This window comes from Carassius gibelio, chromosome A1 (assembly GCF_023724105.1).
Source record: "Carassius gibelio isolate Cgi1373 ecotype wild population from Czech Republic chromosome A1, carGib1.2-hapl.c, whole genome shotgun sequence".
Classification (NCBI taxonomy): domain Eukaryota; kingdom Metazoa; phylum Chordata; class Actinopteri; order Cypriniformes; family Cyprinidae; genus Carassius; species Carassius gibelio.
The window spans coordinates 28,727,870-28,799,958 of NC_068371.1; the positions used below are offsets into that span (position 1 = coordinate 28,727,870).

General features: G+C 36.0%; 2 protein-coding genes across 5 annotated transcripts; one reads left to right on the forward strand and one right to left on the reverse strand.

Annotated features, from left to right (window-relative positions):
* Positions 1 to 29,556: 29,556 nt before the first annotated feature.
* Positions 29,557 to 36,968, reverse strand: LOC128017700 (neuronal vesicle trafficking-associated protein 1-like). The gene is made up of 5 exons (XM_052603157.1): positions 36,836 to 36,968; positions 34,727 to 34,857; positions 33,448 to 33,564; positions 33,215 to 33,328; positions 29,557 to 31,092 (listed from the first exon to the last, which is right to left on the reverse strand). The coding sequence occupies exons 1-5, from the start codon at positions 36,933 to 36,935 to the stop codon at positions 30,922 to 30,924; spliced, it is 633 nt and encodes a 210-aa protein (XP_052459117.1). The 5' UTR covers positions 36,936 to 36,968; the 3' UTR covers positions 29,557 to 30,921.
* Positions 36,969 to 49,934: 12,966 nt separating this feature from the next.
* On the forward strand, positions 49,935 to 57,804 carry LOC128017704 (C-X-C motif chemokine 11). Of its 4 annotated transcripts, none has more exons than XM_052603174.1 (4): positions 49,935 to 50,210; positions 50,381 to 50,504; positions 50,918 to 51,016; positions 51,271 to 51,801. In XM_052603174.1, the coding sequence occupies exons 1-4, from the start codon at positions 50,045 to 50,047 to the stop codon at positions 51,317 to 51,319; spliced, it is 438 nt and encodes a 145-aa protein (XP_052459134.1). In that variant the 5' UTR covers positions 49,935 to 50,044; the 3' UTR covers positions 51,320 to 51,801. The 4 variants fall into 4 exon arrangements, with proteins under 4 accessions (XP_052459134.1, XP_052459128.1, XP_052459125.1 ...); XM_052603168.1 differs by lacking the exon at positions 51,271 to 51,801 and adding an exon at positions 56,710 to 57,804 and having other exon boundaries at positions 49,997 to 50,210; XM_052603165.1 differs by lacking the exons at positions 50,381 to 50,504; positions 50,918 to 51,016; positions 51,271 to 51,801 and adding exons at positions 55,806 to 55,929; positions 56,357 to 56,455; positions 56,710 to 57,804 and having other exon boundaries at positions 50,047 to 50,210.
* Positions 57,805 to 72,089: the final 14,285 nt, after the last annotated feature.

Genomic DNA, 72,089 nt, shown 5'->3' on the forward strand with positions numbered 1-72,089 from the left:
CTAACCAAAGTGACTTACAATTCTCAATCTAGTGAATATCGCACACACAAGCTCAAGAGACACTGTTACACTGCAGGCCGAGGCAGAGACAGTGACTAATGCTTGAAAAGGGAGATAAGTAGTTTAACACAGGAATATCTGACGCTATTATGGAACAGATGACAGATGAGGGAGTTTTATATTTGTCCAGCACTGAATGCATTGGGCGTATTCTGCTCAGTAATGTCTCAACAAAGGTTTAAACCCACTATGTGACAGAAGCTTTTATTTTCTGCAACAAAACTCATTGTGTTCAATGAGTGATGGAAGTGACCAAGTGTAAGACGGTGGTTTTATCCATTGACAGTGAACTGGCACACTAGACAAGTTTGCTTCAGGATTTTAAGCATTGTGGTCTATGGGTGGTCTTATGCACTTATTGTAGGATCATGAGGTTCCGTTTCATTTTATATGTTGCCTATGTATTCAGCTCATTAGGTTTTGGAACAGAGCTTATATGTGTCTATGTTTGTGAACGCTACTGTGGCCGTTCTATATTTACACCAATCAACCATGAATAGTTATGTGTGTGCGCCACTGTGGCGACTCCATGGTCACTTATACGAACCAGGAATGTCTCCACACTTTCATAGGCCAAACATGCACTGTTATTTTTCACGAAGACTCCCACAGCTGCCTAAATTACGCTTTAACTGCTGGGGTCACATCTCAACCGCGAGCTATTGTATGAAATCCAGCACTTGGAAGGACATGGAGTGGGTATTTTTCTTTCGGCTCTAGACTTGAGTAAGATTGCAATATGATACCATGCTAATTTGTGGCACAGCTGAATATACAAATTGACCTAAATAATCTGAACAGTCCATGGCACTAATAGACACATCTATCAGTTATGGTTATGTGACCGCAAATCTGGACAGTAGTATCTCTGCAGGCTCGATCCGTGCATGTGTTCCCATTTGACTTCATCGTGAACTAATACAGGTGTTTTTCCAGTCAAATAACATGATTTGCATATGAATTCATTTTCAAGTCGTTACATGGGAGTATTCGTGAATGTCTCTTGTAAAGAAGGTGTGACAGAAAAGTCGATCTTTGTGATTAGAGAATAAGCTCATTGGCACAAAGCTGTGGGATATGAGAAGAGATTTAATACGTTTCATAAGTGAAACATTTTACCCATAAAAAAAAGTGTTGTTCAATGTTAATGATTTTAAAGTTTTAGTAGAGGTAGGATGGATTGCTTTGGGGCTGAAACTTATATTTTCAGAGGCTCATAAAATTATTTTTTAAATTCTTCGGTATTCTTATGACGGCATTTTATTTTCCTTTTTTATAGGTCCTCTGGCATCTCCCTCGGTTGCCATCTGGTGTCATTTGATTATGTGGGAGATCAGGCATGAACAAATATGTGTGCTTGGTTCTCCTGAGATTACAATTTGAAAGTTTTACCATGAAAAAGCCAGGCACCAGGGGGCCGGTGGGTTGAAATGACTCTTTGAATCAACACTCTTTGGTCTCTTTCAATGAGAATCGAGAGGGAGCGCTGAGCTTTTAACAGCACTCACAGGACACGAGGCAGGAGGTCGGAGCCGCTGTCTCTGGGCAGATGTCTGTTTCACAGTGTCTGTGCTGATCCTGGAGCAGTTCTACAGCCTCTCTTCAATCTACAGTTTGATCACTCAATCAGGTGAGATAGAGGTTGCTTCTAGATGAATATAAAAGATCGGCCTCCATCCAGAACCAAGCTTATTTTATTAGTTTCTGAGGCCAAAGACCTTGGGAAAAGTTGTTCTTTATTCGCACAAAAGACAAAAACAAAGTTTCTCTCTAAGTTTGCTTGAGTGATGAATCCACTCCATCTAAACATTATATTTATATTAATATATTTTAAATAACATATATTTACATTTATTTTAATTTAATAATTTAAACCGTCTGGGGGGAAAATTAGATAAATAAATAATAAAAAGTAAAAACAAATAAATTGTAAATAAATGAAAATATTTTAATAAACAAAACGCAGGGGAAGACAAAGAATACATCATAAACATGTATAAATCATAACAATTATAAACATAAACATAAAAAAAATATATTTATATTATTTAAAAAATTAGGGGGACTTAAAAATAAGACAAAAAAAGAATCAATTATAAAACTAAATAGTAGTAACTAAAAATGTATTAATATGTTCAATAAAGTATTGCATTGTATTTATTTGTGTTTAGAATTTTATTTATGAACTAAAAAACTGTTTAAAAATACTAAATACTAAATCATGTAATAATATATTTATATTATATTTATATTAGTGTACTTTAAATAACTGGTTAGAATTGAATTATTTAAAAAATGAGGAATTGGAAATTTAAAAAATACTTTTTTAATTTTTAATTTTATTTTATACAGTGTATGCACTTGTGTACTTAAGTATATGCACTTGTGTTTGAAAAGTTGAAAAGGTCTCTCTTGGATGGAAGGTGTGCGGGAAAAACAGAAAAGTTGAGCAGAGAGAGAGAACTTCAGGCTTTGTTGTTCTATTGCTTAATGAGGTAGAAAACACAATTGCACTTTCTGAGTGTGATAATTATCTGCAGGGCAATGTAAATGAGATGCGTGGGGAATGCCTTACAGGGGTGTGTGTCTTGCTGTGTGAGGAGAATGAGGAAGAGAGGGAGGGGAGGGTCGAGAGGAAGATCACAGGGCCAGTAAGCTTACATTAATCCACCTTACAGGTAATTGACTTGTTGCATTTCAAAGGCTCTTCTGAGGTCTGTTATCAAGAGTTGGGTAATTAGCAGTAGCTATGAGGAACTGATGAAGAGATTAGACCATTGATGACTGCTTTCACATCAACATTGATGAAGTGTCATAGTGGCTGAAGCTGTGCTACTGTGTGGGTAAACAAAAACAGGGGGACATTTTCTAATCAGACAAGTTACAGGCTGTGTTCCAAAACCTGCTGAGCTGTAGTCAGTATTGGGAGGCACCGTGAACATAATAATGACACAAAAGTATGTGTAAAGTATACTTTTTTGGGGCTTATAATTACTTTTTAGGCAGTACTGTATACACACACACACACACACACACACACAAACAAACACATTGCTGTACTTTAAAAAATAATGTTATCATTCTTCAATGTTTTACTGGCTGTTTTTTTTTTTTAATTATTATTTGTAAAATGTATTACCAATTTATGAATCTAAATTGTTCCTACACCAAATATATGTGTTCAAGATTTTTTAAATAAATCTCTTTTGCTCACGAAAGCTGTAATTATTTAATAAAAATACAGTAAAACTGTAATATTGTGAAATATTGCTATATATATTTTTAAATAAAATATAAGTTATAAAATATAACTTATTCATGTGATGGCAAAGCTGATTTTTAAGCAGCCATACTCCTGTCAATTCTAATTATTATCAATGTTGAAAATTGTTTTGCTGCTTAATATTTTTTATTTGATAATATTTTTATATTTATAATATTTTAATAGAAAGAATAGTAATTATTTGAAATAGATTTATTTTGTAATTTTTTTTTAAATCAATTTAATGCACCTTGCTGAATAAAAGTAAAAAAGAGAGAAATGTTAAACACTATAGTAAACAGCATTTTTGAACCTGATCAAATAAGTACATTCATTAAACTGAAAAAGGACACACTACGACTTGTTTTGTCATGTTCTCACTAGTTTTTCTCTGTTTTTATTAGGTAATTATTATTCATTACAAACCTACCAAGCACCTTCAGACTCCAAACAAACGTAATTAGCTCTTTATGCTGAAGTGGCTTGTAAGACTGTTCTCACACTACAAATTTCCTTTGTCCACGAACATTTCTAAAGTTTTTCCACTCAGCATCTGCCATGTATGACCCTTTATGCTGATATCTGCATTCTAATAGATTTCCCCTGCTGAGGCATTCACTTCTGTGTCCTGTCTGTCCACACGTCCGTCCACACAGCTATATTTTAGCCGCCGCGCTTGTTTTGTCCCAGTTGACGTTTGCTATCAGCCCCATATATAACGGTGTAAGAAAGAGAGCTCTAATATTCAGCTGCACAGGGATTTGTCTTTCCCATTCCGCAAGCTTTTCCACAAGGCTGCTGTTACTAAGTGGCAGTGAACTGAAAGGCCTCGCATCCTCTTTTCATCCTCTCCGTAGGGCGCTTTGGCTAACAGCTCTGGCAGCTGCTGGGATCTCTATTTGCCCACTGAGCTCTATAGTCCTCTCTCCGCAGGTGAGGTAAGACTCAAAGGACTCTCTAATAATCTCTCTCTCTCTCGAACTCGACGGCGACTGACTTTGTGGCTAGCGTTTCCCTGCAAAGCGGCCTACTGAATGCGAATGCTGCTCTTAATAGTTGATTATTCCATCGGCCGGGAAATTACAGACGGTTGCTGGGCTCACTTGGTGCAATGTTTTGGATGAGGTGTGGGATCTTCCTCAAAGCACTTCTCTGTTTTTCCTCTCTCAATGCTCCCCAGCAAGAGATTCTATTCATACGGTTACTTAAGTGTAATTGCCTCCCTTTGAAGCCTCTGAGAAGCAAATGATTTGCTTTGCCCCGGGGCGGCCATGGTCGAATACCCATCCCATCTCTGTCCCGTCCACACTCCTCCCTCCCCGAAGGGTTGAGAGTGCCGGCCTGCCCAGTGAGAGGGCTGCTCCCTCACAGAGAAGAAATAATACAGCCTGGGCTGCTCAATTTCTCCTCCTTTTCATCCTTGTCTTTTAAAGTTTTATTAACAACAGCTTTTTCTCGTACACTGTAAAATGTAACTGATGATCTTACTAATAAAATTAAGTGAATCTAACTTATTTTGAATAAGTTTGTTGACCTTACTAAGTTTAATAAAGTAAGGTCAACTTTTTAGCACGGAAAGTTAATAAACTCAAAATATTCAATTACCCTCTACTTAAAATAATAAGTATTTTGAAAATGTTCGAGTTGTCATGCGCGGTGCTACCAGTAGGTGGAGCCGAAGCCGATTTGAAACGGAAACGGAATACCATTATTTCTGGTGAAGAGCACATGGAAAGGTGAGTCAGTGCTTGATTGACTTATTTTTAATGTCTGAATTGCTTTGTATACATAATTAATCGTGTAATAATCATATTAAATTAACTAGTGTTACAAATCAGGGTATCTTCCGTCCATTCCAAATCCGTTTCAAATTAAAAAACAGAAAACGAAAAACTCAAGAGGATTCAAGTGAGAGAACATGAATTAAATAACCAGAAATGGAAAAATGGCTCGTTTATTCGTTATTCCATCTAGGTTAACAAAAGGAAAATGAGTTTTTGACTTGATTTCTCATTTTGTCGTTTTGGGTTTAAAAAACGGCTTATGGCTTCAATATTTCATTCGAACTTGTGGGCGTAGCTGAAACGCTCCTTTCATCTGATTGGTCGGATCGCTCCGCCTTCAACTCGATCTTACATTCTTTCAGAATAAGAGTCTTATAAGAGTAGTGTCTGAAACCACCGCTCACTGTTAATTAACATAATATTTGAGTCAGATGTTGCTGCGCACATAATTCGTGCTGCTGTGACTTGCAAGTCACGCCTTTAAATTATTTCTAGGTTATAGTATTGTATGAATATTGTCCCACTGTAAATACAGTGCAAATAGTTTTGTCTCCTTGGATAAAAGTGAAGAGGAAATAAAAGACTGAACAGTTCCATGATAATATGTCTGTAACATTTACCACTCTCATCTTTTAAGTCTAATGGCACTAGGTAGGTGTGTGTGACATTAATAATTAATTGGGAAAATTACTATAGTTAAATTTATGAAATAAATTAGTAATATTCGTTTTATTACATACTAAATTTAATGTTTTTTCTTTTAGTCTTCTTTGTTGGCCTTGAGAAAGCCAACATATATTTGAACATTATTATCATTTATTATGAGAGTAATTGACAAGGACTAAAATTTTAATGTTTCACCAAATTTCCTTCTCAAAAAATCCTAGTGACTTTCATTATCTGAGCAATGAAGGTCTTACACTTAATGTCCACTAGAGGGGGAGACAGGATTCCTATTTACGTAAAATGGCAAATAAATACATTAATTTCATGTGTACTACCATGAATATGCCATATCCGTGTACACGAATAAACTTCACACTTCAAGCTGTACTTAAAACTTCCCATTCTGGCTTTTTCAACCTACCTCCAAATGTATCTTAATATATTTTTTATTCACACTGGTTTATGCATTTAATGTTTGTCCATCTAGAACTTTTATTTTTCATGAGCTGTACATTTTAAGATCTACTCAGTGTTGATAAATCACATGCACTGAATGTAAATGCTAATGTCAGGACTCTCAGTCCTCCTCTTGGATGGCCAGTGTCCTGCAAAGTTTAGCTACCCCAAATAAACACACCTAAGCTAAGCAAGGTCTTCAGGATCAGTAGCAATGTCCAAGCAAGTGTGTTGGAACTGAACTCTGCAGAACATGGTTCTCCCAGTTCAGGACTGGGTTTTAAATCTATAAATGAATTTGTACAGTTGGGTGTCTGCATGCAGAGGTGTACTTCAGTAAGTACAATGTAAACTGTAATCTATAAAGACAAATCTTCAGATAAGCATTAAGGCCACTGCCTTGAGGTCTCCATCCATTGGTCAAAACAGACCTCGCACCCCACCACACTCCTGCTAGCTGTCAACATTAATTGCGGCTGGTGCCAAATAAAAATTATTATGTATCCCTTGTGCATTGTTCAAATTCACTACCCTTTCGTTATGTTCGGGATGAAAACATTCACTCAATTAAACTGCTATAAGCATTAGATAAAAAATTTTTCCCCTAATTTATTGTTGGTGGATGTTTTTTTTTTTCACTGACTTCCATTATAATTACATTTTTGATTGCAAAGCCATGAAACATAATCATGCATTCTTGATTGTTTGTGGTTTTCCCTGTTGGGAAGAGGTAAAATTTGTTATTTTTTTTTACAGTTGATCACTAGGTGGGACCATCAACCCTTTAGATAGGCCTGTGCAAAAAAAAGCTTAGTTTCTGACTTGTATATAGAGTTATGTGGAGTATAACAGCAAATTATATTGTGTGTATGTGTGTAGGAGAGAGAGAGAGAGAGAGAGAGAGAGAGAGAGAGAGAGAGAGAGAGAGAGAGACTTTTGCGCACTTACCTTGATGTATTTGAGAAAATCTAAATGTACACCTCAGCTCTCAGAACTACATGGAGTAAACAAAAGTGTATTTATGCACCTGCTGCCTTTTAATGGTGGTGATAAGTATAGACTAAACAAAAACAGTACATGGATTTAAACACTTGCATGCCATCCTTCTGGTCATTTGATGGTGAGAAGAGCAGCAAGCAATACGAGAAAGGGCTTGACTTGAACCAGAGTTTTAGAAATGATTATGCAGCTTGACCCCTCCAGCGAGTTGCTGCTTATTTGAAGTTGGTATTGCATTTTGGTCCATAATCAATTATGTTCAAAGTAGTTTTTTTTATAAGATTTAAAGGTTTTAAACTGGCTTCACCATCAAGAAAAGACAAGTATTTCACACATAGGCCCTCCGTTCTTTTCACCATCAAAAGTCAGCAGGTGCATAAACACACTTCTTTTTTTTTATTGTTTAGTCCATGTAGTTCTGAGAGCATGAGGTGCATATTTGGATTTTTTCAGATACATCAAGGTAAGTAAACAAAGGTCTCTCCCACACTCTCTCTCTCTCTCTCTCAAACACACACACACACACACACACTATAATTTGCTGTTAAACTCCATATAACTCTATATACAGGCCAGAAACTAAGCCTTTTTTTGTACAGGCCTAAAGGGTTAATGGTCCCACCTAGTGATCAACTGTAAAAATAACAAATGTTACCTCTTCCCAACAGGGCAAACCACCAACAATCAAGAGTGCATGATTATATGGTGTCATGGCTTTGCAATCAAAAAATGTCGTTATAATGGAAGTCAATGGGACAAAAACAGCCACCAACAATAAATGAGGGAGAAAAAATTAAAATCTAATGCTGCACAAAACTAACAATACATCAAAGCTAATCTACAGTTATCTTTATCTGAGACATTTTTACAGCATTTTAATTTAGTGGGTGTTTTCATCCCAAACATAACAAAAGGGTAGTGAATTTACCTACAGTATACTGTTGAGTTTTTGAAATATTTCAAGCATTTTCCCAAAATAAGTGTCAAAATAAGATTTGTCACCAATCATTCCATTAGCTGCAACACAGAGAAAGTTGTGGCCAAAATAAGACTCAACTTTACCCCCTAGTGGACGAAAACGTCCCCAACAACGCATATGGGGTATTATGTAACAGCAAGTCATTTGTGCAAGTACATTTGACTTTTTTTTCCAAAACTTAATCATTTTTATTTGGTACCAGCTGCAGTAGTTAATGTTGTTTTATATTATACAGCTATCATTGAGCTAAGGTATACCCCCCTACCCTACCACCCCATCTATCATTGAAGAACCTGTGTTACACAGATATGGCATATTCATGGTAGTACACATGAAATTAATGTATTTATCTGTCATTTAAACTTACATAAACAGAAATCCTGTCTCCCCCTCTAGTGGACCTTAAGTGTAAGACCTTCATCGCTCAGATAATGAAAGTCACTAGGATTTTTTGAGAAGGAAAAAGTCTGACCAGTTACAGCAACGAGTCAAACGAGTCTGAAGATCTGAGCTGAATTTGGTGAAACAATAAAATTTTAGTCGTTGTCAAGGCCAACAAAGAAGACTAAAAGAGAAACATCATTCAATTTTGTCTGTAATAAAACTAATAATTCTAATTTATTTAATAAATTTAACTATATTAATTTCCACAATTAATTATTAATGTCACACACACCTACCTAGTGCCATTAGACTTAAAAGATGAGAGTGGTAAATGTTACAGACATATTATCATGGAAATGTTCAGTCTATTATTGATTTTTATTTCCACTTCACTTTTATCCCAGGAGACAGAACTATTTGCACTGTATTTACAGTGGGACAATATTCATACAATACTATAACCTAGAAATAATTTAAAGGGGTGACTTGCAAGTCGCAACAACGCGAATTATGTGTCTACATCTGGTTTCAGATATTACTCTTGTAAGACTCTTATTCTGAAAGACTGAGGAGACCGAGTTGAAGGCGGAGCGATCCGACCAATCAGATGAAAGGAGCGTTTCAGCTCCGCCCACAAGTGCGAACGAAATATTGAAGCCATAAGCCGTTTTTTAAACCCAAGATGACAAAAAGAGAAATCAAGTTAAAAACTCATTTTCCGTTTGTTAACCTAGATGGAATAACGAATAAACGAGCCATTTTTCCATTTCTCGTTATTTAATTCATGTTCTCTCACTTGAATCCTCTTGAGTTTTTCGTTTTCTGTTTTTTAATTTGAAACGGATATGGAATGGACGGAAGATACCCTGATTGTTACACATGAACATTGGATGCGTTTTTATTTTAATCAAATTATTGGATTGTGTTGGATTGTGTTAATCGAAATGAGGAGTCTAGCATTGCAAGTCTCTAATTGTTAGGTCCATGCTTTCAATCAAGGAACATTTAAAAAAAAAATTTTTTTTGTTTGTGAGTAGGTTCTCAGTGAAGAACTTATAATAGAGTAACTTTAATAAGAATAAAGTTATAATGCATACACTCAAGCCTATGTAGTTTTTTATTGAATTAGCATATTATGTAATGTGTATCTTTGTTCCTATTTATTTATTAACAATGATAAAATAATGGTTACGTTTTTTTTTTTTTTTTTAATCTTCATCCATTTTGGTCTAAAATGTCTGCTATTCTATTATAATTGCTTATATAGTATAGATGATATTTCTATTTTATATGCTGTTACTTTGTTAGTATTTTTCATTTACTTTTTTAAATGGGGAAATTTGTTTGGCTATAATGCATAATAATAAAACCAACATGAAGTAGAATTGTGATTTCATATTTTGCCATATCGCCCTACCATATTTCATATGTTTGAACACTACATATTGATTCGTAAATGTAAATGCAAAACTTTACATTTAGAAGTGTGTATGTTAATATTATTTTCTTCATTTGCAGAGCTTGTTTTGTGAGATGACTTGAGACATGCAATGGAAATGTAAGTACTGTTTTTTTTCCTGTGAAAAGAGAGCTCTCCTATTGAAGCATTATCGCATTAAACATGGAAGCTATGCCAGAACTACACCATTTCCATGCCTTCATGCAGACTGTTTGTGTTCTTTCAAGTCATTTAATGCATTGAAGGTGCACTTAACAAGAAGTCATTCCCAACACGATGGAGAACAAACAAGTGTATCAAAAGAATCTCAATTAATATTTCACTGTCCACTCTGCGAATTTAAGGAACCTTGTACAGAATCTGAGTTTTTCACCCACTTGCGTCAGCATTTAAAAAGGAATGAAAAGGTTCAGTGCCCATTCAATGACTGCAATTTTGAGAGCAGGATTTATTCTACATTTAATGCTCACAAATGTAAGGAACACCAATTAAGCAGTCAGAGGAAGTTAAAACCCAGCATTGCAGTTGAAATTCAAAATTTAGCTGCAGAATTACCACAAGATGTTGCTCAAAATACGTCTTACCATGAGTCAATGGATTCTACTGAATTTGGCGAAAATGAAAAAGACGACCAGACTCAAAATCTGGATCATTTGCAGAATCAACTAGAACGTAATTTAGGCTTGCTCTTTCTTAAGATGCAAACCATTCTGCATATCTCCGATTCAGCAGTACAGGAAGTAATTCAACAAATCAACCAGATCTTTCTTCTGTCAAAGCCCCTTTTGTGTAATGCCGTACAGCAGATTCTAGATCAACATGGAGTCAGTGATAATGCTTCTGTTTTGAGAGACATTGTGAAAGCTGTCACAGAAAATAATTTGATCTTGAAAATGACTGATTCTGGTGAGCCTCTCTCTACAGTCGGTAAAAGAGCATCATATTTTCAGAAAGAGTTTCCAATTGTTGTACCAACAGAATATAAACTTGGGAAAGACTCACAATCATTTGCTTATGTGCCAATTCTAAATATGCTACAGGTGCTTTTAAACAGAACTGATGTTTTTGAGAAAGTTCTTGCTCCTTTTGAAAATGCAAATGGGATCAACTCTTACAAAGACAGCACTAACTATCGTGAGAATGATTTTTTGGTGGCAGGGACATTTAGGATTTTGCTTACCATGTACACTGATGAATTTGAGATTGCTAATCCTCTTGGCACTTCAAAAAAGAAACACAAGATGTTCGGCGTCTATTGGGTTCTTGCTAATCTTCCATCTAAACACCGGTCATCTCTTCAGGCAATTCAGCTGGCACTTTTATGCAAGGCTAGTGAAGTAAAACAATATGGATATGAGAAAGTCCTTCACCCTCTTGTACAAGACCTCAAAACTCTGGAGACACATGGTGTCTTTTTGGAGCAATTAGGGGAATGTGTTAAGGGAACTGTTCTCAATGTATCTGCTGACAATCTTGGTGCTCATTCCTTGGCAGGATTTCAAGAGAGCTTCATCGTGGAACACCCTTGCCGCTTTTGCATGGTGAAAAAGAGTGAAATTCAACAGAAAGACGTACTGTCAGGAAGATTTGAACCCAGGACAAAGGTGAATCATGACAGGCAAGTTGAGGAAGTTTTAAAAGACCAAAATTTGGTAAAACAGTATGGTGTAAAAGGCAGGTGTGTTTTAAATGAGCTTGATCATTTTCACTCTGTCAGTGGCTTTCCACCTGACATCATGCATGATCTCTTGGAGGGTGTAATACCCATTGAAATGGCACTGTGCCTCAATGATTTAATCAACAAAAAGTACATCACCCTTGAGTATGTGAACAGAACAATCAAACAATTTCCATACAAATTCATAGACAAGACCGATCAACCTCAGGTCATTCCAACTACATTTGCCTCAAGAGGCACGATTGGGGGCAACGGCCATGAAAATTGGGCACTTTTAAGACTTCTCCCACTAATGATTGGCTTCGATATCCCAGAAAATGATGCAACATGGGAGATTTTAATGCTTTTGAAAGACATTCTAGAACTGGCGACATCCTTCAGATTTACTGATGATACTATTGATTTTCTTGGGGCTAAAATTTCAGAGCACAGAGGTTTGCTTTTAAAAGTATTTCCTCATTTTGTGTTGCGTCCCAAACACCACTACATCGAACATTATCCACAACTAATAAGGACATATGGGCCACTTAGAGATGTCTGGACCATGCGTTTTGAAGGCAAGCATAAGTTATTCAAACAAATTATTTGTGAGACAAAAAATTTCAAAAATGTCACACAAACTCTGGCACTCAGACATCAGAGAATGATAGCATACCACATGGACTCGTCATCCTTTTTTAAACCTTCTGTCCAGATGGACAAAGTCACATGTACACTGACTTCATCTTTTCCTGAGAGTGTACAGAATGTGCTTCAGCAGAATTTTGTTACCCAAAGCACTGTCCTTGTCACATCTAAAGTGTGCATTGATGGGATCAACTACAGTCCTGATATGGTTCTGTCTGCTGGTGCAACTTCATGTCTGCCTGATTTTAGGCAAATTGTAAAAATTGTCATCATCAACACTGAAATTTTGTTTCTATGCAAACAACAGACAGCGTGGTACATTGAGCATCTACGTTCCTATGAACTGTGCAGCCATGTATCAGAAATTACAGTCACAAAGCTGTTTGAATTGAATGACCCTTTTCCACTATCACCCTACAAAATTCAGGGCAGAACATTTGTTACAGCAAAACATTATATATTTTGCTAAATTGAACATTTAAAGGGACAGTCCACCTAAAAAAGTAAATTTTTGTTATTTACTCACCCTCATATTATTTCAAACCTACATGACTTTCTTTTGGTGTATAAAATATATTTTAAATAGTGTTTATTAACAAACAGTTTCAGTTCCCCAATGTCTTCCATGGCAACCTGAACGTGTTTGGTTTCCAAATTCTTTAAGTGTACAGCAAAAGAAAGTCATACAGGGTTAAAACAACATGAGGGTGAGTAAATAAAATAATTTCCAGTTTTATCCCTTTATTATTGTGAACTCGAGTGTAAATTTAATTGATTTTTCTCATTGTTAGGTTCACAGAACGCAATGGAGACAAGAACTATACTTAGAGTGATAGTGAATGAAAATGACATACGGAAAATCACACTGCATAGTAAACCACAAACTTTGGAGACATTGATGGAGCATCTTGAAGAGAAGTTGGGTCTTCCATACAAGTTTTCTCTTCAGTACGAAGATGCTGATTTTAACAATGCACTAATTAACCTCACAGACATTGCAGATTTACCTGAGAGGCCCACCTTAAAGGTGATCTCTCTTGTACCATCTCCTACAGCAAGTACAGCTGACACAGACATTGTATCTTTGTCTTCTGAAGAAGGGTCATCTCATGTACGCCAGGCTCAGTGGCCAGAGACATTTGAAGTCCCCAATTTTCCTGTAGATATTGAGTTCCGATTGCGCCAAGGAAACCTTCTGTATATGAGAGACCAGACATATATGCAAGTTCCCAGGGACATGAAGCACGAAATTCTTGAAAAACTTGCTGAGTGTATGTACAGCTTCAAAGCATATCCCTCTGACGACGATTTCAATGATGTTGCATCTTCACTAGTCAAAAAACATCCATGCCTCACTGAACCAGGTTCCTCCACTGGATGGAATGGCTGGAAGAACAGCCTCAAGTTTAAAATGGGAAATTACAGAACGAAGCTACGACGAGCTGGATGCACAGATGTTCTTATAAATGTAGGGAAAAGGGGAGGCCAAGATCCTTTGAGAAGTGTTAAAAGGCCTAAACATTTTGAAATTAATTTTCTTCCCAATTATCCTGCTGGTGAGGATGAGTGCAGCATGGAATCTAAACGCTTACAACTTGTGGAGGAAATGAAAAAATGTCATCCAAGTTCCACCCTGATATCACAGAACATGGATTCCACTTTTTCCTTGAGGAGAAAGGAGATTGTTGAGATTGAGTCTCCAGTAAAAGAGACTCTTCAAAGATGGCCATCACTCTTCACAGAACGACAAGTAAGTAACAAATAAATCACACAACCTATAACAACATTTACTTACCCTCATGCCATTCCAGATTTATATGAATTTCTTCAGATACAAATTCTTAAAGTCGTCCATCTCTGAGTGTGAAGAATGTGAAAGCTCTTAAAAGCATATATACATTGATCGTGACATCATTCCATATGACCTTATATTAACTCTCTTTTTCTAAATATACACATTTGCGTTTATCTGAAGAATATCTGTTACATTTGGGACACCATGAGAGTAATTGTGGCAATTTTCAAATATCCCTTTAACACAGTAACCAAAAGCCTAATAGATAAAGCATTGTTCTTTTTCCTTTTACAGATCAATGCAGAGTTTGTTCGCATCACAAGCAAAAACCTCAAGCAAGATTTTTTCACAGCACTTGATCAACATACAGCTCGATTTCTGAAAATTTTTGAAACCAAAAAAGGGGCAGTTGGAAAAAAGCTTTCAGAGTTTCTTGATCAAATTAAGTTGAAGGTAAGCTTGTCATTGCTTCTTTCTTAAACTAAATTCTGTAAAACTTCATTCTATATAAGTTTTTTTTTTCAGGGCAATGTCATCACTTAATTTTAAAATGGGTTTCTTTCTGACTAATTTTAACTTCTTTTTCCAGGGCACTGACATCACTGCTAATCGCACAGCAGTTCTTCGTGGACTTCCTCTACTTCTTGGAGAAGAAACCTCTGACTTTTTCAAAGCAACATTGGCAAGTACCATTCTTTGTATATTTCATTCTAAACTCTAATCCCCCACACATACATCACAAATAGGCATTCAGTCCCAGAAACAGACCAGACACAAAACTTTTTAAATGTAATTGTACATTTTCTTGTGTATGTTCTGCCGTCATTGTACTGTTCATTGTGTTTTACAATGTCTAATTTTCACACAACATTTTAAGCATTGTTTATCTCTGTTAGTTGTATGTTGAACAGAAAGTGATGGTCCTGATTCTTTAAGATACATGTACATTTGTGAGATTTAATTTTTCTAATGTAACCAGAATTTTAATAGTGCTGTTTTTTTTATTTTTTATTAGGACTGTGATTGTGACATACCCCAGATTTCCATCGGGATTCTGACTGTGATAACAGAAGGCAGCCAGGATTCTTCACAAGCACTGCATTTAGAGAATTCACACACCGCAATTATCCTTGAAGGAGCCATTGTGATGGACAATATTGAAAACCTCCCGGATGCCATGTGGCTACTTTTTGGGCTGATATATGCGCTCAATTTGGAGTACCCTCCACAGCTCAAGAACACCTTTGATTTTATTCAAAGAGTGTTTCTTTCTCTGGGACACAAATCCCTGAAACCAAAACTACAGTCCCTTAAAAACATGCTGCTCATGTAAGTGAAGGCTTTTTCAGATTGTTTTAAAGTGATAGTCCGCCCAAAACTGAACGTTCTGTCATTATTTACACTCCCTCATCTCTTTCCAAAACTGTAAGTGAAAGGGTCTAGTCTTAAAACAAGTCACAAAGACATCTTGATAATCTTTTTGGATCTTTTTTTAGTTTTGGTTACCTGGACTTTTAATAGAGGGACATAAACCGCTCAGGGTTAATTTAAAATATTTGAGTTTCAAAGACTATCCAAACTTACAGGTTTGGTATGAGATGTGGGAGAGTAAATTATGACAGAATTGTCAGTTTTGGGCTATCCCTTTACTGTATCTTTAAGCTTGTTGCACAGATTTTCTAAAATACACAAAAAGGTTTTGAATCGTATAATGGTTTTATTGTTGAATATTTTTTTTTAACATATTTTTACACTGCAAAGTTTAAAAAATTGCATTAAGCTAACGTTGATGCTTTTAAAAGGTCAACTGTTCCTCAGTTCATTTCAGGTCAAAGATTGTCAAATTCGAAATTCATTCATCAGTCATATATATATATATTTTTTTTTTTTTGGTTGCACTTGCGCTGCTCATTTGTTAACAGGAGATGTGCTTTTTGTGATTAAAGTAAAAATCGTTTTATATTTAGGAGTGTCTAAAGATTGCTTGGTACACTGTATTTTACAATTGATAATAAAATAATGTTTTACCTTAGGTCAGGTGTTGCTTTTTGTCATTACTTAATTTTTTTAGTTCAGCTTACTTCAATTTTTTAAGGCAATCAGTTTCCACATTTTTTCCTAGTAATGTGAACTCTAATAAGAAGTTAACACAACTAATGATTTTGAGTCAGCTTTACTCAAGTATACTTGATTAAAAAGTTTGGTATACAAATGTTATTAAGTTGTGCCAACTAAAAAATTATAAAATACTTTACTTGGAAATTTTAAGGCAATCGGTTTCCTCAATTTTTCTAAGTAAAGTCAACTAATTACATTTTACAGTGTACAGTGGTGGGGTGCGGGGGCGCAGAGACGGCGGACGGCTCCTGGCGGACCCTCAGGTGCTCGCTCAATGACTCCTTATGTGTGCTGACAGGTCAGAGATGCTCTTTAGCAAAAACCAAAACTTCAGGAATGTGTTCGATTTGACCACAACACCTCCTGCCATCAACAGCTTCTGTAGTTGCCAATAAATTATTGAAAAGTCAATTTGATTTATACTGAATGTTAATTGTTTTTATTTTTTTGTTCTATGTTAAAATATAATAGCTTTAAAAAAAATACATTTGCAGATACATTTCTGTGGAAACCACCTCTTTTCAGGATTCTCTGATGAAATCGAATCTGTAATATTATACATTTCTGTGACATTTAATTTAATACATCCTTACTGAATGGAAGTATTAATTTCTTTCAAAAATAAATATATTAAATATTTATCCAACATTTTTTTTAAATGGTAGTGTGCAAAGCTTATTAAGTTTTGAAAGCGTCACAGAGTACGTCCATTAAACTAGATAAGAAAAAACTTTTTTTTTCTGTCACGTTCAAGACGAAAATGTTCTTGTTATATTTTATATCCTTATCACATATATATGTTTTGTTTCCTTTTAGCAATAGTTTTCTTTAAAAATGAAATACAATTATAAGCCATGTTTTTCTCAAGTAATCACTATCATGAATGGTGCTCATTTCAGTCCATTCCAGGAGAGCATCTTTATCTGTTTTGCTGACTGATTCATTCATTTACGGATTTGTTTATTAACCCCATTCTTTGGGTCTGTGGGTGTCTCTGGTTGGCTTACTTTTAGTTATCTTGACGATTTCAAGAGGATTTACTGTAAAGTCATTACAGGATCACTCATAAATGGATATGAGCTGACAGCAGAGCAGTCTTTGCTTATTTTAATTAAAATGAGTAGCAACATGTAATGCAGGAAAGAGTCCTGGCTCCACAAAGATCCCTCCAACCCAAATGCCAAAAAGCGGCATTATCTCAGCCTCGCTATTCCTGAGAGCCCCATGAGTGCTTGTGTGTGTGTGTGTGTATAAGCACGCAGCAGCGCTAAACCAGGTTATGAACATGGCATTTTCCTTGTATCATTTGCTTTGAGGTTTTTAAGAGAGAAGCATTCCCCAATGTCGGTCCAGATGGTAACGATTCTGGAGCGAATTACGAGGCCAAACAACATACCTGTGGGCGATGTTTTTTTTCACAGCTCCATAAAGAGCTCAGTAATGTAATTTTGATCTCATTTATCTCATATCACTCCCACACAGGGTACTTTACTCAAAACTAGGCTTCTTGCTGGGCACATATCTTCTTGATCTCCTGTGTTGAAATTTTTTTTTTTTTTTTTTCTATGTCATCGAACCCCCCCCAAGGGAACCCTTTTATATGGCCACTTCATATCCTTTATAATTTGATGTGGTGGCTGCATTGTTGACTCAAGCAACCATAATCTGTCCAGTTGAATGTCTTTGAACACAAACAGGCCTTTCTCAGCCATCGGTTCAGGCTGCTTCATGTTCTCAGTCTTTTACTTTCGACGATTTATCTGCTTTATGTGTCATCCTTCCTATTAGTAACATAGGTACAACACGGAAAAACAATAAACCCACAACAAGGCTGAATAACGACTAACGAGGGAACTTGTGCACAACTGGCAACCCGCTGTGTGAAATCACTCACTCTAATGGCACAACACACATGTTTGTTACAGGAAATCGTACAGCCGCTCTATAAGTATTCCGTCGGTGATAAAACCAAATTGCATCATGATGTTGGGTCAAATAAATGAGAAAACGCCCCCTCCCCCTGCGTAATTAGCTCCATGAGAAGTCGCTCTTCCACGCTGATTTGGAACCGGCTTCTCCCGCTCGACTCCCAGTCGCAAACATTAGCAAGAGCAACCGCACAACTTGGAAACAAATACTTCTGATATGAGCCAAATGATTGTACTGCAAAGTAATTGCACAATTAAAATCGAACTGGATAAACTTGTTGAAGAAGTTGCTCTTTAAAGCTCACCACTGTTGCTGTTTGACTTTTGATGATTAGGACTTGGATTTGGGAACTTATTCCTCGTTCAGTAAAACAGCACAGACTCCCCTCCAGCAGTTGATTCGTTGCTATTATCCGAAACTCAGAATACCCTCAGCGGCCCAATTATTGTAAATTAACGAACCTAGTGAACCTAATGAAACTGTTGCAGTTCTGAAGACTGTTTTTATGTGGAAGGTGTGCTGCTAAACAAGCCATTTGATAGGACTAATTCATGCATGCAATGTAAATGTGCATCAGGCTAAGACTGGTCAGGACTAGAACTATCACTAAAAATAATAAATATAAATAAATAATATCATTCTAAAATTGTATGACTTTTTTTCTCTGGAGCAAAAAAGTGAATTCTTCAAGAGTACCCGGTCCACTCTTTTTAATATAATGTAAGATGTCAAACATGCCATAAATTGGTTGAATGCATGATTGAGAATCATAATTGATAATCTAGCTGAGTACCAATATCTGAATCATGAACTGATTACTTTTACTCACAAATCTGGTTTTCAAGTGATTCGCTGACCCAATGGTTCATGTGAAACAATTAAAAGGAAAGTTCTAAAGTGAATAATCACTTAAATTTAATGAAATATTTATTATAGTATATGATTATCCTCTTTTCTAAGTTTGTATAAATGTACATTTCTGTCTCTTGCTTTGTTTTTGTTTTTCTGAAGCAAGGTTTGGAATATATAGTGTCATATGATTGATTTTGCTTTTTGTATCTTTTTGAAGCTTGAAAACAGTACATTACTCAATACAGAAAAACCTTTACAAGAGTTCACGTGTGTGTTTGTCCTCATTTAGGTTTGTGTGCAATTGATGCATGTTGATCTGGCTTTCAATTCACAGATTCAAGCACTACAGTAAACAAACACTGTTGATTACAGTCCAGTTCTCAAACCACCACAGGATGTTGTAGTAAAAGTAATTTAGATGTGTATCCATCGTGCATCTTCATCATGTGGTTTCTTCTTACAGAATCCATCCGAGTTTCTCAGATGACAAACAAACTACAACATGACGGTAACAGGAAACTAGAGAGTATTTCAGTGCAGTTTTCTCTGGTTCTGTTTTCCTTATGAAGCCAATCTTTCTTTTTCTTTTTTTCCAGACTGTGTGCATTAGACTAAGATAGCCAAACAGTCCTCATCCCTCGAAATCCTGGCTACAGTAGGGCAAAATCCAGAAACAAACCTCCTCCTTTGACCCTGTCAGTGTTTTTTTTTATTTTTTTTGTGGCGGTGAAATGTCTTTGTAATTCACTGGAAAGGCTTTTTAGCCCATAGGATTTACCCTGAAGAAAACTGAGAGAATCCCTGGGAGAAGAACAATGAAGGGGCCATGATGATTTTTTTTTTTAGGAAAGCCTGACAATGAATTATGACTGAAATAAGACCCCAAAAGCTTTGCAATAAGAGGGAAGTAAATTCTATTATTGATGTCAGAAGACATCAAAGGTCTTCTGTGTTTTAAATGAAGTTTACCCCAAAAATGAAAATGCTGTCATCATGTATTCATCCCCATGTCGGTTCAAACATGTGTGACTTTCTTTTTTTCATGGAGCACAAAATGTTAAGCTGAATATCTACGCAAAGCTTTTCTTGAAGTCTACAGTAACCAGATGATTAGAAGAAATTAATTTAAGTCTGCAATGGAAATGTCATATGCATTTATTCAGATTTCAATCTCCTGAGATAAAGTATTTACAAAATTAAAAACTTTCTAAATGCCAAACAAAATAATAAATATAAATAAAATAGATTTTTTGCCTATAACTATTGCCTATAACTTAAAATGTTATTTTTTGATATGACAAATATCTCTCTGTCTGTCAATGGATTTTCACATTTCTTCTCTCCAGTGGGGATTTCCTAAGACTTTTAAAAATAGTTTCCCTTATTTCCTATTTTAAGAACACAGTTTTTCTTTAGTAAAAGTAAATCCTTCTCTTTGGGCCTGAAAACAATATAAACACACAGAACAATAGGAGCTGGGGTGTTTGGTCTGCTTTATTGTCTGTGTGTACTTCAGGCCCATAATTATGTTGTTTGAGGTTATATGGAGTTCATCCTTCTTCTATTCTCTCAAACTGTGTGTCCTGCACAGGGATATGGTTCAATAATACTGCAATGCAATCAGTTCTTCTGCTTTCTTTGTTAGGTTTGACATATCAGTTATTTTTAATAGTATCAAATCTAAAATTTTTCTTATGACAAATATCCTTGATCACAATAGGAAATCACATTTATAGTGCTGCGGGCGAGCAAAAAAACATCAGTTATTTCCATATAAACATGCTGAAATGGGATTTCTCTGTAGACTGCCACACCAGTTAAGCATGATAATTTATGCCAAAAGTAATTTAGTTGCAAAAAAACACCATGGCCACAAATGTCTTCATTTACTATACTTCTGTGGCAATAAAACATCGATACAACAACAAAAAAACAATATGAGCTAATGCTACTTCAGTCAACTAATACAGTTGAATTAACTGATTTTTGACTCTGCAGTAGTCAGAGCATGAAATTATAATACAACAGAGCAGAGAAGAATAATAGCACACACACACACACACACACACACACAAACAGCAATTAGACCATTTATCTAATATCTGAAATCTGACGTTCAGACAAGTAGGGCTAAATATTATTTTCCTTTCATCATAGTTTTTAACATCCTCCATAACTGTCATAAAGACAGTAATGACATGTAAACAGATGTGTGAAAGTAAAATTAACTGCCAGATGTGAGTGCAATGAGTACTTATGAGGCTGTGAAGATAAACAAAACAAAACAATGCACAAGCAGATAAACACAAAGTAAGCTCTCCAGAGAACTTTCGAGAGCTTGAATGTCAAAGAGGGAGAAAAACGTTTAAATATGTTTACATGTAATGGGAGTCATTTCTGTCCCAGAGGGGAAAATAGCAGTTTATAATATATTCAATTTAAGTATCAAAGTTGCGATGTACTGTAGGTTACCGTATATAATGAAATATAATGAATTTTATGAAAAATTACAATTTTAAACTTCATGTTATTTTACCTTTTTAATTTAATTTAAAGTATAAAGTTTTATTTTATTTCATTTTAACCGCCCAGTGGGATTTCCTCGTAATTACGAATTAAATATATCTCACTTATGTAACATTATTTATATCGCAATTGGGATTCAGTTTAACATATTTGATTTTATATCTCACAAATTAACTTCTAAACTTTAAATCTCAAAATGTTTAAACTTTATATATCAATAATATTGTGATATAATAATATAAGCTTTCTTTCTTGTCTTTCTTTTTTCTTTTTTCTTTTTTTACAAAAACAGAGGCAGAAACAGACTTCCACAGCAAACAGAAAGAATGGTTTACCCAAAGATAAAAATTCAGGCATCATTTACTCACGAGAGAGCTTTTCATGTGACTAAATGGACTTTTTACCCTACAATTATTGAGTTTTATAACATAGTACATGTGACAACTAATCCCAGTCTCCCTTCTATAATGTAGATTTATTTCAGCAATGTGGTCCGAAACTCTTATGTCATACACCAAGGCCATGCCAAACTCCCTCTCACTAATAACAGCAGCAGAAGTCACGAAAGTTAATGTGCTCTTATCAGTAACGCCAACTCAAAGAGCAGCTCTGGAACCAGCTCTGAGGTCCGAGTGGAAAGCCAAGCATCTGTAGAACAGGATCCTCTGTGTCTGACTAATTGACCTCTGGTTCCCTTGGGGTAAATCAACACAACCTAAAGCCACTGGGCCACTAACAAGCGGCTCTCGTAAAGCAATCCATAACCAACGGGCAATTTGAAACACATGCTATTGGATATATTTACGACTCAGTCAAAAAAGCGATTCTGATGACCCCCAACTTTTTTTTTTGTTTAAGACAAATGGCTCATTCTATTTCCTTCCCGAAATGTCACACATAAAGTAAATGCTTTGTAATTGACATGATTTGTGTCTAAACAACATTAAAATTAATTTTTCTTATTAGCTTGATTCAGCACAACATGATTGCATTAGATGGTTGAGGACGGGAGGATTAGGCTTTATATTAAAAGCAGCTGGGCTGTTATTCTTTGATTATCCTCGTCAAAACGATCCAAAAGAACACCAGTCACACATAATCAACAATCACGCTTAATCACCCAGACATGCGAACGCAAAGAGACCCAGTTATGGCAAGTTACATGCATTGCAGTCATTTCATTTGCTACAAAACTGTGATTTTTTTATATATTCTCCCTGACTTCTTGATTTCCATGGTGTGTTCTGGAATTTCAGACTACTCAAAAGTGACTTGATGGGCTTTCTACTTTTTTTTGTAGACCCTGGCATGCCTGGTTCTGGAAAAGGCCAACTGTTATCCCCAGTGGGGTAATCTGACAAAGCACTTCATGAACTGTGCAGCCACTGGCCTCAGACCAGCTGATACCGCTTAGCCCCAGTCGTAAAGCAAAAGGTCTCTTCAAGAGATCCATTAGTGCTCTTATCCCCAAGAGTGGAGGCCGCGGTCTGCTCAAGCAGCGCAGGAAAGCTTGAAGGAAAACAGCATGGCAGACAAGTCAGAAGATCAAAGACCCCCTCAGACGGCAGACCCCGTCTCCAGACAGCCAATCTCTATGGTTCTAATTAGCAGATGGTGGAGAAATGGCTCATATTATGGCTTTATCAATTAGAGAGAGAAGTTCATATCTCTCTCTCTCTCTCTTTCTTTCTTGCTGTCGGCCTGTGAGTGTGGCATAGATAGATGAACTGAGAGAAGGAAAAGCATTTTTCAGGATAGTTCACCCAAAAAAGGAAATTCTGTTAATATTTACTCACTCTCATTTAATTCCAATCCATGCATTTTTATTTTATTTTATTTTGCTGTAGAACTCGAAAAGACAAATTCCAATCAGCTGTTTTTCTTACAACAACGTTAGTTTATAATGACCATTTGTAAGCTACAGTGGCTTTGTGTGAGTTAAAGACTTCACTTAAGTAGAGTTTATTTCATTCATTCATTCAGTGGCAGCTCTACTTTAAGGCGTCTACCACTTCTAAATGCATTTAATTTGACATAAATCTTGCTATTTTATATACATTTATTTATTTAGATTATTACAAATTCAGGCAAAAAAAAAAAAAACAACGAAAAAAAAAAAAATTCTCTAAACCTTCCCAATTGCACAGAAAAAATAATAAAGTAAGTGATGTATACATTATGTTACAAAATGACATTTATATTACATTTGTCTGGTTATGTAAGCTAGTGGGACTGAAAAAGGATGGTTGTTTCCCTATGTGTAATAACGTAACAAACAACATAGCATGACATAAGTTATATCTACCCTAGCGAGATGAGTTTTCATTATTATTTATTGAGGTGATGTAAAATACTGTGAATAAAGGGAAAATAAATGAATTAGCCAAAAAGACAGTATTTTGTTCAATGCGCACGCTTGTTTGGACTGAATTATCTCATCATAAATAACATGCAAATAAACATTAATGTAAGTAAGAGATTCATTTTATAGTGTAGACAGCTTCACTGATGATAACGGGATGTTTTTAAGAGTATATATATCACAGTAACTGATTATTGTCAGCCCTGTTTCGGGGGTTTAATAGCCTGCGTTCTTACGTTCACACACAGTTCGGTTTTAAACAGGAGTGACAACCTATAACCATACTCACACCAGTGCATTTTCTAGGTGCAGAATCGCATTTTGCATGAATGTACTGGACAACTAGTTGTTCAGTTGGACTCTTGTATCATCAACTATGAGAGACTCTGAAGTATGACATTGACGTTTCTGAATCATAGACGTAACTTTTTTTTTTTTGTAACTAAAACACAATAATATTGCTACACCGATTATAGTTAATTGTAATGACAGTACAGATGAAAACAAGCTTTGTAACATGATGAAAACATGAGGTCATGCTAAGAAAAATAAACAAAGTCTTACATCCAAGAAATGACCTGAATGCCCTTGACTGAATCAAAACACATAATAAGCATTATTAGAGCACTTTGGGGCCCCGAAGTGAACAAAACGAACACAAATGTTAAAAGATGAGTGAATTTAAAATAAAAGCTGTTCTTGCGTCTGATGTCTGAAAGTGACAACTTTAAATTATTGATAATATTTCTAGAAATTGACTAAATTTATAGTCTGCTGTCCATAGGACTTGTATTGCCATACATGCATGATGCTTTTAAATTAATGTTGGAAATGAGTTCTATTTTTTTGGAGACACCAGTGCACTTTTACAAGGCACACATTCAAAATAAAACTTGACACTGGTTTGTTTAACATAAACAAATCTGACACTTTCAAAGTGACAACCAGATGTTACAATCAAAAGATTGAAGAAAAATAAATAAATAAAACATAAAAAATTATTCAAGCAGTCTTAATCATGTCAGAATGACGTGTTCATTTGAACACCACCACATTTATGTAATTACCAATTCTAGACTTTCTAGTTTTACTCATGTCAGTGAAAGAACAATGGAAGAGGCAACTGATATAAATCATAATTAGATCAACCATGTAAATAATAATTTAAGATTTTTAAATAACAGTTGTATAGGAACTTCTCAGGCTGCATAACTTAAATGATGCTGAGATGATTCATGTCACTCTCTTCTGACCTCCTGAGCTCTTCTGAGTCCATTAAAACATCTTGTTTTGGGTCACTTAGAGAGCTCTGTGTATGCCAGACCCTTGGAGAGCAGCTGGCTAAATGCTGTCTACGCCGGGCCTCATTGGCCTGACTCACCTTCATAATTACCCATCATCCCCTGCACAGCCAGGCTCTCAAAAAATTATGCCCCATTGAGGACGAGTGATAGAGCTGTCAGTGAGTACTCAGTGTTTCTTAGCGGGAGAGGGCCATCACACATACACACAAACCTGCAGAGTAGGCAAGAGCTGGTGCCAACATCAGAAACACTCCCCAAGCTTTCTTCAACTTTAACACAGAGGAACAATGACTGTGGCGACACTGACATAATAGAGAGAGTGAGAGAGAAGAGCGGTGTGTGTGTGAGTGTGAGGAGGAGAAAGAGAGAGTCTGGGATACGATGGAGGCCAAGAAGAGAGCTCTACCTAGACTTTGTGACCTGTGATTATGTTACAATACAAAAAAACAAAAAACAGTAATATTGTATAATATTATTACACTTTTAAATAACTTTTTATTTTAATATGTTTGGATAATTAATGTATTCCTTTAATTGTAAAGCGGAATACATTTTTTACTGTATTTTTCATCAAAAATGCAGCCTTAGAGCATAAGAGACATTCAAAAACAAAAGAAACCTGAATAATTCCTGTGTTTTGGGAGTGTAAGCTAAACAAACAGTATCTTTCTGACCAATAACGGTGAAAACAGCCCATTTTTTTTTTATTCTTTTATTTTTCAGACAAAAATAAACACTGGATTAAAAAAGTGTGACAACTATCCCAGTTGTCTTTTATATTTGAGCAGTGATTATTCACAGCCAAATGAGTATGCTATATCTTTCTCATTACCATCATTTTATAATGTCTAAACTGAAGTGTGCTGCTTTCAGTCTGACTGGCTTTGTTTTTAAAAAAGGCAAAATCAATTTTGTGAAATGAAAAAGGTCACTGGTGCCACAAAAGTCACTTACACATTATTGTTCATATAATTATTCTTTCCAACAGACATGTTCCATGTTCATGCAATTAAGACTTTAATACAATAACAACAACTTCCTCTGTCTGTGAGACTTTAAATTGGTATCTATTACTCACAATGTAAAAAAAGAGTGAATGCGGTAACTACACATGATTCCCGGACTTCAGACTGCTTCTAATTTACTCGTCTAAGAATTTGCCCCACATGTGTAATTGCTATAAATTTGGATTAGAGATTGGGGACAAGTTTTAAGTGGATGTGAAGTCCTGATACATACCCATTTGTAAGTCATTAACGTTTTTACCCTCTAATTTTACCCTTGTATTCTGACGTCATGGCACCAGTGATTCAGGGCGACACTATAATTCTGATGTTAACTGATTATGAACAGAATGAGAATTCAATTAAAAGAAATCACCAGAAATTAAATCAACAAAAATAACCTTTTTCTACTTTCATATGCTAAACAAAACCCATCACAAATTGATTATGTTACATTTAGGCATCGCAAATTAAAGCTCAAACGAAAACCATTGACCGCAGGTCAGACGGCCGACACAATTACTGCATACCTACTCTTTATTCCTGGCCTCAGGTCTGATATTTAATAAAAGCATCCTAAATTGTTGCCGGTGTAGCCAGGCTTTGTTTAAACGTTCGTATGATCTGTAAAAATATAGCCATTTCATTACGGAGCACACTCAAATATTTGTTTCTGCGGGTTTGTCTCTAACTGAAGCATAAATTGCTGCAAACGCCAGAGTTTGGAAAATGATTCCACGCCAAGCCATTCCTAAATGAATAAATCAAGGACTAAGTGCTGCCCCTAAGCAACTAAAGTCATTTATTCATACAGTCATTCAAAACAGATCCTACATTCAGTAAAAACACAGAGCACACACACTGTACACTGGCTCTTGCCCAGCGTCACGGCAGGTCTGCCAGCTGTTATTATGCTTTGACAGTTGTTAAGTCACTTGATTTCTCATTCATCCCTTTATGACTGCAATATGGCCTTCACTTGAAGGGCAAACGATCAAACGCTGAGAAAAAGAGAGGAGTAGGAAAGTAAATGACGTATGAAAGAGTTTTTTCTTGACCTGTAAAGGTCAGGAGGTTTGTGTTACAGCCATAAACTCCCCGTCATATAGTGCTAAAACAAGAACACCGTTTTTTTTACGCAGTTTGAACATTTATAGAAGCAGAAAGTCAACAAAAAACAGAGGCTGTCAACACTTCTCAATTTAAGGTTGGTTTTACAGCCTCACTAAATCATAGATGCTACACACAGTATGGGCACATTTATACACTTAGTAGTTGTGTGGTAAAATAAAACGAATGTAACTGGTTCATTTGAACTACTCTTTCAAAGTCACGTTTATCACATACGACAACTGTTTTCGGAGAAAAGTAGAAAAGTAGAAAGACTTTTTCTAGACATATAGATGTACAGAGAGTATATCCTGAATTAAATTTATTTTTATCAGCCCATGCATTTTATTTCTTGTATTAAGATATGAAAAAGCGGACTGTTCTTAAAGGTGCTGTAGGGAACTTTTGTAAAAAAATATTTTTACATATTTATTAAACCTGTCATTATGTCCTGACAGTAGAATATGAGACAGATAATCTGTGAAAAAAATCAAGCTCCTCTGGCTCCTCCCAGTGCTCCTATTGCCATTTGCAGAAATCCATCGCTCCCGGTAAGAAACAACCAATCAGAGCTGCGGTCCGTAACTTTGTTTGTGTTCAAAATGTAGAAAAATGAACATAATAGGCGAGTACACCATAAATCCATTTTCCAAACCGTGTTTTAAGCTTGTCCTGAATCACTAGGGTACACCTAAAATAAGTGTTTATATTCAGATTATTTTAGATTGCTTCGGGGGTACCGCGGCGGAGTAACCCAGTACCTTTGTGATTCTTCATAGACATAAACAGAGAGAAGTAGCTCCGGCTACGATGTTCTTCCGCAAGACGCAAGCAGTTCTGTTTATTAACCGCTAGAGCGTCAAAAGTTCCCTACTGCAGCTTTAAAACAAAAATGAAAGAAGCAAACTGTCATGGTTAAAACAACAATAGAAAAACATCGGATGAAGTAACTGATGATAGTAACATCAGGGTAATTGAAGAAACTGTCCTGGTCAAAACAAAAACAAAACCACAACACAAACTTGTCTGCTAATACAGTGGCTGAAGGCCTTAGTAAAGTGACCTGAGGGTGGCACTGTATACTCTCTTATGAAAAAAGAAGAAGATGCAAGTTTTACAGTGAGAGATCTTCCTGAGGTGTGTAACATGTATGTGCACAGTAATGTTACATTAATGTAACAGAGCTTACACAGTCAAATCAAGTATTAGGAAATCTTGGAACAAGGAAATCAATTGCAACCAGCTGTAAACTCCAACATATAAATGCAATGCAATGCAATTCTGTTATTTCATAGTTTTCATCACTATTACTATTATTGTAAAAGTAGCAATAATAAAGATTAATAGAAAGTAGTGATAATAAAGGATGAGTGGGTTTGTCCTTGTTTGCATTGTGAGGTATTTGTGCAGGATTCAGCAGAGCATTTGTTTTGACAGTTCACCGGTTCGGCTGTCAATCTGAGCATTCAAGAGTCAAGAGTTGAGCATTTTGACACATTTAATCTCTGTGTGTATGTGTGTGTGTGTGTGTGTGTGTGTGTGTGTGAGAGAGAGAGAGAGTAAGGTGTCTGTAACGAAAGGCATTCTCTGCTGGCGCCTGTATTCAGGAGATCCTGAGACACACACACACACACACACACACACTACTCAAACAGGGTTTGACCCACAACCGCTTTTCACCCTCACTCAATTGATCGCCCTTTCCCCTGACAACACCTGCTGTGAGCTGACTATTGCCGTGAGCTATCCTCTAATTATTACTTTTGAACACTTTATTGGGTTCAGCGCCTGCACGACATACAGTAGAGTGCAAGGAATGAAAATGTTCATTACACCGTTGACTAGAAGGAACATGTGAAATCCTGTGTGTTCACAGGGTTTATGATATTGCATATATCAGTTTTACACACACACACACACACACACACACAAAGTGATCCATCCTATTTAATGAACTTGTGATCTATAATAATAATAATAATAATAATAATAATAATAATAATAATAATAATAATATGATCCAATTTAAGATTTAGTCATCATTGCTATTATTATTACTGCTCTTAATATTATTCATAATTCATCAAGAATTTACTGATACAGAATCAAAGCTCAGGATTTTTATAAGCAGCGTATTTAGCATTAGAAGTACATGTAACTGCAGTTATAAAAACCTATGTGCAATGAGAGAACACCACACTGTTGAATATTGAAACCTTTATTCTGTTATTATCCATTGAGGACGCATGAATGTTTGTCACACACACACACACACACACACACACACACAAATGACTAATACTGAAGGGTTTATGATTTGACCTTCTGCAGCTTACAAGAACTTCCAATTCATCCTTCCAGCACCAGTCAAATAAATAAGAGAAATACATAAATAATAAATACACATTAGATATCCACATTTATAGCAACTGGGGAAAAAAAAATGCAGATCACAATAGATAAATATAAAACACAGTAGATGAACAAACGGGTAACAGAAGGGGAAACAGGTTTGAATCTGCTTTTGTAAGTTTATACATTCAGCTGGGATTCATTTGCTTTAGAAGTGATAAATGTACACAAAAACAATTCAAAGGTCACTCACCTTCATGAGGCGGTATCACATTCTTCAACTTTTTTAATAATTTACTACATTAATAAACATTTAAATGGCTGCTGGTGCTTAGTGTGTAAATGTTTCAGCACACAAACAAACACAAAAAAGATTTTTCTAACACCTAAAAAACAGTTTACCATTACTCCAGTCTACATTCAAATCTTACACTTTAATTTAAATTCTAGCATACTGTGGAGTTTTGTGAACAAATAATGCATGCAAATGTGTATAAAATGTACTTTTTGCACCAATCATTTCATACTTATGAGCTTTCCTCATTTCGATTTTCTCATTTTGTAAAATGTACAAAAAAGGAAACAAAAACTCCAGTTTAATACTCACTTTTCTCATTTAAATCAAAGACACGTTGCTTTAAGACAACCATTCAGTAGTTAGTTGATTTAAGGGAAAAAAGATCAGAGTTTTTGGAATGCTTTTTCTTGCCAATGCACTTGTTTCTCAGTTGCATTGCAGTTCATTAGAACACAATTCACAGCCAATGCACAGTTCATTACACTAAGATAAATGACTCCAAATGAAGCGAGAACTAACGTTTAACAAACTTCGCAGAATTACAAGCAGCACGACTAAACCTACAATGCCACAGTGAGACGTGCCATCAAAAAAGTGGCATAGTGACATTTAAAACGTATACGGATGAGCTTCAGTGTCTGGATTTTTTCTAAACGGATATAGAGTATCGTGAGCAGATTTCAGAGAGGGTGAAAGCATTTGTATTGCAGAGGGTGACAAAGTAGAAACCTTGAAACCTTCACTTCATAGACATTTATGTGTGTCACAGTTCATCTAAATAGTAATTCGACACCAAATCCCCATTTTAAACAAAATACACACATAAAACGCCTTCAGATTGACTTGATCATCAATATTATGTGGATTCCATCTTCACAAACCCTCTAAAGTGAAAACACGTCGACCCTGTCGCCCCCTTATTTCTCGGAGTGGTTCACCTCGTCCTTCATGACTGGCAGCCAGGGAGGGGACAGCTCTGGGATGTTCTTCTTGGCCTGGTTGAGGTGGGTCATGGCGGTGTACAAGCTGCCCCTGGAGTTCTGCTCAGGGTAGTACATCTCCAGAGTGGACGGGGTGCAGTGTCTGTGCTAGATTAGAAAGTAGGCGTTTGTAAATAAAGGTTATATGGGAATACATTAACTAGAATGGAGAAGGTCAGGCAGGTTCCGTAATAAATCAAACATGTTACATACATTTACTACATTAGTGTGTCATGCTAATTACAGCAGCGGTAGCTGCATCAAAGAAGGTGAGGGGGAAGACCCTGCAGGCCTTAAAGGGTTACTCCACCCCAAAATGAAAATTTTGTCATTAATCACTTACCCCCATGTCATTTCAAAACTGTAAAAGCTCTGTTTGTCTTGGGAATCACAGAGCTGCAAATGTTCTTCTGTGTCATCCGCGCCACAAGGATGCACAAGGTTTCTGTGTGTATTTAACTTTGATTTGAAAGAAAACAGCGCATCCTTGTGGTGCGGAGGACACAAGAGCATACACAGTGATATTGAGTGACACAGGGGAGACCGTTGACAAAGGAATTATTGAATAAAGTTGTTATTTTAGTTTTCTTCGCTTACAAAAAGTTTTCCCGTCGCTTCATATAACCTAGATTGCACGTCTGGGATTAATGAAAACATTTTCATTTTTGGGTGGAGAATCCCTTTAATCACAGTTTAGCCATGGATAAGACTAATTAAAGACATTCTCACACTCCACCAAAGCTAATGCACCACTTCAGATGATACAATGTAATATGAACACATATCACACAAACAAAAGATGCAGTTATTACTTAATTCCTATGCTCCAAAACCCAGCATCTCTGTGCATCAAACTAATTAATTTCCTCATGTGAAGCATATGGAAAACTCAACTCAACTGTATTGTATTGAATTATGTATATATGCTTATTAAATTCATAGTCCATCTTACATTGATTGTATTGAGATCATTTATTATATATTTTTGGAACCTGTGATACTTTTTTCAAGATTTTTTTGATAAATAATTTTTGATGAAAAACAATAGAATTTAGATTTTTTTTTTTTGTAACAATATACTCTACCATCCAAATTTTTCTTTTATTCAGCAAGGAGGTGTTAAATTAGTAAAAAGTGACAGTAAAGACTTGTATTATTAGAAAAGATTTCTATTTTGCATAAATGCTGTTCTTTTTAACTATTTATTAATCAAATAATTCTACAAAAATATCAAAATTTCCCAAAAAATATGAAACTAATTCTCCAGAAGGAAACAAGATGCATTAAGAGTTGGGGGTGTCAAAACTTTAGAACACGATGATGTCCAAACTCTTCTTATTTTTTTAAATATAAATTTTTTCCATTTAGTTCTGCCCTTCATAAGCAACAGAAGATACTTGTATGTTTCCCGGAACACAAATTAAGTACAATTTACCTTGATCTATAAATTCCAAAAGTTTTCACCCCCCAGCTATTAATGCGTCTTGTTTCCTTCTGGAGCATCAGTGAACGTTTGAACCTTTTTTAATAGTGGTGTTAGAGTCCCTCAATTGTCCTCAAAATCATACAGTCACTGCTAGAAAGGGTTCAAATATGCAAAGATGCTGGAAAACTGAAGAATCTGCAGGACCTTAAAGATTTTTCTGAAGAACGCTGCTCAGTTTAACTGTTCAGAACAAACAAGGGACTCATGCACAACCATCACTAAACAGAAAGACAGTCGTGGATCATCAGGTAACACAGTATTAAGAGCCAAGGGTTCCCAAACTTCTGAATGGGGTTATTTGAATAATCACAGCAATTTTATGTCTTGTGGACTATATGCAAACACACACACACACACAAATATGAATTCTGACTAGCTTCTTGTCTCACATATACAGGGAGTTATTTGTTTTCCTAAATGTATCATCAATTTTGAACAAACAGGTTGAATGAATGATTCAATGACTCATGCATGAAGCCAGTCACTTGTCGCCACTTACTGGCATAGAAGTATTCGTCTGGTAGCTATATACCAGCATTAACTGATTATTCTTCCACAGTGAAAGAAAGTAGGATACGTTTCGAGGTGAAAATCATGTTGAGATGTATCAAATGGCTGGCAACCACAGGCAAGTTTTCACTAAAGCTAAAGAAGTCTGATCTGTCATCTATATTTCAGAACAAAAATGGTTTATAAAGTAGACCACTAAAGTTCTTTATGTGGTGTGTTTGATATACTGGGTACCTGGAGAACGAAGCCCTCAGGGCAGCCGAGCTGATCATACCACAGCGCTTTGTACATGACCAACAGCAGCAGACACGCCAGGAACGCCAAGGTGATAATAATCAACCCAGTCAGCTGGAAAACACAGACATTCACACATTTATTTATGCCTTTCATTTTCATATTGCCCTAACTCACAGAGAAACAAATGCAAGTTCTAAGTAGGCTGGGCAATCTGTCCTTGTCTTTTTTACCTTGAGCTTCTCTGACATCTCATCATAAAGGTTTATGTTTAGCTTCTTGATGCTCGGCACATACAGCCTCCTCTTCTTCTCCTTCAGCTGATACTCTGCGGTGGTTTTCACAATCACCTATAGAGTCACACAGAATTATGAATTAAGAATTATGTGAAGAGCCAAAGTAGAGTCAATCTTAAATTACATTACAAGTGCTCTGATAGAAGCCAAATTTACTTTTTTGAGTTGTTGAGTTAAATTTGTTGTGGTTTCATTCTACATGAATTCCCTAAATATCAGAGTGGTAGACTGTAAAAGACTATATGTATTAGAATACCAAACCCAGGTGTACATGTGGTGACATTCCAGCAAAATTATATTACAACTGTTTCTTGCATGACACTTCCAAAGTGAAATGTCCAGTCAGTGGAGCTAAACATACATACAGTTTTATCTGAAATAAATAAGATTTTTTTTTAATGTTGGTCATATTGCAGCAGTACAGAAATGAAATATCCATTTAGTGGTGCTACAATAATGCTCTTATAAATCATACTTCACAGCTTTGCGCTGCAAGTGTACCAGGTGAGCTACCAAGCAAGTTTACCATGCCAGAAAAGCCATACATATAGACCTGGTTATGTGCTGTAAATGGCTAAATGTATTATCCCAGTTTACAAATCATGCTGTTTTGAGGTCATATTGGATACCGCATTGAATTGTATGTATAGGTAAGTTTTGCTAAAATGTAGGTAGAGGCAGGATTTTTAAAGAGATTAGTTTGTAGGATACACAGGATGTTACTTCAGCACATTAAAAATACAGAGAGCAAGCACCAACTACTATATCATGTCATCCTTTAGATGAGTCACTGCAAAGTTAAATTCAAACTCTGTATGCATTTCCACCCTTTGCACTTGCCTCCTACAGAGCTAAGAATAGATACAAGCCATCTGTGAGAGTCCTGACATGATTCTGTATCCGCTTGCGAGATCAGATGGCTTGCGAAGTCTTTCAGTGACAAACTGTATCATACTCAGTGACAACGAATCTTGATGGTTTCACATGAATTCTTTCTTTCGTGCCAGGCTATCCAGTAGGATCTAAGAGGGTGGTTTCCACCATGTCTTTGATGGTATCAGTGGTACTGGATGTCTGCTGCTCCACCTCTCATCTCCTATGAAATTCTTCCCCTTAATGAAGTTCTATGCAGAGTAATGAATAACAGAGGTGCGCTGCTATTTTTAATATGGCACTATGTGTGGGTTCTGCTCTCTAATGCATGAATGATAATTACCTTATCAGGGAAAGGCTGCTGTAACTGGCCGACCTCTAGTGGAGTGATGAGGGGGATGTTGTCGAAACCGTCCTCCACCGATGGCTGTCTCTCCATCTTGTCTACCAGGTTACTGCCTAGTTTCACCATATCTGACGCAAACATATATGATTTGATCTTATATTCAAAAAAATACAAACAAAAAATGCCAATGAAAACAGAGATTTACAGAAATATCCAACCGAATGCACAAGTATGTCTCCAAGTATCTAAGTTTTCAGCAATTATGTGTTACAACAGGAAGCTTTTGTGGTTTATTGTGATGTTGGCATCTATAAGCACATAAAATCAGTTTTTGTTTAATAAAACATCTACTTGCTTGGAGAGGTTTTTCTACCAGCTTTGCTTTTGGGCATTTTAATTTTATGTATTTTCTCAGTAAGGTGTGTCAAATGTGTTTACATTTTTTTTTAAGTAATATATAATATTTCCATAAAATGTATTTTTTTATTTACATTTTTCATAAAACATATTATTTCATTTTTATAAAAATGTATATGTAATATTTGTTTATTAATAAGTTTGAAGTTCATCTCAGACACACACACACATATATAGAGCTGCTTGAAAGTTTATGAACCCTTTTTTTGATGCAGTAACTATTAAACGTTACTGTATTTTCTCTTCCTTCCATATCATTCTTCACCAGAGAGGTTTTTGCATCTCTGATAATACTGCATCTGTTGTTGGTTCATATTTTCCATTTAGCACTAGTTAGTCAGTAAATATCTCTCCATTAGGTCTGTCTCTGAGGAGTCTGATGTTGGAGGACTGTGATGTTGTTACTCAGTTACTGTGAATCTCTCTCCATGTCATTATGACTCAGTGTGCGTGTTCACACACTCGCATCTGTGCGTACTAATTCACCAACACACACACTGTCTCATGTCTCACTCATTAGCCGACTGAGGAAAACATCTGATAGTTCACCCGCTCTCTCTCATTATCTTTCTCCAACCTAACAGGTTATTAAAGAGCTCTCTACAGAATACAAAACACATAAACACAACAATCACTAGTGATAGATGGACATGGCAGCCCACGTTAAGTCATTGTCGACTTAGGGGCCAATAAAAGCTTGACTGATAAGACATTTCCATAATTCCACTGATCCATTTTTAATTATTTTGAGTGGATTTTGAGCAATTATTGTTTGAGGCTGGCTCAGATTAACCATTTTTTATTTAAATTTGATGCATATCGAGATTTTAATTAAGCCAAAATATTGCCAGTCATGCAACAAATATTTTTTATGTGCTGAAATTGAAATCGTTTTTTTTTTTCATTGTAGCCTACATTAAGCTTTAGTGGCAATTTATTTTAATTTATAATTTAATAGATTTATTAATTTGAATAATTATAGATATAGTTATCAGCATATAGCTTGCTGGAAAAAAACTGTTTATTTTCATAATTGTTAAAGAAGCACACATTTTTTGACAAAGTATTACATTTGAAACTGTATTAAATAAATGCACGTTCCTATTTCGCACAATCGCTTAACGTGAAAGACACTGCAGGCCGCGGAGTAGGCGTGTTTTATTGGCTCTTCCACCACACGAGCCCCTCAATGGCTCTATCAAGGTTATCCGAGATGCCCAATGTACAGCAGCACATCAGGACGTGTGAGGCAGCACCGATGATTTCTGCGCTGTCTCTCAAATAAGCTTCGACCACAGACCAATACAGCACCACTGAACACTTATCAAATCATAAACAACGTCATAATTCACTATATGACATACAGACAGGACAAACATAAGCATTTAAGCGTTACTTGTCATTCATCATACGGCATTGCGCGCTCATCAATAATGGGCTGTTGTTATTATTACGCAACAGCTGCGCGTTTACTGAGGCATTATACGTCCACATAATAATGGATGCATTTTTTCCTTTTCTAATGGTGCACTAAAAGGACTAATATTATTTTTCGATTGGGAAAATGTAATCAATTATACGCTTCCTCACACATTGCTGCGCTGCCCAGAGGTTAGGAAACGACAGGCATCGAGGAATACAGCCTACGATTAGGTTTTCGTCGGAAATGAATGAAAAAGAGATACTCACTGCTTTGCTTCTGCCGTTGTCCTGCCGATGCTGATGGAGAGCTACTGTTGTTATGGCGATGTGTGTGTGTGTGTGTGTGTGTGTGTGTGTGGAAGCGCATCCGCTCCGTCGCTGCTGTATGATGTCAGCTGTATCGCAGCAGATAACTGGCTGATCAGTGGGTCAAAGCCCCTTTTATACATCCATATTTACTTCGAGAATATGCGTTGAGTGATAAAAGGGTTGAATTTTTTTCTCAGGTCAGGAGAATGATTCCTTTCTTTCTTTCTTTCTTTCTTTCTTTCTTTCTTTCTTTCTTTCTTTATAACAATATAGCCAAAATAATGGTTTATGTGATCCTCTGAAAGTGAAAATCTAAATTGTTATAAAGAATATGAAGAATATGACATGAAGAATTTAAATGTGAAAAAAGAGAGAATAGGTTTTGCTTTCAATCCTTGTTATTCTTTTAGAATCTTGATATATTTTTGCTCATAGACAGTTTGGCAGTGGTTATTTGATGAAATACATCCTTATTTATGATTATTTTATCATCTGTGGATTTGCCAGAAGCAATTAATTTATCATGCCAACTTCCATGTAGTCCTACATTTCTTTTTCATTCCTTTAGTTCAGAAGAAGTGTCAGTGTGAGCCCTTGGCCAGATCTACATATAGTTTGATGGAAGTTTTAGCTCATAATTTCAACACATTTTGAGACAATTATATTTCAACATGTATACTTTATTCAGTTGTTCCCAATGATGACTGTAATTAATATAAACATTCCTTCTGGTCTTCTGCATCAAAAATCGTAAAGTCAGGCCAAAAGCTTTGGCAGACTAAAGTAATAAGCAACATTGCCACCTAGTGTCAGTTAGTTTTACTTAAAAAGGCCTTAAACAAATGTTCCTTTTAGAATTTTTCCACAATATATATATATATATATATATATATATATATATATATATATATTTGTTCTGATGTTATTTTACTTATTTGCCCTAACGTTGTTAATGTTCATATTATTATTACTATATTAAAATGTTCTAACTTAATAACACAAAACATAATGCATCAGCTGCAACATCTCAAAATGTAAACTGAAATAAAAATGTAAAAACTATTGTTTTTATAGTATTAGATGTTTTTATTATAATATCACAAAATAAACAGTGGTTAATTAATTTACCTATATCAATCAATCAATCAGTCAATCAATGTATTTATTTTTTTGTTATCTAAATTCTAAAAGGTCAGCGGACTATATCTGTCTTGATTGTAAGATAGTTCAATAAGTTGATTAATTTTCACTTGCGCTATCAAGTCTTTACAGAAGAGCAATTCATATATTCAGGTTTTCACGGTGTCCAAGTTGACACTAGATGGCAGTGTGGTTTTTAAAATAATGATTTGGTTTTTTAAACGTGACTCGTCTCCAACTTCCTTTTTACCAGAGATGTATAAAGTACTAGAGAACCATACTCGAGTAAAAGTACAAGTGCTCTATCAAAAAAGTGACTTGAGTAGAAGTAGAAGTGCTCTTTAAGCACCACACTTAAGTAGAAGTACTAAAGTATTCAACATTTTTTGTACTTAAGTATTGCAAGTAGTCTATTTTAAAATTTACTACTCACGTACTGAAAGTAAAAGTAGAAGTATTGTGTTATGTAGCTATTAAAGAAAGTAGTCAAAAGTTTGAACATATTGTTTTTACTATTTCAAATGATTAACCTAAAGGACAATCACAATTCCTTTGACTGTAACTTCTTGTAAACAAAAAAACGGTTACTATGGTTAGTTAGCCCAATTTGCAAAATGATGTCATTAATAACTTACCCTCATGTTGTTTCAAACCCTTAAGACATCAGAGGGTCATTTAGAATTTTTTGAAGCATCGAAAATACATTTTGGTCCAAAAATAGCAAAAACTACGACTTTATTCAGCATTGTCTTCTTTTCCGTGTCTGTTGTAAGACAGTTAAAAACAAAGCAGTTTGTGATATCTGGTTCGCGAACGAATCATTCGATGTAACCGGATCTTTTTGAAACAGTCCACCAAATCGAACTGAATCGTTTTAAACAGTTCGCGTCTCCAATACGCATTAATTCACAGATGAATTAAGCTGTTAACTTGTTTAATGTGTCTGACACTCCCTCTGAGTTAAAACAAACCAATATCCCGGAGTAATTCATTGACTCAAACAGTACACTGACTGAACTGATGTGAAGAGAGAACTGAAGATGAACAACGAGCCGAGCCAGATAATGACTCGTTTGTGAGTCAAGAACCGTTTCTGTCAGACGCGTCCGATTCGTGAACCGAGGAGCTGATGATACTGCGCATGTGTGATTTAGCGTGAAGCAAACCGATACACAGAGCGTCTGGAACCGAACTGATTCTTTTGGTGATTGATTCTGAACTGATTCTGTTATGAGCCCATGTGCAGTCAACGCCAATGACGCCATTGCATCGAGCGCAAAAGAATCGGTGAACTGTTTTCTTCAACTGGTTTATTGAATCGAACTGTCAGAAAGAACTAACGTTACTGGTCATCCGAAAACCGATGCAACCGGTTCTTGACTCGTGAACGAGTCATTATCTGGCTCGGCTCGGTGTTCATCTCTCTCTTCACAGCAGTTCAGTCAGCACGCGCAGTCTCGCTTGATTCGCTCAATGATGTGCCAGCTTCATCAAACCTGCCATCTACAGTTCTGGCAGTAGTTTGTAATGGAATGATTCGTAACATTATTATAATTGTAACGAGTAACGATGCAGCACATAAAAAAAATATCGGAGTAAAAGTATTAAACTCAGCGAAAATATGTGCCGAAGTAAAAGTGGAAGTAGGAGAAAAAAATAATACTCTAGTAAAGTACAGATACCGCCTTTTAGTACTTAAGTACAGTAGTGAAGTAGCTCTACTTCGTTACTATACATCTCTGCTTTTTACCCAATATCCGATTGATTGCACACAAAATTAAATGTCACATGGCAAACTATTGAACTGCTCTTAAATGATAATTCCAGATCAGCCCTGGATAACTTTCCACCACTTACAGTATTTAAAGTAACCGGGACTCTTAAATTAGCCATGACCCTAATCTTCCTGTTTAAATGCCACAAGTAATCTAAGGAAAGCCTATGTTGGGAAATACCAGACACAGGATATTTTATAAGCTACACTAAATGTTACACATCTTTACACAGGCCTGGAAACAATGTATACACTTACCAAATATACAGAGATGAGTTAATAAAGGTTTTTGATATGTAGTTTGATTTAGTAGGCTACTGTATTAAACCATCAGGCTCTAATAAAAGCACAGTATTAGTAGGCACAATTGCACACTGGACCTGATCCAGGAAGTTATGTAACCCCTGACAGTTGAAAAACAGGAAATGGGTGCTTTTGAATCATCTTTTTCTAAAACTGTCCTTTCCAAGCAGACAAAGTGCTCTAACACTTTCACATCCATGTGGGTGTCCATCACCATCTAGATGATGAGTGAACATGTATACTCTTTTACAAATCAAATCATAATCATTTCAAGTGTTTATGACGTCTCTATTGCATCTTTCTCAATATGTTCATATTATTGTTAACACCGCTGAATACATGGCAGACTTGGGCAAAAAATACCCCTTTCGTGTCTGAAGTCCAACAAAGCCTATCTAATCTAGAGGTATTGAATCAAAATGAAACAAGCACAGCGAGGATAAGTGGATAATGTCCAATGAAGTGTGTGTTTGTTCACAGTTATTCCTGATCATTCATTTAATACAGACTCCCAGTTACTGAAAATGTTGACATCAGATAATCATCTCACTGAACTAATTTGTCCTCCTTTACTCCTTGTCTGGGCAATTATGGGATGGGCCAGAACTTACTCATGATCTCAGCTGAATTCAGAGCAAATGCTGACATTCCAGACGGAAGAAACAATAACAAAACTGAAGAGATTTCCAAACTTCAGAAGAACATTGACCCCAAAGCATAAGGGAATAAAATATTTCATAATATATCACATTATTAATATTATACAGTTATAAAAGTTATTAAATTAATTTTAAGTGGCTATGACTGGTTTAAAAATTTAATATATTAAAATGTTATAATATATATATGTTTGCACAAATTTGTTATTTCTTGAGCAGAAAATCAGCGAATTAGAATGATTTCTGAAGGATCATGTGACACTGAAGACTGGAGTAATGATGCTGAAAATACAGCTTTGACTCACAGGAAAAAATTACATATTAAAATATATTCAAATAGAAAGCAGTTATTTTAAATTGTAATAATATTACCGTTTTTTATTGTACTTTTTTATCAAATAAATGCAGCCTTGGTGATCATAAGTGCCTGTTTGTATCCCCGCTAACAAAAAGACATCCTAAAACTTTTTGCGAATGTAAAAACATCATTTCTGAATGTTGAATGGTCGAATATAACATTTCTGTGCTAACATTTCAAAAAATTGATTTAAAATCAAATAACTTTCAATGAACATTCTTTCGATGTTACTGGAAGAATGTGTGTTAATAACTTTGAGAAAACCCTGCCAGAACGTTAGCCAATGTTTCCTGTTAGCTGGGTCATAATATACTCAGTCTACAGCTTGGCGTGGATGTTTCACTATTATGCACCACCCACAGTGTTTGATAATTAAAAGTTTTATCATTCTTAACTTAGGTTGAACTTTTCACTCTTGTTCATTAAATAAACCTACTTGAATAAATCCAGCTGTAAAGATGTGGAAGAATGCGTTGCAACAGCAGCCATGTTGTTGGTATGTGATTAATAGCCTACTGTTTGGATACACAAAGACCAAGTTCATCTCATCTGCGCACGAATCAAATAAACATGCAATTATAGCAGCTGTTGTTTTATGTCTAATGATGCCTCAGAAACACACATCTCTTTCTGCACAGTTGGAGTCTGGACTGTGACGATAGGAATAAAATCAGAAGTATTCCTCCTTCGGTTATAACCTCCTCCGTCTAAGCAAAAGCGTTTGGTGTTTCTGTTCCTACAAAGCAGCAGATGGAGATCAAAGCCTGTGGATTGATCTGTTCGTATGTTGCTGGCTGCTTCATGTAATATTTATATTCTACACTGGTCTATGTTTTCACTGCTCTACTGATTTGTCCATTTGAATGTTCCAGGTTTATATAATTCAACATGGTGAAGATAAAAGTGTAGACTTTCCTTCCAGTCCTCCTTTCTCTTATGTAGGCTACGCTTTATTTATTTATCATATTTTACATGAATGCCAATTTAAATGCAAACTGCTTGTTTATATTTATATGTCAGAATAATATTTTAGCTATAACATTACATTTAATAATTTAATATAAAGATTACTTCCAGGTATAATAATGTTTTGAATCATGTTTATTGCCTGATCGAGTCATTGTGTCTTGATCCTGGCTTGTGTATCTCGTCTCTGTGTTTTCTGCCTGCCCTGAAGTTCACAGCCTGTCTTTGATTACCCCTCTCATCTCGCCCTGTTTGGCTACTTCTTACCCCTCGCCTGGACCATAGCCAGTGTTTCAGATTTACCCTTTGGATTACCCTGTTTGGACATTATTCACTGGAGATCCACAACGTCCGTTCACTGGACTACTCTTATGTCTTGCCCTCATATACCTGTTTGCCATTGTCTCACTCTCGTCTGTTTTGACCACGTCCTTAATTAAAGCTGGCAAATGGATCTGTACTTCTCTCAGGCCATAACACTTACTATTTACTGCACTTGTTATTTAAACAGTGTTTCCTTCAGGAAGAAACAAGCGAGTGAGTCATTCACTCTTTCATTCAGAAACATTTCACTCAGATTTTATGAGGTTAGCATCATTCCTTCAACTGATTCATTCAAAAGTGGTCTTTTATCTAAGAATGAAACTAGTGAGCGAGTCATTCAAACTATTCTTTCCAAAACCCTATAGAATTATAGCATTTTGCAGACGAAGGCAACTGTTTTGCTACGAGGCTCCGGCATTCTTTATATTATATTTATTACACAGGACAAACCTTTTTGAGAAACAACTACAGGACAAGCTGTTTGTAAAATTGATTGTTATATTCAAAGTATGAAAAAGAAAGAAAAAGGTTTTCCTTTCCTTTCAAAGAGTGTTTTGGAGGTTATGCTTTCACAGAAAAATTTCTTCGAGCTTAATCATAATACAGAGAAGCAATATGAGCGCCGAGGGTCCACTGTGAATCATCACATGTTCAGCAAATTCCAGAAATACTCATCCACTGACACAGAATTCAACATATTCTCATCCGTCTCATTTTTTTACGATCCTTTACCAGAACCAAGACACAGTAACAGAGAAGGTCTTGTGGTCTTAGAATGAGTTGCATCAGATTTCTTGAGTGATGTGGATGTCATAGCTTAATCATTTGGCTGCTTCTCCTTCCTGTTACTCAATATTTTTCCACATGACTAGTGTTTTCTTCAGCTATGGTCTAATCAAGATCAGTTATTTCCTGTTATTGCCTCAATTCTGTTGAAACAGATATAAGGTTAGTGTGTACTGTAATTGTACTGAGCACTAGATAGTTAATTTATGTACGTATATATATATATATATATATATATATATATATATATATATATATATGCTCTTTGACCGCACGTCACTATATATATATATATATATGCTCTTTGACCGCACGTCACTATTGAATTGAATTGTCCAGTTAAATTTAGAGACATTTTAAAGTAAATAAACTAAAATACTCAGAAAAAGCACACTGATTAATAAATATAATTATTAAAATAAGAAGTAAATGTAATAAAAAGACAAAGATAATTATGTTAAATGAACATTTTAAGGTTCAAAGTGTTAATTTAGTACAATTAAACGAAAAATACAGTCTGCAAAGATGCATTCTAGCATTTGAAAATGAAACAGAATAAGTCTTGAGATGTGTTTTCAAAAGTTGAACTGTTCAACAAAATATCATTTAATTAATTAATTAATCTCCTGTTGAATTTTCAGTCAATATATAATTTGAAGTCAATATAATATCAATAAAAAGACACACAGCATAACAATGGTCATTCGTTTTGAACTGCTCATGTTCATCACAACATTTTCTGAGCAAGGCATATATTCTGAATTTTTATTATGTTTCTCATGTCCCAATTGCTAATGTTATGAAACACACACAACAATCAAACGTTCAATACACATTTTTTTTTTTTCTGAGTAACAGATGTGAGAAGTCTTGTAATTAACACTAAACTGATCTGCTCTACCTGTTCCTAACACAACAATGAAACCATAAAGGAATATATGTGACTCAATAACAGTCATGTGCCTTTTAAACATCCAAACCTAGGATCCATTGTTTGCTCTGTGGGAATATTTTTGGATGATGAATGAGAGATTGCACAAATTATCGCAATTATCTTAAGGGAATCATGTAGAAATATCACAATATTCCAACTTACTTGTTCAGACAGGAGCCAAGTTCAGTCAACTGTAGGGCAAGCTATAAGAGGATAAGACTGAAAACATGTATTATAAAACTAAAGATTAAAAATTCAAAATCTATTGCACAACCCTTAGAGTGAAATAAAAATCAGATAAGAAAATACAATAATATAATGTACAACTATATAAAATATATGTATCAAATACAGTAGATTAGAGGGTTGTATAACATGTACAGCTAACACATCCATGAGACTGACCAAAACAATACAGACACATCACCACACTCACACTAAAGCCATGGCATCCCTCTGCTTATTTTTAGTATCTTTGCTCTTAATACCAAAGGATTTAAAGTCTATAACTAGGTGGTAAATCCTGAACAGAGCACAAGACGCACTCAGCTGCTCGTGAAGCTAGTCCTCTGAGCAGAAATCTGGACCTAAACACTCAAGACATCAAGGGAACATACAGGTCAGCCTTTTCAAAGTCACTCAAACTAACTTGTTGTAGTGTGTGATTATAATTTTTACATTTGATGTTTATTATTACTTATTTGAGAAAATAGAGAAGACCGCATGCACACACACACACACACACACGTTTGTTTTGTGTAAAGTGGGGACATCCCATAGGCGTAATGGTTTTTATACTGTACAAACTGTATATTCTATGACCCTTCACCAACCCTACAACTAACCCTAACCCTCAAAGGAAACTTTGTGCATTTTTACTTTCTCAAAAAAAAAAAAAAAAAAAAAAAAAAAAAACTCATTCTGTATGATTTATAAGTGTTTTGAACAATGGGGACATGGGTTATGTCCTCATACTGTAAGTCACCCTCTCCTTGTAATACCTGTGTCATACCCATGTCATTATACAGAGTTGTGTCCTGATATGTCAAAACAACAAGAGCACACACACACGCACACACACACACACACACACACATGTTTGTTTTGTGAAATGTGGGGACATCCCATAGGCATAATGGTTTTTATACTGTACAAACTGTATATTCTATGACCCTACACCAACCCTACACCTAACCCTCACAGGAAAGTTTGTGCATTTTTACTTTCTCAAAAAAAAAAAAAAAAAACCTCATTCTGTATGATTTATAAGCATTTTGAAAAATGGGGATATGGGTTATGTCCTCATGCAGCCCGGTCTTCTTATATTTTCAGCATCATTAACAAAGCTAATAATAGGCCTAAAGTACTATTTAGCATGGTAAGCAAACTTCAAATCCAGCCATAAAATCATAGTATCAGCCAACATGAATCTGATGATTTGTGTTGCACTTTTTTGCACCACTTTCAGGGAAAGTTGGATGTTTTATGTAGGACTTTTGATGACGAACTGACTATTTCTAATTGTGAGCAAACTCAGTCTACCCAATCATTGACTACCTTTGCCTTAACTAATCCATCTCTAATTGCTGATATAATACAGAAATCAAATTACTCTTCAAGCCGACTAGACCCTGCACCTACTTTTCTCCTGAAGCACTGTATCCCTGTTATTTCTGCCCCTTTCTCACACCTCATAAACATGTCTTTCATTTCTTCCATTTCATTTCTTCTCAAGATTGCTGCTGTTACTCCTATTCTTAAAAAAAAAAGAATCTGGATCCTGTAAATCTATCCAACTATTGTCCATTCTCTAACCTGCCATTTGGATCTAAAATCATGGAAAAGGCTGTTGCCTCTCAGCTGCAGTCATTTCTAGCTCGCAACAATCTCTTTGATATCTTTCAGTCTGGTTTTCACACACGGCACAGTACAGAAACTGCACTAGTAAAGGTTCTCAATGATCTATTACTTTCTGGCGATTCAGGCAGTTTATCAATTATTTTATTACTTGACCTTAGCTCAGCTTTTGATACTATTTGTCATAAGATACTACTCTCTCGCCTTGCAGAAGTTGGCATCTCAGTTTCTGCATTATCTTGGTTCTCCTCATATCTCACAGATAGGCAATACGTCATCTCACTGCACAAGTCCAAATCTCATAGTGCTTTGCTCAAACAAGGAGTTCCCCAGGGCTCAGTTCTCGGACCATTATTATACATCCTCTATATTCAGCCTCTTGGCCAAATAATTAGTCGTCATAGTTTTAACTACCACTGTTATGCTGATGACATCCAGATATATACTGCTTGTCAACCAGATTCTACCCAGTCGATCACATCCTCATCTTCATGTGTCAGTTGCCTAAAACTTTACAAAGCTGCTTTTTTTTCAACTAAGTCGAATTGCACAACTTCTTCCTTTTCTGAGTAGAAAAGATGCAGAATCATTAGTGCATGTATTCGTTACCACTCGCCTAGACTATTGTAATGCTCTTTTCTCTGGTTTACCAGCTCACTCCATTGTTTGTCTGCAGTACATTCAAAATTCTGCTGCCAGATTATTAACTTCAACAAAAAAATCTGCTCACATCACCCCTATTTTATTTAAACTTCACTGGTTGCTCTTCTTCACAATACCCCAGAGATTCTCTGTGAGGTTCAGGTCAAGCATGTTAGCTGGCCAATCAAGCACAGTAATATCATGGTCAGCAAACCACTTTGAAGTGGTTTTGGCACTGTGGTCAGGTGCTAAAGTCCTGTTGCAAAATGAAATCAGCATCTCCATAAAGCTTGTCAGCAGATGGAAGTATAAAGTGCTCCAAAATCTCCTGGTAGATGGCTGCACTGACTTGGACTTTATAACACACAATGGACTAACACCAGGAGATGCCACAGCACCCTAAATCATCTCTGACTTCAGAAAGTTCACACTGGACCCTTGATTGTGTGCCTCTCCAGTCTTCCGCCAGACTCCAGACCTTGATTTCCAAAGTAAATACTATATTTACTCTGTTAATTTGAACATTTAATCTGAAAAGAGGTGCACGGCATGCGAGTGAACTTTTTCTTCAGCGGGTATTAAATGCGATGGATGTGGCATCACAACATTGGAAATTGTTATCAAGTGCAAGATTTCAGCTGTCTGTTATCCGATAGGGTAATCATTGTTTAATTTAGTTGAGTTTTTGGGACATTTTATTATCGTGGGATACTCTGACTTCTGAACTATAAATGAGTGAAGTAGACTCAGCTCTTGATTTGCCTGGCGCGAGCAGTTCGCATGCAGTGCAGTGCTTTAATGGGCCTTTTCCGCCTGTCTTTTTGGGTGACAGGAAAGAAGATTTTCTCCACTGGTGCAGGCAATTTGAAGTGACTGTAGAGGCTAGCGCTGATTTTGATAACACCAGGTTAGCAAAGTTTTTGCCAACTTGTCTTGGTGGTACATCTTTTAACTACTGGGACAGTTTGCCTAGTGACATTAAGAAAGACCATAAACAAGTGAAAGAAAAAATGAAAGCTGTTTTTGGAAAAGCGAGTTTAAAATTAAGACATTTTGTTGCTGGAATTGAACCTTATCTACAGCTTTGCATACATAAACAAGGCGTAGATATGTTGGATGCTGCTCTTGCATTGGCTCTGCAGATTGAACAGGCACACCAAGCCTGCAAGATCCTGCTGCCATGTCACCCGCAACAGTGGACTTCCTCAGCAGCAGGAGTTTTTCCTGGATCTAACCTCAAGGTTCTTCCACAGACTGGACCTACCTCTCCCTGCTCCACGACGTCTACAGCACTTCCTGCGGTTCACTCAGCTACATCAGGGGACTTCATGAAACTTCAACGGACCTTGGAAAGATTGACAGAGAGAGTGGATCAACTTCAGCTAGAGGTTAACAGACAGAGGTATGCCGGCCGACACACTTCTTCACCGGATCGACAGCGTCACAGTCTTATCCCAGACGATTCATGTGGGCGCACATCTGAACGTTGCAGGTATAAAGGACAGTGTTGAACAGCCTGTAGTGCTCCAGGTAAACCTCAAACTTATCTGGTGGTCATTCCTCATGTTCTCATTCCGGAAACTTTACACTATTTGCATGGTGATCCCTGTTCTGAACACTACAGTGCTGAACGTACACTGAAAAGAGCTCAGAGTTTGTGTTTTTGGCCAGGAATGAGAAGTGCCATTGAACAGCACTGAGTTGTGTGAAGCTTGTGGATCTCGGAAAAAGCCTGTTCCTCATTGAAGAGCACCTCTCCAGTCTATTAGTGCTGTACGACCTTTTCAGTTTTTTTTATTGATATCACAGAACTGCCTGACACTTCCTGTGGTAATAGGTATGTGTTGGTGGTGCAAGATCACTTTACTAAATACGTCAAAGCATATCCTATGGTGGACCAAACAGCCAGTACAGTGGCACGGTTGTTGTGTGACAATTACATACCTGAACATGGTGTTCCAGAGGAATTGTTATCTGATCAGGGACATCAGTATAAAAGAGATATTTTGCAGGACACATGTAAGAGATTAAACATTAGTAAAAAGAGAACTACACCTTACCACCCTCTTGGTAATGGAATGGTAGAACGGTTTAATAGAATATTAAAGGATCATTTAGCGAAGGTTCTTTTTCAGAGTGGTGGTGAATGGGACCAGTACTTATCTGCAGTTGTACTCTCATTTAATGCTACACCTCATTCTTGTACTGGGCACTCGCCATTTTTCTTGGCCCATGGTCGTGAACCTCATTTACCAGCACACATGTACCTTGATTCTCCATCAGATGGAGTCGTGGACACTCCGCAGACTTATGGCTCAGCAAAAGTCAAACATATGGAAACTGTTTCGAGAAGTGCTTAACACTAGTGCAGATCAGAGACTTAAGCAAGAGTACTTTAATAGGTATGTGAAATTCAGATCTTTTAAAGAGGGTGACCTGGTGTGGATGAATAATCCAAGCACACAGAGAAAGAAACTTGATCCAAAATGGACAGGACCATATCGGGTGCTTACGGTGGAAATTACAGGTATTCTTTACACAGTGTCGAATGTGAGAAATGTAATATAAAGGCAGAACCTAACATAGTTCACTATGAACGTTTGAAGCCCTACAGGTCTAAGTGGAAAGAATCAGCACTTACTGCTACATGGGCTGGTCAAGATAAGGATGAAAGGGTTCAAGAGTTGAGACCATTTTACACAGCTTTATCTGGGTCTTTGGGTTAGTGAAAATGAGGCTCCTGTACTCTCTTCTGTTCCTCATGTACGTAGGCCTTCAGGTCGCATAGCGCAAGTTCCTCAGGCTGTGCAGCAGCCACCTCAGTTGGTTGAACATACCTCCTCAGTAGATGGGGAACCTTTGTCAAAATGTGTAGTCACTCGTTCAGGGCGCGTAATTAAAAGGCCTAGGAAGTTTTCTTGTTAAAAAAAAAGAAGATAAATGGACATAAATTGTACTTTTGTTATTGGTTTGAAGTTTTGCTGTTTTCACTGAGTGGCGTCTGTACTTCCTGTTCAGAGAGCACCTGTCCACCAAAAGCTCACTATACTTGTGTCAAAACACCAAACTTGCGGAAAAAATTGCGAAGCAAAAGCGAAATCTCTGGCATTGCATTCCGAATCGACGATTAGCGAAAACGAATCTTTGAAAAACATTAACAAAGAACGAAGCATATTTGAAGAGCCTGTTAAATGTGTGCAACTGTGTTAATTGTTTTAATTTTCATTGTGTTTTTCTTCTTTTGTAATTGCATATTTTTGAAAGTTTCTGAAAAAGTTACGTTCAGTTTTATAAAGTTTCGTTCATTTTTATTGAAGCAAATGTAATTCCATACATTCGCAGGGGAGTGTGTCGAGAAGAAAAAGCCTGTGATGCGAGCTTCGAGTTAAGTTCACTCTTGAGCTCTGTCAAATAAAAGGAAGTAATGTGTATGCCTGCATTATTTCGACGGAACCATTTACAAGAGACAGAGGTTTCCTCCTATGGTCTACAGCCCCTCTTACGTTACACTAGCAAATTAGTAATGGCATTTTTACCTAGAGCCTTTCTTCTACTGCTTCTGGCAGTAGTTTGTATTCAACTGAGTGGAGGTAAGATATTAATGACACTTTAATATCTTATCATCTTAAAGTGTGTTTGTTATAGTCAGGTGTGTTTTCTTGCTTTTTAAACATTTTCTTGAGAGATTATTGTGCATAATCACCTTCTGTCAGAATCGTGCATTTTTTATGAATCTTTCTATGCTTTTCTATGTTAACAGTTCTAGCTGATGGACCTGACAGGTGCTGGTGTTTGAACAGTTTGAAGAAACATGTCCCAAGAGAAGATATTGAAGAGTTCTCTATTTTCCCCAGAAGATCACATTGTGACAGCGCTGAAATCATGTAAGTTAAAAATGCTGCTTATTATACTTAAAGCGATATTCTTAGTTGCTCTATAACTTTGTTATATAGATTTATACTAGTTGCCAAACACTGTTTGTGAGTTGTTTAACTTATATGCAATGTATAGGTCTATTTTCAAAAAGCTTTACAGTTAAAATATCCTTTGGTTAAGATGCAACAAAAATGTTTTAACATTTATATTAAAGGCAAAATAATAAATGCTCTGAAAAGTCATAAAATCATATGCAGTGTTGCTTCTCAAATAAACTGTGCTTGTTTGAAAGATTTTCAGATATTCTAATTGCAAAAAGCCCATTTAGACCACTTAAAGTTTTATAAATTTGAATGTAAAATTGAATGAAGTTAGACTGTATTTTAATAATTTGATGCATTTTGATTTTTATTGTCTGCAGACTGACACTGAAACCTGTGAATAACTCATCTGAAGTCATTCAGCGCTGCTTGAGTCCAGACACAAAACAAGGCATTAACCTGCAGCTTTGTTGGAACAGGTACAGACATTTGATTATATCACTTGCATTTTTCAATCAGTAATAATGAACTAATACTAAACAATATTAGGCACAGAATTAATAAGCGCAGCAATAGTCATGCTCCTTCAAATATGATGGTATAATTTGAGGTTGTGAATCAGTGTATTACTTTTCTTAAGGCTCTTGTATAAACATTATTCTGTGAAAAAAGTTTCAAATATATGTTAGGCATCAGATTAATGTGTGCACTTTTTTTGTTTTATTTGCAACAGGAGGAACATCAACAAGACCTCCACATTTAAGATGTCCAACTGTTTCTAAAGCCATACATTAAAGTGCAGAAGAAGAGAAAGGGAGGACAGAAGGGGGGATCTGAGAACTCCAGGAAATTCCATCCTGTCACATGACCCTGCTGGCCAATCAGAATCCTGGGATTTAGGTGTTGGGCTCATGTTGCTGTTGGGAATCCACAGAAGACTTGAAAACACTCGGACCACTGTCAGTATCCGCCGGACACAGATGTTGTCGACAAACACATTTGGATTAGAATTCACTTGCGATATGACTGAAGCACTGAATTGATCATTACTCCAAGCAGTATTTAGATATTAAAGTGGTTTTATAATTTTACATATTTTATAAATGTACAAATTTAAAATGTGTTACTTTTATCTGACCAGGCCATTTAATGTTATATGTGATGTGTTAGGACTGATTGGGTCACATTGTTTCTTGGGCATGTAATTTTATTGCACACAAAGTACATTTGTAGTACCAACAAAATAAAGACCTTTTCCATGAAATTTTATTGTTTTGAGATACACACTTCGTTCCCTGTCTTTAATGTTAGCAGTTGATAAAAGAGAAATAACTTGGCAAAATCAAACCATTGTCAAATCAAACAGCTAAAATACAAAGATAAGAGGCCTTCAATTCCAAGGAGCTTGGAACAGACTGAAAACATTGAAGATAAACATTGAGATAAATCTCCTGATAAAAAAGTGATAGTGATGTGACACACAGCCAAGAATGGTGATCCATACTTAGAATTTCATGCTCTGCATATAAGTGAAAGTGAAGTGAAAGTCATGACATTTGCCAAGTATGGTTACTCAGAATTCCTGCTCTGCATTTAATCCAACCAAGTGCACACACAGAGCAGTGAGAATTTAACACACCTTGAACACACACCCGGAGCAGTGAACACACACACACTGTGAACAGACACCCGGAGCAGTGGGCAGCCATTTATACGGCGCCCGGGGAACAGTTGGGGGTTCAGTGACTTGCTCAAAGGCACTTCAGTCGTGGCTATTCAGAGCTGATTTGATTAAATACAAATTTTATAGGAAGGTTATTAGCACAGTCTGACAGTATTTTTTTTTTTTATGAAACATGATAATATAAAGATATATATTATAGATATATGATAATTATATATGATCTAGGTATTATCACTTTCACTGATTTAAATGTTCCCTCCTGGTTGAATGACCTGCCCAACTCAATCCTTAGCCATCTTCAAGAATTGGCTAAAAACACATCTCTTCCATCTTTATTTGACCCTCTAACTCAAGCACTCTCTATTCTAATTATATTCTTAAAATAAAAAATTATGATTTTTTGTACTTTTAGACTTGCACTCTATTCATTTACTAACTGCTTTTTTTCTAAAACAACAAACAGAACAAAACAAAACAAAACAAAACAAAACAAAACAAAACAAAACAAAACAAAAGAGCTAACTAGCTTCCCTAATCTTTTTGTATTCTATCTATTTTTTTTCTTTTTATTTATTATAAAATTAACAAAAGCAAAAAAGGCCTCTAACAGCAGCTTGCTCTATTCTTTTTCTGTATTATCTGTTTTCTTTATATTTATCATATAATTTTATAATATAAACCCTTGCTATGTGTACTGAGTTAGGCTAACTGAGACTTGTTATAGCACTTGCACATCATTGCCATTGTCCTCAATTGTAAGTCGCTTTGGATAAAAGCGTCTGCTAAATGACTAAATGTAAATATGAAGAAATTTTTAATAAATCACTGTTTATATCTCTCTCTTTGTCAGTTCCAGCATGAAGCCCCGGAGGCATCTGACCTCTGTGGATCTCCTCCCTACGATTCCAGAGCTCCAGGAGAGCCAGAGTCTGGATGACTACATAGACTCCATACGAGAGCTGTCCCAAACCACTTACCCTCTCAGCGGACCCCTCCGGGGATCCCGCCTGTCCCCACTGCGCTTGGCCAAATACCCCAGCATGTCATTGGCCACCCCTGGTTCAGTCCTGGCACATAAGCCCTGGACTCTCCCTGGACCTGACAACGTATCACTAACCTTGACAGACTCGAAGGGCCCGGCGAGCTCAAATCAGGACCCTCTGGACTGGCTGTTTGCACAAGCCCTGACTGACCCAGAAGATGTGTGCATGATGTGATGGAGACAAAAATGATGCAAAATCACAGCCTCGGCAATATGCTGTAATAATCATAAAAATTACAATTAATTATTTTCATTTGCAGTCTGATTTTTGAGAGCTGTGGATCATCCAGGTGACAACACAGAATCTAGCACATGTAAACATTTGAACGGGGTCATTTTATAAATTCAACTATTATTTTCTCTTGTGGACTATATGAATACCTCTTTCATGTGAAATATATTATTCATGTGAGTACTAAATAAAAAGTTTTTTTTTTTTTACATGCACTTTGTATGATCCTTCTTATTTTGGTAAAATACTATAAAGTGTATGTCATTTTTTTTTTAACACAACAGTATATGTGTGTATTCTTTATCTTATACAGTATACTGATAGATTTACTGTTTCAATTTTGCTATTTAATATTATGTGCAATAAATATAAATGTGTTGAATGAACTGTTGACTACACTGATGATTGTAAAACAATATATAAAAAAGGATAATTTCAGCTTTGCATTAAAATATTCACTAAACAAAGAAATCAGAACAGCAGAAGAAAGCAATTACATGTCTGCATGCTCTAAAATAAAAACAAATTAGTTAGGTTTCGTTTTCCTCTAAGCCACTGTAATTCCTCTCAGACCCACCGCTGATGATTTATTTAACCAAGAAGAGAATGTTGTCTTGCTGCCAAGCAGCTTTAGAAATCTTGCACAACACAGCTGAATCACTGGAACAGACAATACATATACCCTGTCAAGAGCAGAGAACCTGAGTTTACAGATAATGCAAACATAACTTAGTTTTCTTAGAAAAGTTTTTTTTAAAGTAAATGCAATGTGCTATCATAGAGCTCAAAGGTCAGAGAGAGCAGTTAGTCGGCTAAGATATTTCACAAGGTGTGCTTTCTGTCTATGTTTTGCTTTTCTGGATTCTGTGTTTCAACAGTAAGGGGATTTCTGGGCCACACACACAAAAATCAGCCAGCATACTGGATGAATGAGTTGATCATGACATCTTGAGTAAGTCCGAAAGATGGCATCCTTCCCAGTTCCCCATTTTTTGATGTGGCAATGGCATCATCTTTTTCCATTTAAGTTTTGGGATTCATGACTCTGTTAAAGTACTAGCAATTTTAATTTGGTACTGACTTTACAAACCTGTAGGGATATTTAAATTGATGGATGTGTCTGCACCAGATCTTTCTTTATGCAATAAAGTGAGTTATAATTTTTTTTCTCTAATAAATAAAAAGCATTTACAGGCACTTATCTAAAGGTAAATAAAACCATCTAACCTAACCAAACAGATCACTTAATGGGTTTTAACGGTAAAACCTTTTCTGTACAACTCGGATCTTCAAACACTACACCAAACCACCACATCCTATGGAGTATTTTTATACATGCTGCAATGGGAAATTCCTGCACTGCTGCATTTCATGAATGGGTTGATGTGTATAAATGTGATGACTGTACATTTCTACAATTTAAAGAACAGTAGCTGTTCTCTATTTTAATATATTTTAAGATGTAATTGGTTCCTGTGACGCAAAGCCTATTTTCAGAATCATGACTCCAGTATTCGGAGTCACATGCTACATTACATATCAATCAAATATGCTGATTTGCTGCTCAAGAAACATTTCTTAAGACAATTTTCTGCATAATTTTGTTCTTAGTGGAAATTGTGACACCCCCCCCCCCCAGTTACTTTGAATAGACAGTAAAAAAAAAAGAAAAAAAAGGACATTGTCTTTACGGTCACTTTTGTTGATTTAATGCAATAGGCTATTTAAAAAAAAATCGTTTAAGAAAGGAAAGAAACAGTGTACATATCCGAAGGAATGAAATGTGAGCAATAAATAAATACATTCAAAATCATACATACATACAACTGACAATCGAAAAGTAAAGTCTTGCTTTTTTTTCAACCTTTCTGCATCACACAGACTTCCTGCCTCTCTCGCTCCCTGCTCAGTCAGAGAGATATTTGGAAATTCCGTTGTAACGTCAGGCATGACTGCTGGGAAATGGTGTGAGAGCTGGGAATCCCTCTCATCCACTATAAAAGGCTTCACTCCCCTCACTTTCACCACAGAACTTGTCACTTTCTCTGAAAGCTAAGCTGGTCTTTCAGCAATCCTACCTATTTAAAACACTAGCGAATTAGTAATGGCATTTTTACCCAGAGCCTTTCTTCTACTGCTTCTGGCAGTAGTTTGTATTCAACTGAGTGGAGGTAAGATATTAATGTCAGGTGTTTTTTTTTGTGTCTTGCTTTATAAACATTATCTTGAGAGATTCTTGTGCAGAATCACTATCTTCTGTCAGAATAGTGCATTTTTAATGAATCTTTCTATGCTTTCCTATGTTAACAGTTCTAGCTGATGGACCTGACAGGTGCTGGTGTTTGAACAGTTTGAAGAAACGTGTCCCAAGAGAAGATATTGAAGAGTTCTCTATTTTCCCCAGAAGATCTTATTGTAAAAACACTGAAATCATGTAAGTTAACCTGCATATGATAAAAATGCTGCTTATTATATTTATAGCGATATTCTTAGATGCTCTATAACTTTGTTATATAGATTTATACTAGTTGCCAAACACTGTTTGTGAGTTGTTTAACTTATATGCAATGTATATGTTTATTTTCAAAAAGCTTTACAGATAAAATATACTTTGGTTAAGATGCAACACTGCCTATAAAAAATGTTTTAACATGTTTATACTTAAAGCAAAATAATAAATGCTCTGAAAAGTCATAAATTCATATGCAGTGTTGCTTCTCAAATAAACTGTGCTTGTTTGAAAGATTTTCAGATATTCTAATTGCAAAAAGCCCATTTAGACCACTTAAAGTTTTATAAATCTGAATGTAAACTTGAATGAAGTTAGACTGTATTTTATTAATTTGATGATTAATTTGCAGACTGACACTGAAACCTGTGAATAACTCACCTGAAGTCATCCAGCGCTGCTTGAGTCCAGAAACAAAACAAGGCATTAACCTGCAGCTTTGTTGGAACAGGTACAGACATTTGATTATATCACTTGCATTTTTCAATCAGTAATAATGAACTAATACTAAACAATAGTAGGCACAAAATTAATAAGCGCAGCTATAGTCATGCTCCTTCAAATATGATGGTATAATTTGAGGTTGTGAATCAGTGTATTACTTTTCTTAAGGCTCTTGTATAAACATTATTCTGTGAAAAAAGTTTCAAATATATGTTAGGCATCAGATTAATGTGTGCACTTTTTTTGTTTTATTTGCAACAGGAAGAACATCAACAAGACCTCCACATTTAAGATGTCCAACTGTTTCTAAAGCCATACATTAAAGTGCAGAAGAAGAAAAAGGGAGGACAGAAGGGGGGATCTGGGAACTCCAGGAAATTCCATCCTGTCACATGACCCTGCTGGCCAATCAGAATCCTGGGATTTAGGTGTTGGGCTCATGTTGCTCTTGGGAAACCACAGAAGACTTGAAAACACTCGGACCACTGTCAGTATCCGCCGGACACAGATGTTGTCGACAAACGCATTTGGATTAGAATTCACTTGCGATATGACTGAAGCACTGAATAGATCATTACTCCAAGCAGTATTTAAAAGACTATATATTAATTTAACTTATTTTATAATGTACATTTTTTTAAAAGTGTTACTTTTTTTTTTATCTGACCAGAGCATTTAATGTTATATGTGATGTGTTAGGACTGATTGGGTCAAATTGTTTCTTGAGCATGTAATTTTATTGCACACAAAGTACATTTTTAGGCTACCTAACAAAATATTTTTAGAAAGTAGTCTACTTTTGTATCGTTTTGTAATAAAAGCCAATTTCAAGTTATTTTGCATATTTATTTTCAAAATCCATTATATTTTTCTGTTGATATGATGATATGTGTATGATTAAATTATATAGGAAAACATGTCAGTTTAGTAGTAAAATGTATCTCGAAAGTGGAGGAAGACTACTTAGATGCTGTTCTTCTGCTATTATTATTTTTTTTTTTATGGTAGATTTTACAAGAGTCCCCCCTACTGGTCATGTCCAAAAATGTATGCTCAAAAAGCCTCAAATTTTCAAGATTGACAAAATAACTATTTAACAGATGCGTTTATCCAAGTGTTTTGCTTAAGGGTGTGTGGTTCAAACCTTTTTGGCTTCCAGCCTAGATCATTAACCACTATGTCACCATGGACAGTTTAATAGGGAATGCATTTAGTTTTAAAAAGATATTGAGTCAGAATGCAAGAAATTGCCAATGATCACTCAGTTTTACATCCTCACACATCTACAGCTGTTGTGATCCAGCATGTTCGACTGAGTGAAATGTGCTGGGGGAAATACACTGTTTATTTATTTTTTTTTAAAATAAAAGTCATTCACACGCAAACCATAATTTTTTTATGTATTATCATTGTCATTGTTGTAAAGGGCAGCGGAGCACATCTTTGCATGGAGGACATAAACTTGACTGAAGGGCATGCACTTGTGTTTGTGTGTGTGCGGGTGTGTGTGTGTGTGTGTGTTCTCCTTTCCCTCCTCTCAGGGGAAATCAAAGCTTTTCTCTGGGTTTAACTAAGAGGGAGTGGAGAGAAGAATAAATCCTCAATGAATTTCCACACTGTCAGTCCAGTTAACGCTTTGTCTCCTTCTTTTCTTCATATCTCCTCAGAGATGCTGCAAAATTAAGTTTTGGGCCTGAGCTCACACAGCGGCGGCTTAAAGCTCAAGTCATGATCACCAAACTTTATTAAGGCATTTATTATTTAGAAATAATATATGAGTGTGTAAAAGAGTGTGTTAAAAATATAAAAGATTGGATAAACGATACTTACCGATAAGTACAGATAAAACAGAGATATTAATTACTGGACCGAAAAACAGTACCAGAATCTCTTGGATTATAATTTGCAACTAGACTGAAACTGTTACTTTCGCTACAGTCAAAAGCAACTTGTCTTTTGAAAATCACATTTCCTATGTTACAAAAACAGCTTTCTTCCATTTTAGAAACATTGCCAAGCTACGAAAGATGTTACCTGTTTCTGATGCAGAAAAGCTAGTTCATGCATTCATGACCTCTAGACTGGACTATTGTAATGCACTTCTAGGTGGTTGTCCTGCTTCGTCAATAAACAAGTTACAGGTAGTCCAAAATACAGCAGCTAGAGTCCTTATGAGGTCAAGAAAATATGATCATATTACCCCAGTTTTACAGTCTCTGCACTGGCTACTTATTAAGTTCCGTATCAGTTACAAATTATCATTACTTACCTATAAGGTCCTAAATGGTTTAGCTCCTGCGTACCTAACTAGTCTTCTACCACGTTACAACCCATCACGCACCCTAAGGTCACAAAACGCTGGATTTTTAGTAGTTCCTAGGATAGCAAAGTCAACTAAAGGAGGTAGAGCTTTTTCACATTTGGCTCCAAACTCTGGAATAGTCTTCCTGATAATGTTAGGGGTTCAGACACACTCTCTCTGTTTAAATCTAGAATCTTTAAACTCCAGAGGCAGTCCTGGAACGACAATGCCTGTCGCTTCTATGTCACTATCTTTGCGATATTTGTCCACTTTTCTTTCCAGAACTGTTCAAGCTCAGTTAAAATTAAAAGTGACCATTTGTGGACTGCAGTTTTCAATTCATTCCACAAATTTTTAATGGGCTTTAAGTCTGGGCTCTGATTAGGCCAGGGCTCCTCAAACCTTGCCCTGGAGGACCGATGCGCTTGATTAGGGCTAGAGCTAAACTCTGCAGGAAAGTGGATTTGAGGATCCCTGGACTAGGCCATGCAAGGACATTCACCTTTTTCTTCTTTAACCCCTGTGTGCTCATTTCGTTTTGCTGTGTGCTTTGGGTCATTGTCACGCTGGAACGTAAATCTACTTCCCATTGACAACTTTCTGGCGGAGGGCAGCAGATTTTCCTCCAGAATTTGATGTTTTTTTTGCCACATCCAGTTTTCCTTCTATCCCGGGAAGTGCTCCAGTCCCTGCTGCAGAGACCCTCATTACAGTCAGAAAGTCTAATGGCTTTGTGTGCATTTAGAAGGTGATTAGCTACACCTGATTGAGTTTACATTTTTAAGAGAAGGATGATCCCTTGTCCAACTCAGTACTGATTCTATTTGTATTTTTTTGACATGTTGGTGTTTTATCTTTTACTTGGATGTTATAAGTTGCAAATACAGCTAGATAAAACAAAAACTGTGTCCATCTTCATTTCAGGCTGGAAAGCAACAGAATGTGATTATTTTAATGGAGTGTGATTTCTCAGTTAAAATTTATTTTTTATGTTTTATATGAGTTATTATAAACAACTTGTTCTTAACTTTTCACTTGTACACATATAGAGGAATACAGAAAAGGACATAAAATACCAAAGCTGTTTTTCATGAGTCGAGAACCACTTTTTAATGTGTCCATTCGGTGAAGTCTCAAGGCCCTTTTTTCCTTTTTTTTGGGATGTTTCCTAACTTAATGCTGAAGCTTTTTTTTGGTTTCTCAGTCTGCTAGTGTAATGAAATGAAATATATATATATATATTTTTTTTTTTCAAATATCATTGTCAAAAAGTAGTAATTTCTCTTCCTAACTTAATTCAATTCTTTAAAAGGGCAATCTGTATCTCAAGCAATAGAACGATTCACAATATCACTTTCAAAAAAGTAATAGCACTCCTGAACACGCCACCGGGGACAGTTTCCATATTTTTAAGACTGACCAGATTACTGAAATTCAATGATGGTATATTAAAAATTGTGGTTACTTGGCAGATGCTTTAATCTAAAGAGACTTTTAGTACACCGTGCAGGAGCAAACCACCTGGAGCATTCTGGGACTTTTTACGTTGCTATACAGTGGTTAATGTTAAGGTTTGGGGCTTAAAAAATTCTATATAGCATCACATTTATAATATAAATAAAAAACAAGTATAAAAAATTAAAAATAAAAATATTCTTACATCACCCTCGTTCTATATATATATATATAAAAAATAAAAAAACGAAAAGTATTTAGAAAATATTTATACTTCTTTTGGCCTACAATTACAGTTCTTTATGTGTGTGTACATAAATTGAAACTATTGTTATTATTATTATTATTATTATTATTATTATTATTGCATTTAATTGTAATTATGAATCAATCACAATAAAATGAAGAAACAGACTTTAAAATGTAGATGATGATATATAATTTTATAATCAATAATACTATCATAATAACATATATATATATATATATATATATATATATATATATATATATATATATATATATATATATATATATATGTGTGATATATGATCATGTATCATTAAATAAAAAACAACAACATTTCAGCTTAACACATATGTGAACCTGCCATCACAAAACGCATCTCTTTAAGTAATTTTTTTTCTATGTGATGCTCATGGTGTTTTGACATAAAGCTTATAAAATATTCTCATTGAATATACAAACTTTGTCACATGCAACTATGCAGTCCAGCAAATTCATACTGTTTGTTAGATCTGCACATAATTTATTTATGACGATGAGACACAATCCAGTTGTTGTTGTTGATGTTACCGTCAGAACAAAGGAAACAGTAAATCATATCATGCCCACTTTACATGTAATATTTATGTGGTGTGGTTCAAACTGCTTTCACAGACTCCACAGATGGCCGGAGGTCAGCAGGGCGAGCTGGAAATAACGCTGGACTCACACACCAATGTCGGGAAACTGCTTTAAAACCCAAGCTTGTCAAGCTCATGGTATAAAGTAGTGTAACTACAGTCACGCTGCTGTTCGGAGAAAATAGTTAGAGGCTGCAAGCAAAACATAGCAAGCCACATTAAAGCAACTCCAGGGGGCAATATCTTTTTAAATATAGGACTATTCGATAGCACAATTTATATATTAAATTACATAAGCCAAGAAATGTTTTCTAAACCACTGCTCTGAACTTTATAGCTTGGTGTAAATCATTACACAACAGCAATAAAACTATTGTTTTGTCATTATGAATGTTTCAATATCACATCACAGCAAATTATTATCATTATTATTATTAATAAACATTTTATTAGAAGTCTGTTTCTTCCTTTAAATGAAATGGAATAATATTAACAATTATTTTAATATAATTTATGAAAACAACAACAACAATGTTATTTAAAGGTAATATTATATATTTAAAAAGATACTGACCCCTCAAGCAGTTTTATTAAAGCTACTTGAGGGCTCAATATCTTTTTCAATACCGTATGTCATATTACCTTTAAATAACATTATTATGTTTGTTGTTGTTGTTATTATAGTATTTCTATTAAAGGTCTGAAGATGCAGACCTAAAGTGTGGCATTGTGCAGCATTCCAGAGTCAAAAGAGCACATCCTCAGGCCTCTGTGATGTTCTGATTCTCTAGATATGGGTGTCAGTGGGAATTGATGGATTTCTTTTGCCCATTTTATTGTCTGCCCAGTGAAAACCATATGTCTTATCACTTAGCTTTGGGCAGAAAATATAAAAAGTATGAGCAATATTAGTAGTGAACCTTGCCTTAGTAAGCTCCACTAATAATTTATCATCTCTCTGATTTCTCTTAAACCCTTGTGCTTTAGAGAGTGTAAGATAAAAATGAGTGATAGCTTTTTTTTCTATGTAACTCCAGTCATGTGTTGAGCTTGTAATGTCACACACATGCCCAAAGGGGGCAGCAGAGGCACCTTCAAAACCGTCCTTCTCCTGCATCAATATGGCAAACAATTCTGCTCTCATCCTGGTGTTCCCACTGTAAAGGACTGGCAGTCCTACTGAATCCATTAACCTTTTAATCTGTTTCTCTCTGAAAAAACACAGGTGACCCACCCCTTACAGCATCACAAAAGTTTTGTGTCAGGGGTCAGGGGAAGCAAGCGGACGGCCCAGCCCCCCATTTGTCCCCATCTAAGAGGTGTCATCCCGAATCAGACTCTTAGTTATTCACAGGCCCACTCAGAGCCTATAAGTGCTTCACCCTGCACACTCCTGCAGCGTGACCCTGAAACTGATATCCCAAATCCGGACAGGCGACAAATTGTATGAAAGTTTTTGAGCATGGTGACAATAATGTGGCGCAGAAGCCTCTGATAGCTTTCAAGCACTCGTGAGTAAGTTTTCAGAGGCGATTTGCATCAAAGCTGCTGTAGTTCACTGACATATTGAGCAACAGACTGTGTTTGGTTTGTTAAGAGTAAAACGCCACCAATGGGGAAGGTATCAGTTAATCTGTCTGTTTGTTTCTGTCATCATAAAATTGTTGAAATTTTATATAAACGAAAGTTTTAACTTTTATAGTATCATCTTACCTCTTTATTTATCAATATATAGCTGTTTTTCACTTACTGATAAATAAATAGATGCACAAGTTCATAGTTGATGTAGTTAATGTATTATGTAATGTAACATGTTGGCATAATTATTAATATTTATATGCAACAGCTATCTAGCCTCAAGAATGTATCGTTTTAATTTAATAAATAATTAAATTAATAATAAATAATAATAATTATTAGAAATATTAATGAATTGACTATTTATTAAAACTGTTTTATATATCTCACATATAATAATAATATTTATAATAAAAGTGCTGTTACACAATTAATATGTACCTTATATACTTACACATATTTAAGACAAATGTTTTTTTTCTATATAGTTAATTTATATTTATATATAATATAAATTTTATATATGTAAATATTTTTTAATATTATATATATATATATATATATTATTGAATGTATCATTGAAATGACAATACTTTTTTTTATTAATTTATGATTTAGAAATTTTACATACAATTTAGAAATAAGCACTATTTCTGAACTTTATAAATATCAGCCATTCATTCTCATGTAAGCAATATGCATCATTATAACTATTAAATATATTAAGAAATAAAATAATTAAAAATATGTTGTGATTAATTATTGCTATTCCAAAAGCAGTAGATTATTCAAATTATATAAATATGATTATAATAGCAGCATATTAATCAAGTTATATACATTTGATTATACAACAGCAATTGAAATTCAGTTTTGCTAATTTAATGCATATCCTGTATTTGGTATCAGGTGTAAACAACATTGGTTGATCTCTAATAACAGAACATTTGTTCACTGATACCTTTATCATTTATAAAAAAATACTGAAGGAATCTGTTCATGCAATTGTTGCATGATATAAAACTGTAATCAAAACTCTGTCCAATTCAACCTTTAGCATTACTTTGATTCCCAAATGAGTTTCAGATTTCAAAAGCAATATCGTTGTTACTAGAGACGTTGTACATCTTTTGTCGGGCACAAAAATACACCAAAGTAGAGCAAAACATTTTTTGCATGTGTGTGTGTGTGTGTATGTGAATGTTTGCAACATGCTTCTTTCAGAAAACACCCCCCACCGTCTTTCTCCCCAGAAAACAAAAAGAATTCTAGAGTATGAGCGCACTGAACATCTAAAAGCGAGAAAAAAACAAGACGCAAGCCACCACAACAAAAATAACAGAAACAAAACCGTTACATGACAAGCTGAACACTGCCAAAGCGTGACATACTCCCACCAGTGTCGGCTAACTCGAAAAAATGACTCCAAGGACTTTTTCCTCCACAAGAAAGGGAATGATCACGCTTATTAAAAGCACAGAGATGGCAGATCAAGGAGAATTAAAAGGGCAGAACGGGAGATAGTACAGATGGAGGATGGCCCTCACATGAGAGAGACCGAACATCACGACAGGGAATAGTGAAGAGAGAAAGAAATTTCGAAGGAGAGCGGAGATCTCAAAGCCCTGTTTCAGCAGATGGAAAGCTCCTAATGAGGAAGGAAGCAATGGACAGCAGATAACGGTAAGAAAGGGTCAGGGAAAATGAGAGTGTACCTACATGACCCAAGGCATTGGATCAGAGATATATGGTCACTGAGAGACAGAATCAAATCGACTTTTATAAAGAGAACTGAGATAGGGGCTGTGCCTGGAGAGCGCTAAATAGCTTTGGGGGAGAAATGGCAAAGGATACCCTGAGAGGAACTCCGTGTAAAGTTATACAGTGGATCTCAACCATCTCAGGGTTAATTCAGTGAAAAGTGGTGCATCTTTAATATCTGTCTTAAAGGTATCAGCAAAAATGTACCCATTCATTCTAATTAATGTTCAGGGAAATATTGGAAAATTATTACTGGCCCTTTAAAATATTTTTAACCATGTGGACCTGTTCATGGTGGGTAGAGAAGCACCACATTTATTGTTCTGACAAGAACCTCTGAAGGGTATTTTCAGTCTTAGCATCACAAAAATCACCACTGACGTCAAAGGGGGGCTAAATGTGGTGTTCCACACCAGCAGGGCGTCAGAACTCACCTGAAGCTATCGCAGGTCTCTTATTGACCATGAAAGTTTCTGCTAACATAGTTTTACCTCGGGGGTCCTCCACAGAAAAAAGGGTAAAAGCAGAATTGACGTAAAGCTGGTTTGTCTAGGATTAAATGCATGGACTGATGAGATGAAGCGATGGTCCGTAATCCCTGAATGATGCACATTTAGCTTTGCTCTCATCGTAGAGCATGCAGACCTCAGTCGACCAGCGTTCAAACTGCCACAGAGTCAGATCTGAGCACTGACAGCCTGTACGGTGAGGTGACTTTCTCTTCCCCAGCTGTGATGATAAGCCCTAGGGTGGCGGAGGTAAAGACTATGTGAACGTTGAATGTGGCGAGATGAAAAAATTAACTGGATATTGAACGGAGACATGTCAGAAGAGCTGGTTTGCTGGCTTGCATTTTAAATGACTATATTTTCTACCAAATCCCGTATTTAACGCAGTTTTACTCTAGTGTAGTTTGTAGTGAATTTACAAGGTTTTATGGTGATTTTACATTAAGTCGCAGTCATCACAGTCTACAGTACATACATTTCTTTTTCACTTTACAATTTAAGTAAACACATGCACATTGAAAAAACACCAGAAAATAAAAAAAAACATCATCAGTTTGACAACACAAGTGCTGCAAATCATCACAACACATGCATATAGCGGAACGCACTGCAAATCATCACAACACATGCATATAACGAAACGCACTGCAAATCATCACAACACATGCATTTAACGAAACGCGCTGCAAATCATCACAACACATGCATATAACGAAACTCCCTGCAAATCATCACAACACATGCATATAACGAAACGCGCTGCAAATCATCACAACTCATGCATATAACGAAACGCACTGCAAATCATCACAACACATGCATATAACGAAACACGCTGCAAATCATCACAACACATGCATATAACGAAACGTGCTGCAAATCATCACAACACATGCATATAGCGAAACACGCTGCAAATCATCACAACTCATGCATATAACGAAACGCGCTGCAAATCATCACAACACATGCATATAACGAAACGCGATGCAAATCATCACAACACATGCATATAGCGAAACGCACTGCAAATCATCACAACACATGCATATAACGAAACGCACTGCAAATCATCACAACTCATGCATATAACGAAACGCACTGCAAATCATCACAACACATGCATATAGCGAAACACGCTGCAAATCATCACAACACATGCATATAACGAAACGCACTGCAAATCATCACAACACATGCATATAACGAAACGCGCTGCAAATCATCACAACACATGCATATAACGAAACGCGATGCAAATCATCACAACACATGCATATAGCGAAACGCACTGCAAATCATCACAACACATGCATATAACGAAACGCGCTGCAAATCATCACAACACATGCATATAACGAAATGCGCTGCAAATCATCACAACACATGCATATAACGAAACGCACTGCAAATCATCACAACACATGCATATAACGAAACGCGCTGCAAATCATCACAACACATGCATATAACGAAACGCACTGCAAATCATCACAACACATGCATATAGCGAAACGCGCTGCAAATCATCACAACACATGCATATAGCGAAACACGCTGCAAATCATCACAACTCATGCATATAACGAAACGCGCTGCAAATCATCACAACACATGCATATAACGAAACGCGATGCAAATCATCACAACACATGCATATAGCGAAACGCACTGCAAATCATCACAACACATGCATATAACGAAACGCGCTGCAAATCATCACAACACATGCATATAACGAAACGCGCTGCAAATCATCACAACACATGCATATAGCGAAACACGCTGCAAATCATCACAACTCATGCATATAACGAAACGCGCTGCAAATCATCACAACACATGCATATAACGAAACGCGATGCAAATCATCACAACACATGCATATAGCGAAACGCACTGCAAATCATCACAACACATGCATATAACGAAACGCACTGCAAATCATCACAACTCATGCATATAACGAAACGCACTGCAAATCATCACAACACATGCATATAGCGAAACACGCTGCAAATCATCACAACACATGCATATAACGAAACGCACTGCAAATCATCACAACACATGCATATAACGAAACGCGCTGCAAATCATCACAACACATGCATATAACGAAACGCGATGCAAATCATCACAACACATGCATATAACGAAACGCGATGCAAATCATCACAACACATGCATATAACGAAACGCACTGCAAATCATCACAACTCATGCATATAACGAAACGCACTGCAAATCATCACAACACATGCATATAGCGAAACACGCTGCAAATCATCACAACACATGCATATAACGAAACGCACTGCAAATCATCACAACACATGCATATAACGAAATGCACTGCAAATCATCACAACACATGCATATAACGAAACGCGATGCAAATCATCACAACACATGCATATAGCGAAACGCACTGCAAATCATCACAACACATGCATATAACGAAACGCACTGCAAATCATCACAACTCATGCATATAACGAAACGCACTGCAAATCATCACAACACATGCATATAGCGAAACACGCTGCAAATCATCACAACACATGCATATAACGAAACGCGCTGCAAATCATCACAACTCATGCATATAACGAAACGCGCTGCAAATCATCACAACACATGCATATAGCGGAACGCACTGCAAATCATCACAACACATGCATATAACGAAACGCACTGCAAATCATCACAACACATGCATATAACGAAACGCACTGCAAATCATCACAACACATGCATATAGCGAAACACGCTGCAAATCATCACAACACATGCATATAGCGGAACGCACTGCGAATCATCACAACACATGCATATAACAAAACGCGCTGCAAATCATCACAACACATGCATATAACGAAACGCGCTGCAAATCATCACAACTCATGCATATAACGAAACGCGCTGCAAATCATCACAACACATGCATATAGCGGAACACACTGCAAATCATCACAACACATGCATATAACGAAACGCACTGCAAATCATCACAACACATGCATATAACGAAACGCACTGCAAATCATCACAACACATGCATATAGCGAAACACGCTGCAAATCATCACAACACATGCATATAACGAAACGCACTGCAAATCATCACAACACATGCATATAACGAAACGCGCTGCAAATCATCACAACACATGCATATAACGAAACACGCTGCAAATCATCACAACACATGCATATAGCGGAACGCACTGAAAATCATCACAACACATGCATATAACGAAACGCGCTGCAAATCATCACAACACATGCATATGGTAAATGGTAAATGGACTGCATTTATATAGCGCTTTCAACAGACCACGTGGCCATCCAAAGCGCTTTACAATTTGCCTCACATTCACCCATTCACACACACATTCACACACCGACGGCGGTGTCTGCCATACAAGGCGCCATCCAGCTCGTCGGGAGCAGCTGGGGTTAGGTGTCTTGCTCAAGGACACCTCGACACTTGGTCAGGTGGAGCCAGGGATTGAACCACCAACCTTCCGGTTTGTAGACAACCTACATGAACCACTGAGCCACTGCCGCCCCATATAACGAAACGCACTGCAAATCATCACAACACATGCATATAACGAAACGTGCTGCAAATCATCACAACACATGCATATAACGAAACGCGCTGCAAATCATCACAACTCATGCATATAACGAAACGCGCTGCAAATCATCACAACTCATGCATATAACGAAACACGCTGCAAATCATCACAACACATGCATATAACGAAACGCCCTGCAAATCATCACAACACATGCATATAACGAAACGCACTGCAAATCATCACAACACATGCATATAACGAAACGCGCTGCAAATCATCACAACTCATGCATATAACGAAACGCGCTGCAAATCATCACAACACATGCATATAGCGGAACGCACTGCAAATCATCACAACACATGCATATAACGAAACGCGCTGCAAATCATCACAACACATGCATATAACGAAACACGCTGCAAATCATCACAACACATGCATATAACGAAAAGCGCTGCAAATCATCACATAACATGCATATAACGAAAAGTGCTGCAAATCATCACAACACATGCATATAATGAAACGCGCTGCAAATCATCACAAACAAATATTAAGTACGTATTAAGGCCTGTTTACACCAAAATGAATAGATCATGTGTTTATCCATCTCTTTCTGAATTTCAATTTCAAGTACTTTATTATATGATCATGCTTACAACAAAACAAGAAACCACAAGAAAAAGTCAATATAAATAAGAGAAAATATAATATTTTATGCATATTTATATATTATATCCTTTATAGAGTTCACTTATCAATTAGACCTTTATTTAAACATGATATATAATGTTTGAATATTATATATAATTATTATAAAATAATATTCATACAATGACAGCTGTTCATTCAAATCAAAAATGTTTCTCGCAACAAATTTTTACATTCAAATATTTCATTGTATATATTTTGGTGTGAACAGGTCTTTACTGATCAGATTGTGGTTTGGTCAGAATAATGATGAACCATTGCACTTGATGCTGGTTGTGAATGAAAACAGAATTTTACATACAGTTGGTAAAGTCGTCTTTTGAAAGAGTCCTACAAAAGTAAGTTTCACAAGTGCATGGCCAGGACAGCGGCTTGTGTCAAGACTGTCCTTACTTTCAGGCTGATCACCACTGAACGACTACAATCTCAATATTGATCTGCTGTCCAATGAAGCAAGACTGAAGGCTTGAACGTTAGGAGCTATGAAGTGGAAAACTGACTGGGTCAAAGTGAGTGTGAAGTACTTGATTACAGTATTTGTCTTTTCATAAGAGCGTAGTGGTGGGCTAACAGATAAAGCTCATGTGGCAAAAATATGATGGCGAAAATATGGTGGCGAATATGATGATGAATACGATGAAAAAGAGTGAATATGAAAATAAAATAAATAAATCAATGAAGTGTTTCTCAATGTTTTCTTTTTTTGTGTCTGTTTTAATCTGTATCTGTATTTTGTATTATTAAAAACAATACAATTAGATTATAATATACTGTAAATAAAGGCAACACTTTACAATGAGGTTTCAGTTATTAGAATTAGTTAACTACATCATAAATATAAACTAACAATGAAAGCATATTAAGCAACCTTATTTCAAGTTAATTTCAACACTAACTACATTATTACAATTAAAGTTGTATTTGTATTAACTAATGTTAACTATCATAATAAATAACACATGTAACAAATATAATCCTCATTGTTATTTAAAGCATGAACTAAAGTAAACTAATGGGACCTGCAATATTTAACTTTTGGTTCACGTTCACATGAAATCTTTGGAAACCAAAAAACAAACCATCAAACAAAAAACTAAAATGAAATATTTTTTTTGTTGTTGAATTTCATTGTGAAAGCCCTTTCACAGCACCTCTGTTCCCCCAACAGGTCTTACTCCACACTGCTATAAAACAAAAACTGTGTACAGCTGGTTAGAACAGCTTGGTTTATATTCCAGATTTGCAACACAACAGAACTGACAGAATGCCATCTTCGTTAAATAAAGGGATGTAGCTAATTACCTGGCCTTTGAGTTTCTTTTGGTGCATTGTGGGACTGGCTATAGTTATTTTCTCTTCTGAGTTTTGGAGATCGTCACATAATGGCCTTGAACCGCCTTGGCCGAATGCCGCTGTCGACTTGTAATGCTCCACTGACGACAGCATGAAAGACTCTGCTAAAGATGCTATTCAGACAACACAGAAAACTATAGCGGAGAAAGTGAATAGGGCTGGAGAAAACAGCACGCATCACTCAATCCTCACTTTAAAGGCATTTAAAAAAATATCTCAAAGTACTTATGCTGAATGTAAAATGTTATGCATATACATTTAAAGTCATTGCCAGTGCATTAGCTGCCCAGTTTGTCAAGGCTGAAAGCTTTCAAAGAGACCTTGTATAAAACAGCACACTTGTCCTCATTCTGTCCTGAAAGAATGGTGCCAAAGTCACACAATTTTGTAAAACAATGGTGAAAATACGCAGTTGACCACAAAACCACATACCTGCTGCCATTGATTTTATTAAGTCAAGTACCAATTCATCAGAGGGTAAAATGTCTTACTGCTAACGTATATGTGCAGGAACGCTAACAGGTATTAAGTGTTAATCGTGTACCTATAGGAAAGAGCATGAAGGATGTTTTCAGACTAGCAGCTTAATGGTACAATGATGCTAGTAAATTAACCCATTGCCTCTTTTATCTGTTTGCACCATTGTGAGGTTTTCAAGCCTGCTCAAGGAGATACTTAAACTACATGTTGCTTAAGTGATTGAAAATGCTCTCATTATTTAGTCACCTTCATGCAGTTCCAAACCCATATGCTATTACTATATTCCACAAAGGAGAATTGTTGATGCATTTTTACGTAATGACAAGGGTAGATTCCAAACTTTCAGAAGCCATACACTATCATTCAAAAGTTTGGGTTGATAATATTTTAAATGTTTTTAAAATATTTCCATTAGGCTCACCAAGGATGCAAATATACAATTAGAAATACAGAAAAACTGTAATATTGTGAAACATTATTATCATTTTAAATGCTTGCTTTCTATTTGAATTTATTTTAAATGTAATTTAATATTTTAATGGCAAAGCTGAATTATTTTCAACATCATTACTCCAGTCTTCAGTGTCACATGATCCTTCAGAAAGCATTTTCTGATTTGATTTCTTTTCATAATTGTTTTTTTTTTTTTTTTTTTTTTTTTTACGGTTAAAAATATTGCTGCTTAATATTTTTGGTTAAAAAAATCAGTTCCTTTCACGCCTGTTATGAGTTCTCATTAGTTTCCATGGTTAGTGATTAGTTATTCCTTAGTTAGTCCAGTTGTTCTTGTTTAGTTCCCTCATATACTATGTGTATATATCCTGTCTATACGGTTCTGTCCTTGGTCAGTTATTGTCTTGTGTGATGTGTAGTTCTACAACTGTGTTCTCAGTAAACTCTATTTTAAAGGATCAATCATTGTTTACACTCCTTATTCTGTGAATATTGATTATTTCTGCTTATTTTTTCACATATATTTTTGAAGGGATGTCAAAAGGAAAAAGATCTCATGATGAAAAAAATGCAAAATGAAA

What these genes read in the sequence shown, in the direction of transcription:
- LOC128017700 (XM_052603157.1), bottom strand. Translation starts at nt 36,935, where the DNA reads ATGCGCTTCCACACACACACACACACACACACACACACACATCGCCAT. An exon ending in AGCAGCCTTTCCCTGATAAG is followed by an intron (nt 33,565 to 34,726) that starts GTAATTATCATT and finishes GTGACTCTATAG; the next exon opens with GTGATTGTGAAAACCACCGC. An exon ending in AGATGTCAGAGAAGCTCAAG is followed by an intron (nt 33,329 to 33,447) that starts GTAAAAAAGACA and finishes TGTGTTTTCCAG; the next exon opens with CTGACTGGGTTGATTATTAT.
- LOC128017704 (XM_052603174.1), top strand. Translation starts at nt 50,045, where the DNA reads ATGTGTATGCCTGCATTATTTCGACGGAACCATTTACAAGAGACAGAG. An exon ending in TTGTATTCAACTGAGTGGAG is followed by an intron (nt 50,211 to 50,380) that starts GTAAGATATTAA and finishes CTATGTTAACAG; the next exon opens with TTCTAGCTGATGGACCTGAC. An exon ending in TGTGACAGCGCTGAAATCAT is followed by an intron (nt 50,505 to 50,917) that starts GTAAGTTAAAAA and finishes TATTGTCTGCAG; the next exon opens with ACTGACACTGAAACCTGTGA.